The following is a 72,089-nucleotide window of genomic DNA, read 5'->3' on the forward strand; positions in this document are numbered from 1 at the left end:
CTACCGACAGTTACTAAACTGTTAGCACTCAACATTAAATCCAATCAAAGACGTCTTAGATGTTCCATTAGGACGTGTCACCACCACACAACAAGCTGTATTAAGTGTTTGTAATAAAATACTCCAAACAAATAGACACTGCAACAACACAACAGTGAGTGGTTCCACATCAAATGGACACTGCAGGATCAGCTGAGATCAGCCGCTGTCACTCAAAGTGACTACACCTTGGGGTGAGCAATCATGTGCCATGAAGGGCCGAGACACTGCATGTTTTCCTTGCTACCAATCACCTCAGCAGGTGATTTAATTGACGATTAGGTGTTTATGATCAGGGGAGAAGCTCATCTGCAACCCACCTGCTGAGGTGATTGGTTGCAAGGAAAACTGTTGTGTGGGCCGCTGAAGAGGAGGTACTGCTGGCCCACCACCACCAGAGGGCACCCTGCCTGGAGTGCGGGCTCCAGGCACCAGAGGGCGCTGCCGCCTCACAGGAGCAGCCGGGGTGACAGCTGACACTCATCACCTATGACAGCTGTCACCACTCATCGGATCAGCATCGGTATATCAGCAAGACGTCATCTCCACCTCTTTGCCGAGATATCGTTCTACCTGGAAGGTAACGTACCTCAGCTGACTGTTTGACAGTATTCTTTTGTGACTTTGTGCGTTGTATTGTGGACTACTTTTCCAACGAGAGGTGGAGGTAGCTTTCCTGCCGTACGGATTCCTGAGTGCAAATGCGCCCTCATTTAATTGCTTTTTGTTCCTCGCCAGCAGTACCAGGTCCGACACGCGGAGGCAGTGGCCACCTGGGAGTTCGGGACTTGGCGGCTCCAGTATTCCCGGGGTCTGGTGGCGGAGGAAATCGTGTGGTTCCGGTTCTGCTTTGGACAGGCGTCTCCTATCTTCGAGCCTGCCCACACGACACCTTTGTGAATTGACTCTTGTCTATTGTTGTAATCTGTTGTATTTGTTGTGCACATTCACAACAGTAAAGTGTTGTTATTTGACCTACTCCATTGTCCGTTCATTTGCGCCCCCTGTTGTGGGTCCGTGTACCTACACTTTCCCAACAGAAACCTGCAGGGTCTCGGCCCTCGTTGCCCACCCCTGGACTACACCTACAATTATACAGAACTTTATGGATTAAAATGTCTTAAAATAAGAAGTTAGAAAAAAATTCACACCCCTCCCCATAGTTGTCATGGAGGAGGAAACTATCTACAGAGACCAAACCCATTTTTGTTGTACTAGGCCAGTGATTCTCAACCGGGGTGCCGTGATGGATCGTCAGGGGTGCCGTGGGTATTTTTCATATTCGCGATTATTTTTCATATTCGCGATTACCGTGAATTATTTATTTTATCCATAAAGCATAAAACGACTCAGAATCTGTCAAACGTGCTGCAGCCTCGCTCTCGTCTTAAGGTGGGACAATAACAAGGAGGCTGACGGCCGATTAAAACAGTGCCGTCTTCTTCAAAAGCCATCTAAAATGCAAAGCTGTCGGTGTGTGTGTGTGTCTGTGCCTGTGTGTGCGCGCGCGCGGCGTTAACAGGCTGCAGACTGCGAGGGAGGGGGGGTGGGTGAGGGAGATTCCTGAATGCAGGCGCGACACGTTCAGTGCGCAGCGAGCGCGGAGCAGAGAGAGGATTTTAACCCGAGTGAACATGTTAACGAAAACGTGAAGCTGCCTTTACTTCTCTCTGAACTTTCTCTTAAAGGTGTGATTCTGCCGTTACCATCCTGTTCACACCATGTGCGCGTCGTATGCTGAATTTATGAGATCATGAGATGAAATAAACGGTCAAATATCTTTAAAAACATATTTAAAAAATGAGAATATATGAATGAACTGAGCCACAAAAAAAAAAGCAATGTTCAGACGCAGAGATCACAAAAAGCAGGTGAGAACTCCGAACTTTAATAGCTGTTATTTTCCAAAGGTATTCATTTGTTCAATCTTGAGCTTAATGCAGTGTTTAAGCACAAAACGTGACTGATGAGGAGAAACAATTTCAGAAATGCAACAGAAACAACCACAAATCAGAAAAAGTTGGGACTGTATGTAAAATGAAGATAAAAATAAAAATGTTGCACCATTCCCAGTTTCTCCACTCACAGAAGCCAAACGTTCTTCCAGAGTTGTGTAATTATACTACAATAGTAGAATATAAAGAAGGGGAAAAAAAGAAAAAAAAATAGACAATATATTCGTCAATCGCAATTATTTGTCTGACAATTAATCGTCTCCAGAAATTCCTAATCGTGACAGCCCTACTTGAGATCAGAACGCAAAATGCTTGAGGATTTTCGAAATGCGGTGTTTTCTGTATCGATTTTCTATTGCGATAATTGGGTTTTGCGCAAAACCAGAGGTAATAGCATTATAATATTATTTTGGTTGGTGGTGTGCCGCAGGATTTTGTAAATATAAAAAGGGTGCCGCGACTCAAAAAAGGTTGAAAATCACTGTACTAGGCATTAAACATGTTTATTTCTGCTCTAAAGTTGGACATTTTAACATGGAGTACTATGGGAATGTGCTCCGTTGTGGAGCCAGCCTCAAGTGGCTAGTTAAGAAACTGCACCTCCCAGTTAGGGCCAATATCCTGGCTCGAGTGTTGCCGCTTGGTCAAACCGGAACCACTCCAGGCATGCAGGGGATGATGGGACTCTGAAAGACGCTATAATACTGTGGATGCAGGTGCCAAGTCTGTCTGAATCAGAAGTCATTGTTCACGTTCTGATGGATATTAGTGTGCCCCCCCCCCCCCCCCCCCAAAAAAAAATAGAACTATTTAGAAACTTGGGGAACTTTCATCAACCATGGGGAAGCCATGGTTGATGAAAGCCACAGGCTGTATGCTGCCCCTGGGCCACCAGTTACACACACATCTTTTACAGTAAATAAATGTGTGATGGTTTGAATTCAAAGTTCTCCACCTACTCCCCGCCCGCATGTCCGTTCAGTGACACAAAAGGGCTGACGAAGAGCTCAGTGCAGGAGAGACATGCAGCAGGTTGTTTAGCTCCAGTCCACGATCCCACGTGTTCGTGTGCGGTGCAGCATGAGTGCGGAGTGCAGCAGCTACACGACCGCTGAGGGTGCGTTTATGGACGGATTCTCCTGCCCCAAACCTGGAAGTGCTGCTGCTGCCGTCTACTGCTGCGGATTCAATGATCTCAAGTACTGCTGCGACGATCCCAACAGTTTTTTCCCTTATGAATATGGATACATGTGGTGGCTGAGGTAAGGATTCACTTCACTCAAGATTTGTGTCTTCATCAGTGTGTATTTTCATTTCTCCTCTTTGCTGGCTTAAAAAGTCACTGCAGATTTTTAGTGTACATCCAGGTCATTTTTTTGCGTGTGCACTCACAATGCTTCAATAAATTACCCTTCGTTGCTTTTTATAGCTTAACATTATATAAAGTTTTACTGTAATTTTTTTTAAATGCATTTTCTCACTTGATACAGGGGCGTATCTAGAGGGTGCTGATGCTGCCCCTTTCCCCCACCAAACTCACGGTCACCCTTGTGTTTTTTTGCTGTGACATTTCAGATCAAATTTCACTTAATTTCAATTAGTCGTGATTAATGTATCCTAAGGTGGCTGATAGAGGCAACAGGATGTCCCAATTAAGACAACACTAACAAATGCCGATAATTTCTCATAAACAGAACAGTTACTGAAATAATGTTTGTGTCGGCAATGTAAAATGTCCTTGCACCATTTGTCCAGTAGATGGAGCGCTGACTCCATTCAACTGAGAGCTGCTTACACCCCAGCTTAAATGTGTTCATCACTGGCCCCCATAGTTCGCTATCACACTGCACTGATCGGCTGACAAAAGCATACAAGTAAGTTTGTAAGGATCTATATCCTTATCCTGAACCTATATCTAAGTTGAAGCAATAAGAGGTACAAGATCAGATGTATTTCACAACTCTTTTTAAGGACATGTATTTGCTAATTTCACAAAGGTTTAATGCATTTTTTGAACTTGAAAATTCTTCTCTGTTACAAAGTTAATCAATATGGGGACAAAACATCAGCTTTTAGCTCATACCTTTTTTGTTAAGGGTCGAAAAAAGACCATTTTATTAATTTTTAAAAAATAATAATAATATCAGCTGATTTATCGGCTATTGGCAAATCAGCCGATTTATCGATTATCAGCATTTTTTTCATCCAAATATCGTTATCGGCATCGGCCTCAAAAAATCCATATCGGTCGGGCTCTAGAAAGTGCCAATGGATACAAAAATAAATAAATAATATACAACAGGTAATTGCATCAAAAATGTCTTGCAGATTGAGAAAAATACTTCCAAACAAACATAATCAAATAATCAAAACAGCTTACAATTTAATTTGATAATGTGTCTGCTGCAAATTCACACAACACATAAAAAACACAGATATGCTGCAAATAACTACAACACAGGAGAAGTACTATGGGCAAAAAAAAAAAAAAAAAAAAAAGGTTTCTTCTTAGAGGACTTTTTATGATGGACAATCCAGTGCATCGTGGCTCTTGATTATCTCTGCTTGTGCCTGGTTGACAGAGCTCAGTAAGTTTATTTATTTAAGTTTATCTAAGTGTATTTAATGGAATAATGGTTTTATTGTTGGTTAATAATGGTTTAATGTTCCTATTTTATTATTTCTATGTGAAATGCACCAACATTAGAAATTAGCTAAAATCCTCCAAGTAGAAGAAACTTTTAGTGATGCGTTTACCCCTTTGCAGAATTGTGGGGCATTTGAACTAGACAATACACAGGGCCGGCCCAAGCCTTTATGGGGCCTTAAGCAGAATTTCATTTGGGGGCCCCCCTACCATCACCTCAGCACCAGACGCCTCATTATTCCATAGGCTACACTGTTATGTGTGTAACGTACCCACAATCATTAGCATTATTTGTAATTATCTTACATCATACAGGTGTCATTCTTGTTTTTAACCTTAAAGGGGTAACAAACTCATAAATATGTTTTAATTAACTTCTACATACAGAGTGATGTATAAGTATGGCTCATTAATTTAACTGTTTGAAAGTAACATCAGCAGGCAGGAGACTCCATTTATAGTAAACACGTTAAATAGTTTAATTTCTTTCAGATGTGCAATGGTGTGCAAAATGTTCAATATCCAAATACAAAATAGAATCAAATGACATTTACAGTATCTTACAGAAAAATAAAGTTGTAATCAAAATTAAATACTTAAATAATAAATACAATACTTAAATAATCTCCAAAATGAACATATAAATCCACAACATAACAGCAATGTGTGTGCATAGCAATGCACACACATTGCACTGGGGGCTACTGCTTTAACTTTGGTCTGCAAACCATTGACAGCTGAGCTACTTTCCACACCTTTTGCACCAAATTAATCTGAGGAGTTGATCTGCCCTGCTGTTTAAGTCTAAGTTTTTCTTCGTAAGGAAGACTATCAAATGGCTTCGCCAAAATCCGGTCCACAACATTCAAATTGTCTGCCATTATGTGCAGCTTGCTACCTAGCTAACTCGCTAGCTGGGACTGGCGTGAGGCTAGTGTGAAGTGTGTCCGCCTGTGAGTGCTTTGTGACGGTGGAGGAGCTCAGCAGCACCCGCTGCTCGGTAGGGACAGAAACTGTGATAGAAGTCAGAAAGAGTGATAGAAGTCAGTCTCCAAACACAAGCAGCTACAAAAAAAAAACAAAAAAACACCAGAAATAGAAGCTCGATTTGTCGCGAGTCATTTTTAACAAAGAAAATGCTGCTGAGGATTAGGAAAGTCTCCGGTTCAACTCAGAACAGAATGAAAATTAAAAAATGCTCCCACGGATGTTTACACCAAAAGATCGCTGATTCGCTCATTTTGCTGTCAATCAAAAAGGGATTCAGCCTCAGACAGATCATCCAATCATCATGCAGAAGCTGAGCGTCCGGGCCAGCCGAGGCCAGCCCACTGCCCCATAGACCCCCCAGACACGCTGAGCGTCCGATGGGCGGGACAAAGCCCAGCATTTATCCAATGACTCGGCTCGTTTCGCTGCATGCTTTGTGCGGGTTTGAGTGAGAGGAAAGCTGCGTCGTTACCAGTGATAAGAAGCTGATTCTGAACAAAAGTTGAGCGCGTTGTAGCGCATATTTAGTCAATGACATGTACACACATGTATATATTTGATCACTTATTTTTTGACATTTTAGGGGAAGCTGAGCTTCACTTGCAGTCTTAGAGCAATCGCCTCTGACTTTAAGACACCTAAAGCACTTTACACTAAACGAACGGAGCATTTCGCAAATAATGACAACAAAAATTGTAATATTGGACATGCAAACCTACTTTTGTCTTGTTCTTTTTTCTCGTCTTCCAACTTCTTCTTTTTTCTTTTCTCCGCTCCAGAGGGATAATTTCTTTTCTGAGACATGACTTGCTTCATTCCTCACGATTAGTCATCGACCTCCTGACCCAAGCGGTGCATCTAAATTTGCTCAACGGTGGCAGCAGCCAACAGGAGGCATCAATTAACCTAGTATTAGTATTTAGTCAAAATGAATTTATTTTTTTCGGGTGTAATACAGTTTCATTTCAATTATTCAATATTATTTTAATTTCATGTATATATTTACTTTTTTTTATCACAACATCTCGGTGCTCTCGGGGCCCCCTGGAGGCGTGGAGGCCCTAAGCGACCGCGTAGTTGGCGTATGCCTTGGGCCGGCTCTGACAATACAAGTGTAAATTTGGGGAAGAGGAACAGGATTAAGAGCAGTGTTTTTCTCGGAATAGATTCTTGTTACTTTTTGGGATACCCTTGAAACTAACAACCAGTGGCGGCTGGTGAAAAACAGTCTTGGTGGGGCTGCTGTGCCAATAGATTCCCTTGCCTTGTCCAGTACAGGCATTCAAGTGAACAGTCAGAAAATTACTACAATTCCACAATAATCATTTCATGTCCTTCTCAAAATCAGCAGTTTTACAGATAAAGTTAACCATTTACAGCTATATTAGGCCCCATTTCTACTTTGGAAAGGAACAGTATCAAATACAACACTCAAGTTGTTGAGCAAAGAACATTTCACCATCTGACACCATTTGACACACATAGTACACCAAACTGTACTGAACTGCCTTTATCTTCAGACAAACAGATCCTGGGGTTCACAATGACACCGACCTTAACAAAATAGAAAATATCAGCAAATTTACAGTCTTTCAAAATATGGAAAAATTCTTCAATTGACAAAAGAATATTATATACATACAACAATGTTCACACCACCTTCACAGGGAGAGAGAGAGAGAGAGAGAGAGAGAGAGAGAGAGAGAGAAAATGTTTGTGTGTGTGTGTGTGAGAGAGAGTGTGTGTGAGAGTGAGAGAGAGTGAGAGAGAGAGAGAGAAAATGTTTGTGTGTGTGTGTGTGTGAGAGAGAGAGAGAGAGTGTGTGTGAGAGTGAGAGAGAGTGAGAGAGAGAGAGAGAAAATGTTTGTGTGTGTGTGAGAGAGTGTGAGAGAGAGAGAGTGTGTGTGTGTGAGAGTGAGAGTGTGAGAGAGAGAGAGAGAGAGAGAGAGAGTGTGTGTGTGTGTGTGTGTGTGTGTGTGTGTGTGTGTGTGTGTGTGTGTGTGTGTGTGTGTGTGTGTGAGAGAAGAGTGAGAGAAAATTAAGGTACTATTTTACATGAACATTACTGAGTGGAATGGAGGCAAACTAAAGAAGCTTGAAAAACTTAAATAACTTGACTAACTAATAACACCAAAACCTTTAAATTAAATTGGTTAAAATTAACAGTGTAGAGGACAAAGCAAATTAAGTATACAAAACCACTTAATTAAATGTGTTGCTAAACTTGGGTTTGTCTGACTATATGTCTTGTGTGTACTCAGTGGCTGAGTTAGAATTTCTTTAAAAAACATGCAAATTGCTATTTTAGGGTTTTGTTTTGTTTTTAAACTGAGCAAATAATTTGTTTTAGAGTGTGCAATACTCCAAATACAACCCCTGGCAAAAATTATGGAATCACCGGCCTTGGAGGATGTTCAGTCAGTTGTTTAATTTTGTAGAAAAAAAGCAGATCACAGACATGACACAAAACTAAAGTTATTTCAAATGGCAACTTTCTGGCTTTAAGAAACACTATAAGAAATCAGGAAAAAAAATTGTGGCAGTCAGTAACGGTTACTTTTTTAGACCAAGCAGAGGGAAAAAAATATGGACTCACTCAATTCTGAGGAATAAATTATGGAATCACCCTGTAATTTACATCCCCAAAACTAACACCTGCATCAAATCAGATGTGCTCATTAGTCTGCATCTAAAAAGGAGTGATCACACCTTGGAGAGCTGTTGCACCAAGTGGACTGACATGAATCATGGCTCCAACACGAGAGATGTCAATTGAAACAAAGGAGAGGATTATCAAATTCTTAAAAGAGGGTAAATCATCACGCAATGTTGCAAAAGATGTTGGTTGTTCACAGTCAGCTGTGTCTAAACTCTGGACCAAATACAAACAACATGGGAAGATTGTTAAAGGCAAACATACTGGTAGACCAAGGAAGACATCAAAGCGTCAAGACAGAAAACGTAAAGCAATATGTCTCAAAAATCGAAAATGCACAACAAAACAAATGAGGAAGGAATGGGAGGAAACTGGAGTCAATGTCTGTGACCGAACTGTGAGAAACCGCCTAAAGGAAATGGGATTTACATACAGAATGTTATATGGCTGGGGGGGGGGCTGGCTGCCGGTTTGTTTGTCTGTTTGTTTTCCTCCCAGGTGGCGTGCATTTGGGACTGAGTGGCTGTGTTGCTGAGGCTGTCAGGACCTCACCCTGATCACCTGCGACTCGTCAGGACTCACAGCTGAGGTGCATCTGGATGGATTGGAGCATGTTGGCATTTAAGACTGGAGTGCACAGTGTGTATTTGCCAGAGACTCAACCTTGTGACCAGACGGGTGAGATCGTCGTCTTGGGAGCCATCTCATCAGCAGCGGATGCTGAGAAACGTCCAGGTTTGATGCACGGTCTGTGAAAGAGGAGGGGGTGAGGTCTCACGCTCGTCAGCACACTTCCTGAGGTACGTTGGATTTTGTGACTAACATTTATACAGTCAGTAAATGTGGTGTCCCTCACACCTTATTGTATTGAGCTGTTTGTTAGTCATGTATCAGCTTCCACTGCGGTGGAGTTTTGTGAACTGGATGTTCCATGCCTGCAGGTTGGAAGCTGATCAGTAATCAAGCCAGGAAGTGTTTGCTGTTTGTACACCTTTAAGTGTTCTGTGTGTAGAGTGTGGACTCACATAATGGTTCCTTCTTTCACAGACTCGGTTGTTGCGGCCACCTGGGGGGTGTCGGCGGGGTCCTTGGGTCCGAAACAGCTTCTGGCTCCGGACCGTTAGCGCTGCTGGGAGCGCACCACGCCAGGCCGCATCTTTTTGTATTATCACTGTTATGTATTAAATTCAGTTAGCCTTTGTACCGTGCTCTGCTTATTTCATACTGGGTCCTTCAAACGCTGGTCGGTTCTCCGAGCTGCGTCCGACACATAACACAGAAAAGCTAAACGAAAGCCATCATTAACACCTAAACAGAAAAAAAAGGTTACAATGGGCTAAGGAAAAGCAATCGTGGACTGTGGATGAATGGATGAAAGTCATATTCAGTGATGAATCTCGAATCTGCATTGGGCAAGGTGATGATGCTGGAACTTTTGTTTGGTGCCGTTCCAATGAGATTTATAAAGATGACTGCCTGAAGAGAACATGTAAATTTCCACAGTCATTGATGATATGGGGCTGCATGTCTGGTAAAGGCACTGGGGAGATGGCTGTCATTACATCATCAATAAATGCACAAGTTTACGTTGATATTTTGGACACTTTTCTTATCCCATCAATTGAAAGGATGTTTGGGGATGATGAAATCATTTTTCAAGATAATACATCTTGCCATAGAGCAAAAACTGTGAAAACATTCCTTGCAAAAAGACACACAGGGTCAATGTCATGGCCTGCAAATAGTCCGGATCTTAATCCAATTGAAAATCTTTGGTGGAAGTTGAAGAAAATGGTCCATGACAAGGCTCCAACCTGCAAAGCTGATCTGGCAACAGCAATCAGAGAAAGTTGGAGCCAGATTGATGAAGATTACTGTTTGTCACTCATTAAGTCCATGCCTCAGAGACTGCAAGCTGTTATAAAAGCCAGAGGTGGTGCAACAAAATACTAGTGATGTGTTGGAGCATTCTTTTGTTTTTCATGATTCCATAATTTTTTCCTCAGAATTGAATGATTCCATATTTTTTTTCCCTCTGCTTGGTCTAAAAAAGTAACCATTACTGACTGCCACAATTTTTTTTACTGATTTCTTATAGTGTTTGTTAAAGCCAGAAAGTTGCCATTTGAAATGACTTTAGTTTTGTATCATGTCTGTGATCTGCTTTTTTTCTACAAAATTAAACAACTGAATGAACATCCTCCGAGGCCGGTGATTCCATAATTTTTGCCAGGGGTTGTAATATTTAAATTCTGTGAACTGATCCTCATAACGTGTAAAGTGAAATCAAAATACCAGCATGGCTGCAGCTTTGAACACTGTTACAAACAGCCCCGGCCTCCCCTATTACCATTATAACTGGTCTGCTGTTCCAATAAAGATCACAGCTTTGACCCCCTAAAACAAACAAAAAACATCACTCATTCGTTTTATCTTAAATTTTCATCCTCGTTTCCACATCAGGAGCAACATTCGGGAATAAATCCGAGCAGCTCGTCAGCTGAAGTGGATCCAGAGGAGTCAGTCTGCAGCTGGCAGAGGTGGATTCGCTCCTTTCCACCCCGCAGTAAAGAGCGCAGATCAGCAGCCTCCGTGACGTGTGCGCGCTTACAGTGTGAATGAAGCCTGACACGGTTTATAACGAGTCAGACAAACGTCTCTCCTCCAACCGGGATGTGCAATTGTCATTAAACCACGAGAAAGATCTGATGTGCGCACCTCCATGCGCCTCCAAAAGGATCCCCGTGAAACTTTCGTGTCATTGATTTGATGAGTTTTGTCCTGTTTTAAACCTCCGAAGAGTTCTTCAACTTACTCCAGCAAAACACACGGAGACAAAATAAAAATAAATGTAACCCAAACGTCGTCCTCACCATCATCTCTTCCTTCTCTGTGTGAAGGAGCCCTTAGTTTCAAGGGGATCCCACAAAGTAACAAGAATCTATTCCATGCAAACATCTGCTCTTATCTTCCTCTTCCACAAATTTACACTTGTAGTGTCTACTTCAAATTCCCCACGAGACAGCGTACAGGTGGAGGAACTGTCGCTCTGGTGATCAGAGAACAACCTGACCCTGAATGTTCATAAGACAAGAGAACTCATCATGGACTTAAGGAAGAACAGACAAGACCCCCCCCCCCCCCCCCCCCCAACACACACACAATAAATGGAGAGCAGGTGGAAACTGTCACCCCCTTCAGGTTTCTCAGCACCCACATCTCCACAGACCACACCTGGACCTCCAACATCAGAGCTCTGGTTAAGAAAGCTCAGAAGCGGCTACACTTCCTGCGTGTCCTCAGGACACATCCTGAAATGCAGCTCAGGTGGCTGAAGAACTCAGCTCAGAGTCTATGGAGTTACATTTGTGTCATTAATATCTGAAAGGAAATGCTTTTGACAAAAACTACAGATTTTGTTCATTTATATGTATGTCCAGAGATCTAGGATCCACTATGTACATCAAGGATCCAGTGACCATGTACAGATTTTATTGATTTTTATTTATGTCCAGAGATCAAGGATCCAGTGACCAATTTCATATTTATTTACTTTGACTCAATAAAATGTTGTTGACATAGAAAACTGGTAAAGCCTACTTTTAGTACACAGAAAATTCACAAGAGGTATTGATCAGGGAATCGATAAAGATCAGATTGATAAGCGGAATCGATAATTGCATTGATATCAATAAAATCTTATCAGTATCCATCCCTAATTGTATTGCACCAAATCTCATTGTGAGGAATTGAATCGCCATCAAATTCATATTAAATCACATCGAATTGGGAACAGGGGGTGAATCGTATCACATCGTATCGTCAGTATCGTCTTGTATCGTCTTGTATCGCTATATGTATCGTATCGCTGGTAGTGTATCACAGCCCAGTCTGACTTTTTTTTTTGTGCACCCGCCACGAAATGAGTCAAATTTTCGTGACAGGGTTTTTTTTTTAAACTCACTATACTATTACTAACCCAACTCCTTCCCACCACCCTAACCATAACCACCCCGACCCCACCGCTTGACTTTCAATTTCGAGCAGCCATCACGGAATGAATTAGAATGAATTTGTACTGTTGTGATGAAAATGAGGCGCCTTTCATCACAATATCACAAACCAATAGATTAATGTATATTTCGTGCTGCTGAATCACGACTTGTTGTGAGACCAGGTTGTGTATTGAGGTGTGTATCAAATTGTTGTCAGTGATGAGATTCACATGCCTATACATATTTTACATTTAAACCATTTTTTTCTTTGGTGTACAAGGAGTCTTTTTTGTGGTGTACAGTAGCTCTGTGGGAGCACCCTCAATTTTATTTTATGTCTTCACAGCACTTCACTTTTTCCACATTTTGCTGTGTTACAACCTTATTCCAAAATGGATGAAATTCATTGTTGTCCTCAAAATTCTACACACAATACCCCATAATGACAATGTGAAAAAAGATTTTGGGAGAATTTTTGTAAATGTAATAAAAATAAAATACCAATCCAATACTGATACCAAGCAATCACATGTATTCACAGCCTTTGCCATGAAGCTCAAAATTGAGCTCAGGTGCATCCTGTTTCCACTGTTCATCCTTAAAGTGGATATGACACTTAAAGACAACAGTCTTATTACATGTAACAAAGGTTATATAATTCGGTCAACCTAAGTGTTTTGGGAAAATGGACGCGGTTCTCCCGTTATATACAACATTTGAACATACCGCCACTGAAAAATGTGAACGCCCCGTGACCAGCTTCCCGATGAGCACCAAGCCTGAAATACATCACTGCCTGTGGACCGTATCAGCTTGCGCGCTTGGCGGCTGTTGTTTACACTTTTTTTAGCGGCAGAAACATTGATTAAACACAGCTCTCAGGGAATTGTTTGTCGATATGCCTGACCAGTGTGTCGCAACATATTGCACAAACACAAGGGCGAAAGGTTTTAGACTTTTCAAGTCCAGGCAGATTGATCGAAAGCCGCAGTGTTGTGTGATGCATGAAATGTCAGGCTGGTGCTCCCTCCGCTCGCACACCCGCATTTGCTCCCGACAGCAGACACTTTCCTCTACCTTCTCCATGTTCTCACCGCTCACAGGAACACATAAAATGTCAACCCCAAATAATATGTTCACAATAATCTTGAAATGGTCAAGGAACTTGTAAAAATATCAGTGCAATACGTAGTAAACACGGCAGCGGCATGTTCACTGTTGTTTTCGGCGATCTTTTTCGAAACTTTCGCCCTTTATTTCCTATTCTTTCGTGAAAATAACGTAACTAAACATGGATGAATGCAATGCCAGGCACTCGAAAACGGCAAAAACCCGAGGATAATGATGGTGGTCCGCAAGTAGTACCTACACTATTGCGGGTCCTGAAAAATAACAAAGGCAGTAAACAAGACGCTAGAATCGAAAATGCTATAATTATAGTGTTATAAACAGCAGCAACAAAAATCAAAGCCTCCCTTACCATTCCGTATTCTGCAGCCTTCCAAAATCCATCGGAATTGGCACGTCTCTTGCCTCTGCTTCGGCTCCGCCATAACCACCATCTAATCACTGCTGCAACATCCTCAGGATCCGAGTCAGTCTCGATTTCCTCACAGAAACAATCCACACTTGAAGAGGAGTCAGAAAAGTTCTCGATCTCGTCACTGTCCATGCTGAGGTCTATCTGTTCTTGTTGTCAATCGAACAGACAAAGACGGGACTCTATACACTGTGACATCACGGCATTACGTGACCACTGATGGAACGCTGCCAGCGCACTTTCCAAGAAACACACTTTTGAGAAGCTGTACAAACTTTATTTCTCAGTGATAATGATTAAAACCACTTTCAACTTACTATACTGTATGTATATTTTTGATATTTATATCAGTTTTACCTAATTTTTTAGGTGTCATATCCACTTTATCATGTTTCTACACCTTAATTGGGGTCCATGAAAATTAAGTAAATTCAGTTGATGGACATGATTTGGAAAGGCAAACACCTATCTACATACAGTGAGGAAAATAAGTATTTGAACACCCTGCGGTTTTGCAAGTTCTCCCACTTAGAAATCATGGAGGGGTCTGAAATTTTCATTTTAGGTGCATGTCCACTGTGAGAGACATAATCTAAAAAAAAAAAAAAAAAAAATCCGGAAATCACAATGTACTGCTGCAAATAAGTATTTGAACACCTACCAACCAGCAAGAATTCTGACTCACACAGACCTATTAATTTTTCTTTAAGAAGCCCTCTTATTCTGCACTCTTTACCTGTATTAATTGCACCTGTTTGAACTTGTTACCTGTATAAAAGACACCTGTTCACACACTCAATCACACTCCAACCTGTCCACCATAGCCAAGACCAAAGAGCTGTCTAAGGACACCAGGGACAAAACTGTTGACCTGTCGACTACAGGACAACAGGCAAGCAGCTTGGTAGAAGACAACAACTGTTATGATTATTTATTAGAAAGTGGAAGAAACACAAGATGACTGTCAATCTCCCTCGGTCTGGGATTCCATACAAGATCTCACTTTGTGGGGTAAGGATGATTCTGAGAAAGCTCAGAACTACACAGGACGACCTGGTCAATGACCTGAAGAGAGCTGGGACCACAGTCACAAAGATTACATTAGTAACACATGATGCTGTCATGGTTTAAAATCCTGAAGGGCAGCAAGGTCCCACTGCTCAAGCCAGCACATGTCCAGGCCCGTTTGAAGTTCACCAGTGACCTTCTGGATGATCCAGACGAGGCATGGGAGCAGGTCATGTGGTCAGATGAGACCAGAATAGAGCTTTTTGGAATCAACTCCACTTACCATGTTTAGAGGATGAGAACAACCCCAAGAAAACCATCCCAACAGTGAAGCATGGGGGTGGAAACATCATACTCTGGGGGTGCTCTTCTGCAAAGAGGACAGGACAACTGCACCGTATTGAAGGGAGGATGGATGAAGTTATGTATTGCGAGATTTTGGCAAACAATCTCCTTCCCTCAGTGAGAGCATTGAAGATGGGTCATGGCTGGGTCTTCCAGCATGACAATGACCCCAAACACACAGCCAGGGCAACTAAGGAGGGGCTCCGTAAGAAGCATTTCAAGGTCCTGGAGTGGCCTTGCCAGTCTCCAGACCTGAACTCAATAGAAAATCTTTGGAGGGAGCTGAAACTACAAACCTGAAAGATTTGGAGAAGATCTGTATGGAGGAGTGGACCAGAATCCCTGCTGCAGTGTGTGCAAACCTGGTGAAAAACTACAGGAAACATTTGACCTCTGTAATTGCAAACAAAGGCTACTGTACCAAATATTAACATTGATTTTCACAGGTGTTCAAATACTTATTTGCAGCAATAACATACAAATAAATTATTTAAAAAATCATACATTGTGATTTCTGGATTTATTTTTTTTTTTTTTTTTTAGATTTTGTCTCATCATTCCTACAGGGAAGCTTGGGGGTGGCAACATCATGCTGTGGGGATGTTTAGCAAACCTGTCATTTGAATTTACCAGTGTGGGACACCCATGTGTGGCCATGAACGCCAAGAGTGCAAAGCGTAACTATGGGGGTCTTTTTCAAGCCGGTATAATTTAACCCATCAACGAAAAATGAATATGGCTGGTATTTCATCACATCAACAAGTTGTGCTGAAAGAAACAAACAATTCATTATAAATAAATCAGTCCAAACAATGTGTTGCACATGCTTTCGTCTTTAGTGAAGATAACATCTCTTTCAGAACATAATACACAAACAAGTACAATGCTAACAGAATTTTGACTTAATGTTCAAGTGTTCACTAAATTCACCACAGTAAAATCACCAGTGTAAAATGAACACCGACACACTAGCACTAACACTAACACTGGTGACTGTTAGTGTTCATTTTACACTGGTGATTTTACCGTATAGCAATTGTGTTCAGCTGCAAGAAGAGTCATCTGTACATCAGCACAGATGACCTGAAAAAAGAAGGGAAAAAAATGTCGGTTCACAATTATTTGAAGCACTGTAGAAATGAAACATAGCAGGTGTTGTCAAACAGTTAAACTGCCTTAATCATATGAAATCAAAGCTGCATTGCAAGTCTAATGCATGACTTATGAATAGAAGCGTTCAAAAGGGAACATACATTTTTACCGAGGCCATCAAATATGGCCATCAAGTATTGCGAAGGCTTTGCGTCCGCCCATCCGTCTGTCCATGCTTAGCACAAGTTCAGTCCTATTACTGTCGGTCTTCAAATTCACAGGGAACATTCTTGGGACACAGACCTTGTGTGACCATAGGACCTTTGTAGTCCTACGGTCACACGGTCACTTCCCGTTAGCCAAGCTAGCGGGAACATCTTTTCAATCAGGACCCGGGACCTTCATCCCGCTACATATCTCCCCACCATTTTTGACTTTGTCCCGAAGTCACAGGTGCATTTAAGCATGTTCTGTGACGACCCACATCCTGTTTGTGATGCCAGATTGTGACCGTAGGACCTTTGTGCCCGGGATGGCGGTGGGATCGAACCTGGGCGGCTCGCACTAAAAACCATTCCTTTACCAGGTCAACCAAAGGGGAATTCCTGTTGGGTGTTGGGGGGTTTAGCTGGATATTTTTGTGTTGTTTTCTTTTCTTTGCTCTCCAGGTGGTATGCAAACTGGTTTTTGTCTGTGGAGAAGGTGCTGGCAGAAGAGTCCTTCACCCTCATCAGCATTATTAGCTGCACATGTGGAGCATGTTCACGTGCAGGCCTAATGACTCGCAGCACCTGTGGATGATGCTCACGTGCAAACTTAAAGACTTTCAGCTGAAGCAGATAATGAGATGGCGTTCTGCATTTAAGCCATGAGTGATTCAAGCAGAATTGCCGGGAACTCGACCTTGTGACATTCATTTGTGAGACGCTGAGGACCGCGCCAGGGTTTGACACATCGTGCCTGTGAAGGAGGACGGGTGAGGGACACATGCTGTCAGCACACATCAGAGGTGATTATTGTCTGAATGATCGTTAATAGTAATTTGGCATTCTGTTATGCAGTATATTTGAACATTGATGAGAATTGTGCAGTTTGCTTCTCACTGCCGTGGCGTACGGACTGATGATCCTCCACCTGTTGTGAGAAGCTGCTCATTTACATAAAGCTTAAATTCAGACCTGAATGTGTTGCTGATAGTGTGTGCCTCTGAAGGATATTTGCTGTAGCTCTGTTGACTTACCTCACCTTTTCCATCCTTCACAGTTAGTTTGTCGTGTCCACCTGGGGGGTGTTTGGCGGTGAATCTGAGTCCAGAAGCGCCGAGGCTTCGATCCTTTTGGGCTCTGGAGAGCGCGCCGTCCTTCACTCCGCCAGACAAACTAAATATTTATGTTGTACACTAATTATTGCACTGAGGGGAAATAAAATTGTTTTGTTTGTGGAACCGCTTCTGGTTATTTAGCGCTGGGTTCGGTCAGACGTTGGTCTGCTCCTCAACCTGCGTCTGCACATAACAATTCCCCCATTAGCCAAGCTAGCGGGAACATCTTTTCAATCAGGACCCGGACCTTCATCCCGCTACACTTGAACAAGTTCAAAGATGACTAGCCTTGGCCTATGTTAAGAGGTATTTTAAGAGGTTAAAATGTCACATTTTGTTTCATATTTTTAATGCTATGAATCATGTAAATCCTTTTTTTTCTTTTTTTGAGGAGCTGGGGTGACAGCCAATCTGAATAGAGCAGAACTGTGATGTCACTGGCTGGTCTCTCTCTCTCTCTCTCTCTCTCTCTCTCTCTCTCTCTGGCGCTCCAAATCCTTTTTGTTTATGTGTAAATATAACATGTTTCTCATTTAGTACGTAAACGGTAGCGAGTAATTAACACTTCTAAAACTGAAAACACAGTTTTTGGAACCTGATAACACCTCTGGAGTGATTTATAAAACATTTCACGGATGTTAGCATGGTGACGCCACTGCTGGTCTAGCTAGCTGTTAATTCCATTTTGTTTGTGTGTAAATATAACATCTTTCTCATATATTAAGTAAAAGCTACCAACAAATGAACACTTCAAAAATTCAAATGGCTGTTTTTGTAACCCGATAACACCTCTGGAGTGATTTACAAGACATTGTGTGGATGTCAGCGTGTATGCTAATTTCTGCTCTTGCCAAAAGCTCATGTATGCTGTTAAAACATAAATAAAATATTGTTTATGATTCATTGATTGAGTTTATTCTGTAACATCAATATAAACACAGAGGTGAATGTTTCAATGATACACGGATAACACAGTAAAGCACTAAACGCTTATTTCCATTGTGGTCCTTGTGAAATCATCATGTGACAAAAAAATAGAGGGGCTTGATTGAACATGTACAAACTGTACATAAGACAATAGGATCTGAATAATTATTGTAAATAACAATAAATGTATAATTATAGGGCAGCACAGTGGCTTAGTGGTTAGCACTGTTGCCTCACAGCGAGAAGGTCGTGGGTTCAATTCCCATGGCCTTTCTGTGTGGAGTTTGCATGTTCTCCCCGTGTTTGCGTGGGTTTCCTCCGGGAAACCTTTACACCTCGGACTTCACCTATAACACAGACAGCTGCCATCTCCAGAAGTTCTCTGATGACTCCGCCATTGTGGGCCGTGTGTCTGAGGGGAACGAGCTGGAGTACCGGTCGGTCATCACAGACTTTGTGGACTGGTGTGAGCACAACCACTTGTGTCTCAACACCAGCAAGACGAAGGAGATGGTGATCGACTTCAGGAGGAAACCACCACCTCACCCACAGGTGAAGATCCAGGGGGAGGACATAGAAACTGTGGACAGTTTCAGATACCTGGGTGTTCACCTCAACAACAAACTGGACTGGACTCACAACACTGACGCCCTGTACAAAAAAGGCCAGAGTCGCCTCCACCTCCTGAGGAGACTGAGATCCTTTGGAGTGAGCAGGCCTCTGCTTAAGACCTTCTATGACTCTGTTGTAGCCTCTGCTCTCCTCTGTGCTGTCGTCTGTTGGGCCCCGGACAGCACAGAGCGGGAGAGAAAGAGACTGAATAAGCTGGTCAGGAAGTCCAGCTCTGTCCTGGGCTGTCCTCCCCAGACCTAAAATATAAAACACAGAGCATTTAAAAAGCATAAAAGCACATTGATAAAATATAATGTGTCCTGGGTCTTCCCCGGACTGTCTCCTCCCAGTTGGACATGCCTGGAAGACCTCCCTAGGGACACAACTAGGTTGCATCCTTAACATATGCTCTAACCGCCTGAACTGGCTCCTTTTGATGTGAAGAAACAGCAAATCTACTCCGCATCCCTCTGGGATATTTCAGCTTCTCAACCTGTCCTGGAGTGAAAACCCAGATACCTGATGGAGGAATTGCATTTTTTAATCGACTGGTAAATTGAGATTCCTGCCCTCTGAAATGTTGTGTATGTGATATTGTGACAAGGACTTCATATATCACGATTATCTCACTAAGACTTCAGACAAGTTCAACACAAGGCATTTTTCAGCTTTAACTGTGGCCACCAGGTGGCAGAGTTTCTAAAACCCAGTGTTCACAATAGCATTGCAAGCACTTTGTGGATTGTGATGAAACCTGCTTGTTATGTGCCGACGCGGGTTGAGGAGCGGACCTGCGTCTGACTGAACCCAGCGCTAAATAACCAGAAAGCGGTTCCATAAAAAACAAAACAATTTTATTTTCCCCTTCTTGTGCAATACTCAGTGTACAACAAAAAGTGCGTTTATCTGGCGGAGTGAAGGACGGCGCCCTCTCCAGCGCCCAAAGGGATCGAAGCCCGGCACTTCTGGACTCACGTTCACCGCCAAACACCCCCCAGGTGGACACGACAAACCGACTCTGTGAAGGATAAAAAAGGTGAGGTAAGTCAGCAGCTACAACTAATATCCTTCAAAGGCACACACTATCAGCAACACATTCAGGTCTGAATTTAAGCTTTATGTAAATGTGCAGCTTCTCACAACAGGTGGAGGATCATCAGTCCGCACGCCACGGCCGTGAGAAGCGAGCTGCACAATTCTCATCAATGTTCAAATATACTGCGTAACAAAATACCAAATTACTGTTAACACTTATTCAGACAATCAGTCACCTCTGATGTGTGCTGACAGCATGTGTCCCTCACCCGTCCTCCTTCACAGGCACGATGTGTCAAACCCAGGCGCGGTCCTCAGCGTCTCACAAACGAACGTCACAAGGTCGAGTTCCCGGCAATTCTGCTTGAATCACTCATGGTTTAAATGGAGAACGCCATCTCATTATCTGCTTCAGCTGAAAGTCTTTAAGTTTGCACGTGAGCATCATCCACAGGTGCTGCAAATCATACTGATGAGGGTGAAGGACTCTTCTGCCAGCACCTTCTCCACAGACAAAAACCAGTTTGAAAACCACCTGGAGAGCAAAGAAAAGAAAAGAACACCAAAATGTCCAGCCAAACCCCCCAACACACGACAGTACCCCCCCTTCAACGGGAAGCCTCCCGGCGACCGAACAGACCAGGTCCGAGAACAGCACCTCCCTCCGGGGTCCTCATCAGGAAGCAGACGGCGTAACGCTCCCAAGGTCCACCGCAGACAGCAGGACAGGGCACCGCAGCTGGAAGGCCGGCTGGCATCAACAAAAACCCCAAAAGAGACCCAAGTACAACCTAACATACAAGAAAAACACAAAACCCACCCAAAACCTCCCCAGGGGGCCGTCCCATCCAACCCCGGGAAGAAAAGAAAAACTCCCAAATGCAAAAACCCAACACAGCCCCAACAACACAATACAAACATAAATTCACAAAGAAAAATAACAAACAACCCCCCCAGAATGACTTGCAGAGCCCAACACCCCCCAGAAGACCTTTACCGCCAGTTCCAGGAGAAACAGCCAAAGCCGGAATCCCACAGAGGTCCCCAGGTACACATGGAGCAACAGCGCCCCCCAGAGGACCGTACCATCAACCCCAGGAGGCACCCTCCCCACAACCCAGGAACCCCAGACCTGGCCACACTTGGCTAGTCGGCCCCACAAGCCAATTCCCCCCCAGAGGACCGTCCCATCAAACCCTGGAGGTGGAACCTGGAAGGAAACATAAGAAACACAAAAATCCAACCCCCGGTGGACTTCATTAAACTATCCCGGGGGCAAATAAAACAATCGACAAACCCTGTTACCTCCCCCAGCACCCCGAAAGACCCCAGACCACTCCCAGAGCCCTTCGTCGGCTCAATTTTGGCGAACGGCACAAAATTACTAAGCCGGGGAAGGGAACAGGAAAAACTAACCCGGCCCCAACCCCAAAGCGCAGCGGAAAACCGGAAATACGTCCGGTGCCCCAACCCGATCATACCCCCAGCCTATCGGGAGGGGTGGAACTACCGAAATGTCGAACGGCAACAGATCGGCCCACCCCTCCGACTGAGGTATGTTCCCGCTGCAACCACACCCCGGCAACACCAATGACGAACGGTCAAAGGCCCACCGAGGCTGGAGTGGAACCGGGCCCTAACCAAACCCAAAAAAAACGCCCCTGACAACCCCCCCCTAGGTGCAGAGGTCTTCTGAGAACACTCAGCCTGACCAACCTGCACCACCCCACAACCCATAAGACGAACGGTCTTAGGGCGAGTGAGGTCGGGGTTAGGGAAGCAGGGAAATAAAAAACAACAAAACAAAACGACCCCATCCTAAACAGAAAATACCTAAATACAAACAATAAAAACCAACGATTGACTGAGTCCAGCCGAGCTCCGAACCGCCAGTCGTTCACGCTACCAGAACCGCCTCTAAATCCCCAAACAATTTATAACCCCTTACAAAAAAAAACAAAACAGCCCAAATAATTTTTTTTTTTTTTTGTGTCCATTATTTTGCCTGTCCCAGAACACCTGGAGATACGTCATCACTGTTTTTCTTCACGCTTATGTGACGGGGCAATATGGCGGCTTCAGCTCGTCCGAGCTGCATGGACTCATCCGCAAGAGGAGCCAGAGGTCCCGTCGGAGGAGTCTCAGTGGGGCGAAGAAGAGGCAGCCCAGATCTGTGTCGGGGAAAGCCCCAAAACGAAAAGACCCGCTCTGATGTCCGCCCTCTCTCGTGTCCACGCTCCTTTATCCGATCATCTAGACAAATAACCAAAGATATTAGCTCATCTAAATCTTTTGGTTCGTCACGGACTGCTAGCTCGTCTATTAATGACTCATTTAAACCATCCACAAACACTCCTCTTAAAGCTGCAGCATTCCAACCGGACTGAGCAGAAAAAATTTGGAAATCCACAGAATAATCCGCCGCACTCCGCCTCCCCTGCCTGAGATTCAGCAACCGTTGGGCAACGGTATGAGCAAAAACCAGAGAACATTGCATCAAAAACAGAGCACAGGCTTCAACGTTTCCCGCACAAGGCTCCGGATAACAAACAATCGGTTCGGAAGCCGAATCTCTGGGTGACGGAGTTATCTGCACCGGTATCGATGGTGCCGCAGCTGGAGCAGCAGGAAGCAGAACGGCTTGTGCTGCAAGCTCCGTAACGCGGGCATCTGTTTGTTTAATTTGGTTTGCGAGATGCTGTAATTGCTCCCATATTTTCTCCAAGTGTTCTTGAACTCCTTCGGCAAATGGAACCGCTTCTGCCGCTGGGTCCATTTTAGAATGGCCGGGAACTACTGTTATGTGCCGACGCAGGTTGAGGAGCGGACCTGCGTCTGACTGAACCCAGCGCTAAATAACCAGAAAGCGGTTCCAGAAAAAACAAAACAATTTTATTTTCCCCTTCTTGTGCAATACTCAGTGTACAACAAAAAGTGCGTTTATCTGGCGGAGTGAAGGACGGCGCGCTCTCCAGCGCCCAAAGGGATCAAAGCCCGGCACTTCTGGACTCACGTTCACCGCCAAACACCCCCCAGGTGGACACGACAAACCGACTCTGTGAAGGATAAAAAAGGTGAGGTAAGTCAGCAGCTACAACTAATATCCTTCAAAGGCACACACTATCAGCAACACATTCAGGTCTGAATTTAAGCTTTATGTAAATGAGCAGCTTCTCACAACAGGTGGGGGATCATCAGTCCGCACGTCACGGCCGTGAGAAGCGAGCTGCACAATTCTCATCAATGTTCAAATATACTGCGTAACAAAATACCAAATTACTGTTAACACTTATTCAGACAATCAATCACCTCTGATGTGTGCTGACAGCATGTGTCCCTCACCCGTCCTCCTTCACAGGCATGATGTGTCAAACCCAGGCGCGGTCCTCAGCGTCTCACAAACGAAAGTCACAAGGTCGAGTTCCCAGCAATTCTGCTTGAATCACTCATGGCTTAAATGGAGAACGCCATCTCATTATCTGCTTCAGCTGAAAGTCTTTAAGTTTGCACGTGAGCATCATCCACAGGTGCTGCAAATCATACTGATGAGGGTGAAGGACTCTTCTGCCAGCACCTTCTCCACAGACAAAAACCAGTTTGGAGAGCAAAGAAAAGAACACCAAAATGTCCAGCCAAACCCCCCCAACACACAACACTGCTACTGTAGATTATACCTTCCTAAAACTGTATCGCCATGTTATTGTGCACAGTTGGCGCCACTACTGGGCATTGTAATAGATAGGCCATGACCTGTTAACCAGCTTTAGTTCAAGGAAGCAGCTCTACTAAGGAAACGGTTCTAACAAGATTTCTTGTCCATCAATACAAGGTACCAGGACAAAATATCTCAAACCAAATTAAAAACTGAAATCTGTTCATCAGCTAGATGAGATGAAGTTGAATGTCAACATCAATGACAGTGGCAAAGCATCCACACAAAGTTTTGACTTCATGGTCTCACCATTGGTCTGGATGAGAAATGGAAGATGGCATTACTGCTAACAGCGGCAGGTTGTAGCACATTGGATGCTCATGTTTGCTTTTACAGAAGAATAAAAAGACAAGTTCACACCAAAGAAAAATGAAACCTACATGCCTGAAGTATGGATATGATTTTAGAAATTAAATGCAGGACAATCGATAGAACCATATGTTAAGACTGAAAAGTTATTCATGCAATTTCGGAATGCCACGTGATTCTATGTTAGGGAACTACAAAGTAACTGGAGTATAAGTCAAAATGTATTTATAAAAAGAGACAGACTGTACATCTGAAAAAGCAGTACAAATGTACAGGGCACCAACCAAAGGGTGACATTCAAGAGAAAAGAAACAAAGCCAAAGCATGTTCACCTCCAAGATCGTCTGAGACCAGCCACTCGGACAGCTGCTGAAACAATCAGTTTGCATAACCAAAGAATTTCTGCACAAACTGTCAGAAACCGTCTCAGGGAAGCTCATCTGCATGCTCGTCGTCCTCATCGGGGTCTCGACCTGACTCCAGTTCGTCGACTTGAGTGGGCAAATGCTCACATTCGCTGGAGTTTGGCACACTGGAGAGGTGTTCTCTTCACGGATGAATCCCGGTTCACACTGTCCAGGGCAGATCAATCAATCAATCAACTTTTTTCTTATATAGCGCCAAATCACAACAAACAGTTGCCCCAAGGCGCTCCATATTGTAAGGCAAGGCCATACAATAATTATGAAAAACCCCAACGGTCAAAACGACCCCCTATGAGCAAGCACTTGGCCACAGTGGGAAGGAAAAACTCCCTTTTAACAGGAAGAAACCTCCAGCAGAACCAGGCTCAGGGAGGGGCAGTCTTCTGCTGAGACTGGTTGGGGCTGAGGGAAAAAACCAGGAAAAAGACATGCCGTGAAGGGGGGCAGAGATCGATCACTAATGATTAAATGCAGAGTGATGCATACGGAGCAAAAAGAGAAAGAAACAGTGCATCATGGGAACCCCCCCACAATCTACGTCTAAAGCAGCATAACCAAGGGATGGTCCAGGGTCACCCGATCCAGCCCTAACTATAAGCCTTAGCGAAAAGGAAAGTTTTAAGCCTAATCTTAAAAGTAGAGAGGGTATCTGTCTCCCTGATCTGAATTGGGAGCTGGTTCCACAGGAGAGGAGCCTGAAAGCTGAAGGCTCTGCCTCCCATTCTACTCTTACAAACCCTAGGAACTACAAGTAAGCCCGCAGTCTGAGAGCGAAGCGCTCTAATGGGGTAATATGGTACTACGAGGTCCCTAAGATAAGATGGGACCTGATTATTCAAAACCTTATAAGTAAGAAGAAGAATTTTAAATTCTATTCTAGAATTAACAGGAAGCCAATGAAGAGAGGCCAACACGGGTGAGATATGCTCTCTCCTGCTAGTCCCCGTCAGTACTCTAGCTGCAGCATTCTGAACCAACTGAAGGCTTTTTAGGGAACTTTTAGGACAACCTGATAATAATGAATTACAATAGTCCAGCCTAGAGGAAATAAATGCATGAATTAGTTTTTCAGCATCACTCTGAGACAAGACCTTTCTGATTTTAGAGATATTGCATAAATGCAAAAAGGCAGTCCTACATATTTGTTTAATATGCGCTTTGAATGACATATCCTGATCAAAAATGACTCCAAGATTTCTCACAGTATTACTAGAGATCAGGGAAATGCCATCCAGAGTAACGATCTGGTTAGACACCATGCTTCTAAGATTTGTGGGGCCAAGTACAATAACTTCAGTTTTATCTGAGTTTAAAAGCAGGAAATTAGAGGTCATCCATGTCTTTATGTCTGTAAGACAGTCCTGCAGTTTAGCTAATTGGTGTGTATCCTCTGGCTTCATGGATAGATAAAGCTGGGTATCATCTGCGTAACAATGAAAATTTAAGCAATACCGTCTAATAATACTGCCTAAGGGAAGCATGTATAAAGTGAATAAAATTGGTCCTAGCACAGAACCTTGTGGAACTCCATAATTAACTTTAGTCTGTGAAGAAGATTCCCCATTTACATGAACAAACTGTAATCTATTAGACAAATATGATTCAAACCACCGCAGTGCAGTGCCTTTAATACCTATGACATGCTCTAATCTCTGTAATAAAATTTTATGGTCAACAGTATCAAAAGCAGCACTGAGGTCCAACAGAACAAGCACAGAGATAAGTCCACTGTCCGAAGCCATAAGAAGATCATTTGTAACCTTCACTAATGCTGTTTCTGTACTATGATGAATTCTAAAACCTGACTGAAACTCTTCAAATAGACCATTCCTCTGCAGGTGATCAGTTAGCTGTTTTACAACTACCCTCTCAAGAATCTTTGAGAGAAAAGGAAGGTTGGAGATTGGCCTATAATTAGCTAAGATAGCTGGGTCAAGTGATGGCTTTTTAAGTAATGGTTTAATTACTGCCACCTTAAAGGCCTGTGGTACATAACCAACTAACAAAGATAGATTGATCATATTTAAGATTGAAGCATTAAATAATGGTAGGACTTCCTTGAGCAGCCTGGCAGGAATGGGGTCTAATAAACATGTTGATGGTTTGGATGAAGTAACTAATGAAAATAACTCAGACAGAACAATCGGAGAGAAAGAGTCTAACCAAATACCGGCATCACTGAAAGCAGCCAAAGATAACGATACATCTTTGGGATGGTTATGAGTAATTTTTTCTCTAATAGTCCAAATTTTGTTAGCAAAGAAAGTCATGAAGTCATTACTAGTTAAAGTTAATGGAATACTCAGCTCAATAGAGCTCTGACTCTTTGTCAGCCTGGCTACAGTGCTGAAAAGAAACCTGAGGTTATTCTTATTTTCTTCAATTAGTGATGAGTAGAAAGATGTCCTAGCTTTACGGAGGGCTTTTTTATAGAGCAACAAACTCTTTTTCCAGGCTAAGTGAAGATCTTCTAAATTAGTGAGACGCCATTTCCTCTCCAACTTACGGGTTATCTGCTTTAAGCTACGAGTTTGTGAGTTATACCACGGAGTCAGACACTTCTGATTTAAAGCTCTCTTTTTCAGAGGAGCTACAGCATCCAAAGTTGTCTTCAAAGAGGATGTAAAACTATTGACGAGATACTCTAACTCCCTTACAGAGTTTAGGTAGCTACTCTGCTCTGTGTTGGTATATGACATTAGAGAACATAAAGAAGGAATCATATCCTTAAACCTAGTTACAGCGCTTTCTGAAAGACTTCTAGTGTAATGAAACTTATTCCCCACTGCAGGGTAGTCCATCAGGGTAAATGTAAATGTTATTAAAAAATGATCAGACAGAAGGGAGTTTTCAGGGAATACTGTTAAGTCTTCTATTTCCATACCATAAGTCAGAACAAGATCTAAGATATGATTAAAGTGGTGGGTGGACTCATTTACTTTTTGAGCAAAGCAGATGCTTTTGGCAGATGGCAGACAGCGTGTGTGGTGTCGTGTGGGTGAGTGTTTTTTTGATGTCATTGCTGTGGATCGAGTGGCCCATGGTGGCGGTGGGGTTATGGTATGGGCAGGCGTCTGTTATGGACGAAGAACACAGGTGCATTTTATTGATGACATTTTGAATGCACAGAGATACCGTGACGAGATCCTGAGGCCCATTGTTGTGCCATACATCCAAGAACATCACCTCATGTTGCAGCAGGATAATGCACGGCCCCATGTTGCAAGGATCTGTACACAATTCTTGGAAGCTGAAAATGTCCCAGTTCTTGCATGGTCGGCATACTCACCGGACATGTCACCCATTGAGCATGTTTGGGATGCTCTGGACCGGCGTATACGACAGCGTGTACCAGTTCCTGCCTATATCCAGCAACTTCGCACAGCCATTGAAGAGGAGTGGACCAACATTCCACAGGCCACAATTGACAACCTGATCAACTCTATGCGAAGGAGATGTGTTGCACTGCATGAGGCAAATGGTGGTCACACCAGATACTGACTGGTATCCCCCCCCAATAAAACAAAACTGCACCTTTCAGAGTGGCCTTTTATTGTGGACAGTCTAAGGCACACCTGTGCACTAATCATGGTGTCTAATCAGCATCTTGATATGGCACACCTGTGAGGTGGGATGGATTATCTCAGCAAAGGAGAAGTGCTCACTATCACAGATTTAGACTGGTTTGTGAACAATATTTGAGGGAAATGGTGATATTGTGTATGTGGAAAAAGTTTTAGATCTTTGAGTTCATCTCATACAAAATGGGAGCAAAACCAAAAGTGTTGCGTTTATATTTTTGTTGAGTGTATAATTTAGTATCCAAGGGTATATTTTTGATTACTTTTTTATTTAACAGCCATACAGTGCTTTGGAACATTGGCGTAAATGTAAATAAACAAAACAGCATGAGATCAGAATGTCATGACCTCATTTATGACATAATATGATGTCATAAATGTTGAATTACCTCATAGTCGGTAATTATAGGGATTTTCATTGGAATGTTGAAGAACCACAAAATACTCTTAAAAGACAATGTTATACAATCCAGGATAGGTGTTTGTTAAAGATTTTTTATGCAATTTTTCGTTCAGAATTCCGTTTGCGAGGATAAAAGTCACGGATGCAGTCACATTCATCAAAATGATCCTTGTCAGCCATATGGAAATTGTTTCATTTTTGAGTACCAGTGTATTACAACCCCTGGCAAAAATGATGGAATCACCGGCCTCGGAGGATGTTCATTCAGTTGTTTAATTTTGTAGAAAAAAAAGCAGATCACAGACATGACACAAAACTAAAGTCATTTCAAATGGCAACTTTCTGGCTTTAAGAAACACTATAAGAAATCAAGAAAAAAAGATTGTGGCAGTCAGTAACGGTTACGTTTTTAGACCAAGCAGAGGAAAAAAATATGGAATCACTCAATTCTGAGGAAAAAATTATGGAATCACCCTGTAAATTTTCATCCCCAAAACTAACACCTGCGTCATCAAAAGAACTCAGAATCAACATAGTCAGGGCCTGTGGGTTGGACGCTGTCTAATCTTTGACTGGGTGTCATTTAACAATCTTACATTTTACAGTCTTAACAGAAACCAATCCCCCACTTAAACCTTTTCAGCCAGTATGAACAGATACAGATTGGACACTAATCTGAACAATGGATCTGTCCTCTTCGTTGGCCTCAGCACAATCTTTTGTTAAAACATTAGAAGCCTCTCAAATGTCTTATTCAACAGACAGTCCAGTTTGGCACTTAAAATGTCCTTACCAGTGCTGAATCCCAACTCACATGCCGGTTGGGACTTTGTGAAGACTTTTTGCATTTTTGGCAAAGATGAGTAACCCCAGTTTCAGAGAGTAAAAGTATTGGTGTATTGTAGTATGTATTGTTTCTACCTCTGCACCTAAAACAGGTGATTTCACTGATTAGCTCATCTACCTGCCTGAAAAGATTAAATAATTAGAAACAGCTGGCTCAGTGGGTGGATGGAACAAATATGTGGAAGGACTTTCATTCACTGAAGCTGGGGTTACCCACCTCTGGAGATGAAATCAAATTTAGTAGGGATGTATCCCAGGACTTAAGAAAGACTTCCACCTCATCTATTTTGTCATCTATATCCTTTTGTGAGAATGAAGTGAGGCCTCCCCACTTCCTGGTTCTTCATTTTCATTGGCTCCTGTTACAGAAATGCCTTCCCTGAACACAGGGTGGCAGTGGTATGTCAGTGGCAGGTCATGCATCTCCATGCATCTTTGAGCTATCCTCCCCCAATTAAATGCAGTATCACATGATTCAGCGTAGCAAGTAGTCATTATCCCAAATCAATGTCATTACCAAATGTTATAGTAGTAGAGTGGCTGCTTTAAGAGACAGGGCAGTGTGTGTACACATAGGGAGTGGGTGGAGAATTAAGAGAGAGACAGAGAGAAAGCCCAAGAAAAGAGAGAAAACCGCTGAAGCAGAAACATTAACATAATAAAATGAGAAACCACACAACAACCACATTTACTCATACAACCACCAACCAAGCAAAAACAGCATAAACAAAAATAACACAATCAGAATTAAACAGGTTCCAAAAAGGCAGTTGAACATATCTGTGTGTGCCCCTACTACAACTCCTGGCAAAAATGATGGAATCACCGGCCACGGAGGATGTTCATTCAGTTGTTTAATTTTGTAGAAAAAAAGCAGATCACAGACATGACACAAAACTAAAGTCATTTCAAATGGCAACTTTCTGGCTTTAAGAAACACTATAAAAAATCAGGAAAAAAAATTGTGGCAGTCAGTAACGGTTACTTTTTTAGACAAAGAAGAGGGAAAAAAATATGGAATCACTCAATTCTGAGGAATAAATTATAGAATCACCCTGTAAATTTTCATCCCCAAAACTAACACCTGCATCAAATCAGATCTGCTCGTTAGTCTGCATCTAAAAAGGAGTGATCACACCTTGGAGAGATGTTGCACCAAGTGGACTGACATGAATCATGGCTCCAACACGAGAGATGTCAATTGAAACAAAGGAGAGGATTATCAAACTCTTAAAAGAGGGTAAATCATCACGCAATGTTGCAAAAGATGTTGGTTGTTCACAGTCAGCTGTGTCTAAACTCTGGACCAAATACAAACAACATGGGAAGGTTGTTAAAGGCAAACATACTGGTAGACCAAGAAAGACATCAAAGCGTCAAGACAGAAAACCTAAAGCAATATGTCTCAAAAATCGAAAAATGCACAACAAAACAAATGAGGAACGAATGGGAGGAAACTGGAGTCAACGTCTGTGACCGAACTGTAAGAAACTGCCTAAAGGAAATGGGATTTACATACAGAAAAGCTAAACAAAAGCCATCATTAACACCTAAACAGAAAAAAAAAACAAGGTTACAATGAGCTAAGGAAAAGCAATCATGGACTGTGGATGACTGGATGAAAGTCATATTCAGTGATGAATCTCGAATCTGCATTGGGCAAGGTGATGATGCTGGAACTTTTGTTTGGTGCCATTCCATTGAGATTTATAAAGATGACTGCCTGAAGAGAACATGTAAATTTCCACAGTCATTGATGATATGGGGCTGCATGTCAGGTAAAGGCACTGGGGAGATGGCTGTCATTACATCAATAAATGCACAAGTTTACGTTGATATTTTGGACAATTGAAAGGATGTTTGGGGATGATGAAATCATTTTTCAAGATGATAATGCATCTTGCCATAGAGCAAAAACTGTGAAAACATTCCTTGCAAAAAGACACATAGGGTCAATGTCAACAAGCAGATCTGATTTGATGCAGGTGTTAGTTTGGGGGATGAAAATGTACAGGGTGATTCCATAATTTATTCCTCAGAATTGAGTGATTCCATATTTCTTTTCTCTGCTTGGTCTAAAAAAGTAACCGTTACTGACTGTCACAATTTTTTTTTCTTGATTTCTTATAGTGTTTCTTAAAGCCAGAAAGTTGCCATTTGAAATGACTTTAGTTTTGTGTCATGTCTGTGATCTGCTTTTTTTCTACAAAATTAAACAACTGAATGAACATCATCCGAGGCCAGTTATTCCATAATTTTTGCCAGGGGTTGTAGATTTGAACTCATCTTTGCTCTCTTTTCCATCAAAGTCATGCTCTTCACCAGTGTCTGATAAACAAATGTGTAGTGTTCAGAATTGCTACAGCCATTTCCATAGCAATGAACAGAACAGAAATGACTTCTTTCAGCCACACGATTGCTCACAACCACTATAGTAGTTGTAGGAAATTAAAATCTACTTGATATCACAATATGAAATCTGTTTCATTTTGACGCAGTCTTGTCCATCAAACAATGAAGATACATAGCTATGCCACTGCAAATAATTAAACGATGAACATATGTGAAACACTATTTTCAACGTCCATGACACTCATGGCATCATGACGTCAGTGTTGGGAAGGTGTCGTGACATGGACCCACAACAGGGGGCGTTAATGAACGGACAATGGATATGCCAGAAAGTAACAATTTAATGTTGTGAATCGCACAACGAAATACAGACAATAACAATATTGTGGATTGTCAATTATACACAAGGTGACGTGTGGGCAGGCTCGAAGATAGAAGATGTCTGGCGAGAGAAGAGCCGGATCCCACACAGCTTCCACCACCAACGGATCTGAAGAACACCGGAGCCGCCAAGCCCTGCGCCCCAGGTGGCCACTGTCTTCAGCAGTCAGACCCGGTACTGCTGGCAGAAACAGAAACAGTTAGTGGTTGGTGTGTGAATACACACCCAGCAATCTTACGGTGTTTGATTCCTCCAGGAGGGAAACCTCCACCTCCAGATACAGAATCACCCGTGCAGCTCCTGTCAGTCTCTTCCCTGGAAGGAGTGAGAGGCGAAGACGTCGCGCTCACACAATCCACCAATCCAGCTTCAGACTGTATCCACAGAAAAAATGGCTGCACACAGAACAATGTTCAAACACTCAGAAAATTACAGCAGAGAACGATTACCTGAATGGTAGCTGATTTCTCGGCGGGGAGGTGGAGTTGCAGTCCGGCTTTTATGGAGGATGAAGTTGATGAGTGACAGCTGGTGTTGATGATGTGTGACAGCTGTCACTCCAATAGTTCCGACGCCCACTCGTGCTTGAAGCAAGCACTCACAACCAGGGCGCATTCTGGTGGTGGTGGGCCAGCAGTACCTCCTCTTCAGCGGCCCACACAACAGTCAGACCAGGAAAAGCCCAAAGAGGATACATGGGGACTTTTAGTATGTTGTTTAGGATGTTTAAAGGATTGCATCCCGCAATTTTTAGCTTTCTGCTAATTTTTTTCCAACCTTGGCCAAAAAATGGCCTAATATGGACTACAGACTGAAAAATGAGCCCAGGCTGTGAGACAAGATAAATCAGAAGACAAGAGAGTGTGTAGAAAAGGAGTAAAAATGAAAGGTCTGCATGTACTGGCTGACAAAATTAGATGAGCTGCACTGAGGGTGAAAACCTGTGAGCGAGGTCTGATTTTAAAAATTAGCACATCGTGATTAAAGAGAAAGTGGCAACACATTGATAATAAAGAATGAAAAGGTGAATGCAGATAGGATGACACGGTGCCTGGGTGAATAAATACAATGAGGTGTCCAAACACACGTCAAAAAGAAAAAAAAAAGAACCTCATGGGCAAACGTTCCTTGACAACTTTAAGAATCACCTGCAAGGATTTCTACCAATGGCTGACTCGAAAAGCTAACACTAAATCACCAATATTCCACAGGCGTCATACAATTGGACAAAACCCAACATTTAAAAATCTTTTTGTCTGAGACATGACCATTTGTTTCATGTGTATGAAGTTTGAAGCTTGATTTTTTTTTTTAATAATATCTTTGTGTTGCCTTCTAGACAAAGGATTTCACAGAAATGGAAGCAATAACATACAACCCCTGGCAATAATTATGGAATCACCGGCCTCAGAGGATGTTCATTCAGTTGTTTAATTTTGTAGAAAAAAAGCAGATCACAGACATGACACAAAACTAAAGTCATTTCAAATGGCAACTTTCTGGCTTTAATAAACAGTCAGTAACGGTTACTTTTTTAGACCAAGCAGAGGGAAAAAAATATGGACTCACTCAATTCTGAGGAATAAATTATGGAATCACCCTGTAAATTTTCATCCCCAAAACTAACACCTGCATCAAATCAGATCTGCTCGTTAGTCTGCATCTAAAAAGGAGTGATCACACCTTGGAGAGCTGTTGCACCAAGTGGACATGAATCATGGCTCCAACATGAGAGATGTCAATTGAAACAAAGGAGAGGATTATCAAACTCTTAAAAGAGGGTAAATCATCACGCAATGTTGCAAAAGATGTTGGTTGTTCACAGTCAGCTGTGTATAAACTCTGGACCAAATACAAACAACATGGGAAGGTTGTTAAAGGCAAACATACTGGTAGACCAAGGAAGACATCAAAGCGTCAAGACAGAAAACTTAAAGCAATATGTCTCAAAAATCGAAAATGCACAACAAAACAAATGAGGAACGAATGGGAGGAAACTGGAGTCAACGTCTGTGACCGAACTGTAAGAAACCGCCTAAAGGAAATGGAATTTACATACAGAAAAGCTAAACGAAAGCCATCATTAACACCTAAACAGAAAAAAAACAAGGTTACAATGGGATAAGGAAAAGCAATTGTGGACTGTGGATGACTGGATGAAAGTCATATTCAGTGATGAATCTCGAATCTGCATTGGGCAAGGTGATGATGCTGGAACTTTTGTTTGGTGCCATTCCAATGAGATTTATAAAGATGACTGCCTGAAGAGAACGTAAATTTCCACAGTCATTGATGATATGGGGCTGCATGTCAGGTAAAGGCACTGGGGAGATGGCTGTCATTACATCATCAATAAATGCACAAGTTTACGTTGATATTTTGGACACTTTTCTTATTCCATCAATTGAAAGGATGTTTGGCGATGATGAGATCATTTTTCAAGATGATAATTCATCTTTCCATAGAGCAAAAACTGTGAAAACATTCCTTGCAAAAAGACACATAGGGTCAACGTCATGGCCTGCAAATACACCGGATCTTAATCCAATTGAAAATCTTTGGTGGAAGTTGAAGAAAATGGTCCATGACAAGGTTCCAACCTGCAAAGCTGATCTGGCAACAGCAATCAGAGAAAGTTGGAGCCAGATTGAAGAGTACCGTTTGTCACTCATTAAGTCCATGCCTCAGAGACTGCAAGCTGTTATAAAAGCCAGAGGTGGTGCAACAAAATACTAGTGATGTGTTGGAGCGTTCTTTTGTTTTTCATGATTCCATAATTTTTTCCTCAGAATTGAGTGATTCCATATTTTTTTCCCTCTGCTTGGTCTAAAAAAGTAACCATTACTGACTGACACAATTTTTTTTTCCTGATTTCTTATAGTGTTTCTTAAAGCCAGAAAGTTGCCATTTGAAATGACTTTATGAGTTCTGTTAGAAAAGTATCGGCCCTTTTTATTTTTTTCAAAAACCATTTGGATTTGAATCACGTGTGATTGCATCAGACAATCTTGAACCTTCGTGCCCATGCGTAAGTTTTTTCACACCTGTCGGTTGCGTCATTCGCCTGTGAGCAGGCTTTGTGTGAGCACTGGTCCACCCCTCTCGTCCGATTTTTATTGTGAATAAATGTCTGAACGATTTGGAGCTTTGCTGCATCAATTTTTTTCCAGAAACTGTGAGAGACCTCCAGGTGGACATCATTCGGAAAATTAATATGGCTTTCAGGGACAATTTTATGGGGATTATACAGATTAAAGAGTGTTACTGCCGCTTTAAGGACAGCCCACAACTGCTGAGAGCGCGGCGCGCTCCCAGCGCCGATCGACATGCTCAGACCCCGCTGAAACAACCAGATCATTTCCAACGTGAAGGCTTTGTTGATCCGGGACCTCGTCTGACTTTCACAAAAAGGCAGGAGACGTGGACATCAGCACTTTTTCAGCACATTCCACTGTTACAGGAGTTTTTTTCATGGAGCCGTTCATTAAGCGGCACAAAACCACCTCCGTGTTGGTCTCACAGGACGGCTTTCAGGTGGATTTCAGATGGATTCCGGTTGCTTTTCAGTCGTGTGATTATCCGATTGTGATTGTGCATGAGCTGGACATGCCCCAACATGTCCTGGAAGGCTTCATCACGGAGTTGCTTTGCGCCATGCGGCTCCACCGCGACGCGCGGAACTCCTCCGCACCTCTGTCTAAAGTGCTGATGTCCACGTCTTTTCACAATTCCTATGCTAGTCAGACGACATACTGGATCAAGACAGCGTCCAGTTTAGAAATGAACGGCACATTCCACTGTTACAGGAGTTTTTGTCATGGAAAGAGGAGTGGAGAAATTCGCCATGGACCCGCTCATGGCGCGGGAAAGCACCTCCATGTAGGTCTCACAGGACAAGCCCTAACATGCCCAGCTCTTGCACCATTCGGAAAATTCAGACGGCTTTCGGTGGCTTTTCAGTCGTGTGACTATCCGAGAAATTGTGGACGAGCTGGACATGCCACAACATGTCTTGTGAGGCTACATCATGGCGTTTCTTTTTGTTCTGTGCTCTGCACCTCCGTCCCGACGTACGAATCCCTCCGCACGTCTTTTCATGCCGAAAAAGTGCTGATGTCAAACTCTTCTGCCATTTCTGTGGTTGTCAGACGACATCCCGGATCAACAAAGCATTTACTTTGGAAATGAACGGCACATTCCACTGTCACAGGAGTTTTTTGTCATATGTCAGATGTACAAAATCTGCCACTAATCAACTAATGTATCCAGTCCATAACCCAAGATGTCACAAAAAACAGGGGCCAAAAAACAGCCAATTTATTTTTTCCCCAAGGGAACCAAAAAAATGAAGAAGCACCTTGAAAAACTTGGAAGTTTGTTTTTCAGGACCACCCTGGGATAATGTGTGTCAAAATAAAAGTACTTCCTGCCCTGTATTAGCACTACCTTTGTCACTGATGTACGTCTGTAAGGATCTGTTGTCATCTTTGCATGTCTGCCACAAGCTCTTTTCTTTCTCTTTCCACACATCTTTATGTCTTCTCCTGTCCTCTACTCTTTCTGCTCCTCGTAGTATCGGTGCACTGGTTGGTCTGTCTATTGCAGCAGTGGTTCTTCTTGCATTCCTTATCACCGTATGTGTCCTCTGTTACCTCTTCATTGTCACCAAACCCAGTCGTCCTGACAATGGCTTACCCCTCAGAGCGCCAGGTCAGTATGTGCGTTGATTTGATTCTGGTGTGCACTTTCTGCTAGCTCTGAATTGTGACACTTTTTTTCCCTTTGTATTATGTTTTTGTTTTTTCAACTGTACACTCTTGCTATTTTGTTTTTGAATTTGAACAGTTACGTGTCCAATTGTGGTTTCCAGCAGCAGATCCCGGTGAGGGGTCCAGTCGTGGCAGAGCGACCCAGGCTTCTGGGCCACAGGGTTTCAGAAAACACTTCATGAGCAGAAAGCTGGACTGTGATAACCCACCGCCAGACCCTGGCCGTCTGTTCCAGAGATGCTTTACGGCAACAGTGACTGTTGTAAAGGTGGAAAGTCCATAGATCACAAGGACCATTTCTTTTAGAAAAGGTTTCAGAAGCCGGGTGCATACACCGCCAGAACACAGCTATGGACAGACAGAATTTACTTCACCCAAAATGTGGTATGCACTGGATGAGTGGACTAAATTATCAGACAAGAATAAGAGCACAACTCTCAAGTATTTCAAAGATTTTTTTTTTTTTTTTTTTTTTATTAAAACAGCTGAAAAGGGTTCATTCACTCAGACACTCAGTACTCTGTGTACCTGGATAAGCAGATTTTCACCAACATGATTGGAATATTTGTTAGGTTTTGGCACAGAGGTCAAGGTCAATGTTTATCAAAAGCAGTTCCCAAAACATATTTTTAGGTTGTCATCACAGCTAGTATCGACATATACACGATGTAAAGAACAATGAGGAAATCCTCTGGAATCAAATGGTATGAGTAGGGATGAGTATTGATAAGATTTTATCGATATCGATGCCATTATCAATTCTGCTTATCGATCCGATTCCTTATCAATTCCCTTATCGATACCTCGTGAATTTTGTACTAAAAGTAGGCTTTACAGGTTTTCTATGTATTTCATTGAGTCTTAAATAAATATGAAATTGGTCACTGTATCTTGATCTCTGGACATACATAAAAATAAACAAAACGGTGTTTCGCTTTGAAGTTATTAATTCCGACTGGATTCTATCGTTCTAACTTGACTCAGCAGAGTCGTGCAGCATTTGGAGCTGTGTGAACAGAACGGAGGACGATTCTCGTTTCTTTCTCGCAAGAAAACAGGAGTCCCAGTTAGTAACTTTAATCTGCACAAAAGTGACTCACGATTTCACATATTCAGGGATGAAAGTGGTGAAAAACAAACAAAAAAAAGCTGAAATACAAAATTACCCCCCAACACCACATGCACGAAAATGTTTGAATTCTAGAAGCTCTGAAATGCAATCTGGGACTATTCCAGACAATAAACTGGAGTGAATGCAGCATCCATTTAGGTGAGAAAAAAAAAACAACTTTCCTTATTCAAATTCATTCCAGTAGTATTCTGCTCTTACGAGGATGCAGCAGTTTTCTAGCTTGGCAGATAGTTCTGGAGGAAATCACTGAAGAAATTCACACATTGAAAATATGGTTTAACCGAAACAAACTGTCATTAAACTTAAATAAGACAGGGGTGAAATGGAGGTGTAAGAGTCACTAGGTGTTCACAGGAAACATTTATTTCTGTATGTATGTATGTATGTATTTATTTATTTATTTATGTATGTTCATTATTAGTTGGTTTTATATTTTCTGTTGTGTTTCTGTTCAGGTTCTTTTTGTCTCTTTCTCTAAAATTTAAAATTTTAAAATATTACAATTTGTAATACATTTGACTCTTTTACGACAACAAACGCTTGACAGCTGCAACTGCTTAATGCTAACTTTAACACTGAAAATGCCATAGATATTTTTAAGTTATAAAATACATCTATCAACTGTTTCAGAAGACCAAAACAGGTCGGTTTAACATAAAAAAGGTAAATAATACTCACAGCCATATGCTCTTTAGGGTTTTAGCTGGGGAAAGCGAAAGAAAAAATTAATCAACGAAGCAATGATTGAAGCACTGCTTCGATCCGTGAATCACTGCTTCGATTGGTTCAAGGTTCAAAGCAAAGCCGTGCTGCAGAAAAGTTGATTACAGACCCGCTGCAGGGTCTGTAATCAATGTAGAGAAATTAGAATTTTCCTGACAAACACCCCCAAAAACAACGGGCACTCTGAAGGGCCGATAAGGGAATCACAAAATAAAAAGGTTATTGATGTCGGTGGATCGAACCATTTCTTAACGATACCCGAAAGGAGCCGGTTCTCAATACCCATCCCTAGGTATGAGTAAACACCATAAAGTGTTCATCATCATAAAGTGCCTGGGGACAAAAAAAGGTCAAAGATTTGTTGTGGAGATCCACAACCAACAGGGCCAAAGAGATGATCCAAAGGTTTTATCAATCAGCGAATCATTTGCCATTGCTTGGCTAAGGTGATGTCACAGTGATTTGTCCAAAATGTCATTTTTTATTATGTGTAGGCGCAGATATGCATCCCTCCCATGCTTTTCATCTACTGACTGAAATGTGACCGACTCTGGTTCGTGGAATGTGATCACACTTTTTTGCAAGAGCTATTCCAGACTATTTAGGGTCACTGTAGATTCCTGTTTGACATACATACCAAATGTCCTCCATCCTAAATGTCAGGCGCAGTTGCCAGTGCTTCTTTTCAATTCATTTTATTTGTATACCGCCAAAACGCAACAAAACTGCCTCAAGGCGCTTCACATGAGTAAGGTCTAATCTTACCAACCCCCCTGAGCAAGCACACAGGCGACAGTGGTAAGGAAAAACTCCCTCTGATAATAATGAGGAAGAAACCTCAAGCAGACCGGACCCAGAGGGGTGACCCACTGCTTAGACCATTCTAACAGTTACAAGGTTTTTGAAGATTGTACAAGAGTTGCTTGCACATTTCATTTACACATTTTCAGTCTTATATAAAGTACCTCAAAGTGATACTTGAGTGAAAGTACAATCCAAAACGGGTGGAGAGTGAAGCAGTGACAGAAAAACAAAGGCAGTGTGGGCACAGACAATCCCCTCACCGTATTGCTCTCTGGGTCAGCTGCAATACCGTCTACCGTCAGTTTGTGGCTTTTTACGACAACGGTTTGTGGCTTTTTCCCCACTGTGGAGATTTTTTGTGCCATTTTCGGTTTGTGCCTTCGTCTACCATAGAGCGAGCCTCGTGCCGCTGTGCAGCTCGTATAAATTTAATTAAAAATATAAAATACCGATGGAGTGGTGTAGAGGAGGTTTTTCTTAAAAAGAAGACCTGAAAGTTCTGCTAATTTGGCCATAATGTGCAGCTCTACTGTGAAGTAGCTGAAAAGTTAGAATCTGAATTTACCTCACCAGACAAAATGCTTAAAGTGGCAGGGGGTTTGCTCCTCAGAAGCATTTACTGAAAAAAGTTTGAAGGAACAAAATTACATGGTGGGGACTCTTTTCCGGGCATGTAAGATGCAAATAAAGGAAATGCTTAAAATTGTGACGATTAAGAGGGCAGTAGTTGGGGCAGAAGTCTTGCCCCTGACACGAGCATGACTTTGATTCACGCACTTGCATGTACGTTGTCGTGATGATCCCACCCGCTGTGATCCCAGCCGGATGCCATTCTTTGTTCTGCCAGTTGCCACTTGCTCTGCGCTGGACGCTGTGTATACAAAATAATTATTTCGTGCCGAATTAATCATTTTCTCTGCAAATTAGCCATTGAAAACAGCTGTAATCACTTCCTGAATCATAGAGGACCGCTCCAGCTTCAGCCATTCATGCATGCACCTAACAAGCTGCAGAAAGCATTTTCAGCCATCTAAAAAGGTAATTATTTGTCTAGTAGAGAAGCTTGAATCTTCAACTGGACTGGGTTGCTTGATGCGAGGACATTTCACTTCAAATCGCAGAAGCTTCCTTCCCTAAAATTCTTGCTCTGGTAGTCTGACTTCTGTCTTGATTCTTGTAGAGAAGAAAATACAGAAGCCAACAAAAGCTGGAGTTTTTTTAAACCTAACCAGACCCCTCCTACCGAGAGGCCAACTGCTATAGGCTAGTGACTAAACAATAGCTCTAATTAGCACCTATTGTGCTCTAGTTAGCACCCTCCTAATGACAGGGCAGCTGTCCCTCCTAATGATGGGACGGAAGCCTCTCCTGATGGCTCCCTTGATGACTCTCCTGATGACGTGAATGACTCATTACCATGAACAAAAGACTGAAACTGCTTTGACCTGAGTACCCCATTGTAAACAGGGGACAAAGCGTGTCTCAGACCCCTCCCCGGTTAAGGCTGGGTTTCAACTGTTTCACAAAGAATGCTTCCTTGACACCAGAGACCCCATCACACAACCATGGATCTGCCTGTAGTAATTCCCCCTAATTATTTGTCATGTTTACATTGTCATGACTTGGTAAAACAGTTGTGTGTTCTTTCCTTCTTGTGTGCAGCTGTTAAAGTATGTTTATAACAGATTTAACTTCTTGTTATAATCCTCCAGACGAGCTGCACTCTGATGTGATCCGCTGACATCACCACTCGCTCTGTTCACTTCTTCTTTACTCCACGAGCTGCACATCATGTTGGCGATTACGTCACGTCACATAGCACGACATTTACGTGTGAAAGATTTTTTGAACATTTCAAAATTCTCTGCGCGTAATAGCACACACCAGCGCCCTTCTGGCGTCCTGTCTGCACCAGTTAAAGACGAGTTTACTCTCCAGCATGACACAGGTCATGTTAGTGCGTGAATTAAAGACATGCTCATGTCAGGGGGCCTTTAGGCAGAAGACTTTTGCTTATGATTATGCTCCCAGCATATTTACTGAAAATAAAGTGTGACAGACCTAAATGAGATGGTGAGGACTTTTTCCAGGCATGTGAGAATTCAAATAAAGAAAATGGTTAAAGTGGCAGAAGCTGAAGATTTTTAGCCATGCTCATGCATCCTCTCCAAAATCATTTACTGAAAAAAGTCTGAAGGACCTAAATGACATGGTGAGATCCTGAAGAAAAGAGAAGTAACTGAATGATTCTTTTTTTAAAGTGAGCCTCCAGCCCATGCACACATAAATACAAAAATAGCCCCTACGTGGTTGCTTTGCTTAACATTTCAATAGGATCTTCCATTCACCCACTTTAAGAGCATTCTACCACCATTATCTGAAAATTTCCCAAAAAGGGAAACACTCATCCAGAAGTAATGAAGTAGTATCAAGGAGGATTTTCTTAAAAAGAAGATGTGAAGGTTCAGAAAGCACATTGGAGATGCAAGGTTAGATTTTATCTTGTTTTGGTGAAATAAAATCCTTCTCCACTCCACTATGAAGCTAAGAGTGGTGAGGCAAAATGCAAATCTTGCACTGTGCACAATTTCATCAATTGCAGCCACAGAAGCCTATAATTTCTTCTGAGTTGTCTTGGTAGCTTTCCTCACTCTTCTCCTTCTTGCACAGTCACTCAGTTTTTCAGACCTGTCTACTCCACACAGATTTAGTGCCATACTGTTTGTATTTCTTCATAATTTATGTAAATAAAGGCCAAGACACATTCAGTGATTTGGAAATGTTCACGTATCCATCCCCTGACTTGTCTGAAGAAAACTGAAAATAAAACTGATGATTTACGTGTGTTATACCAAAAAGTGTCATCTTGGCTTTTATTTTTTCATTTAATTTCTATCAAATTATACAGATTTGCTTGCAGTTTGAGTTTAAGGAAGATAATTTTAGAAATTTTAATATAGAGGAGCCTGAATTACTTTTGTGTTTGAAATGGCATAAACAAATTAAAAACCCAAGGCGTGAAAACTTTTGCAAGGCACTGTAATATAGTCACTGCATTTATTTATTTATCTTTTACATTATGCATTTCAACCAATGTGTATTTCTGCTACTACTTTTAGAAAATGGGGGGACCATTTTGCCCCATCTCCCTCGGACCTCTGTTCTGTGCTATTTACATCACCTATTTAAGGTTTCTAAGCACCGGAGATATTTTGCTCTGCAAGAATAATGTAAAAGCTATTATGGACCCTTTCTCAGCTCTCAATGTGCATTAGGTTGCTCAACGTGTGACACACACCATCCTGGTACAATAACTACTTGAGCTGTTGAATTTCATTTCCATTATCATCCATTACATTTTAATGTTGAAATGTGTGATTTCAACAATACGTGCCCAATCTGGATTGAAATAGACTGTACCGGAAAATTAGCCTTCCCGTACAGACAGCCTTGGCAAAATGAGTGCATGTTACTATTTTAATACACTTTCAGGTAAAAATACGAGGTCTATTAGAAAAGTATCGGACCTTATTTAAAAAAAAAACATATGGATTTGAATCACGTGTGCTTGCGTGAGCCAACCTTGAACCTTCATGCGCATGAAGCCGAGCGGACGCTTTGCGCGTCATGATGGATTCGCTGCTGGACCAACACAAAACCACCTCCGTTTTTGGTCTCACAGGACGGCTTTGAGATGGCGTTCAGACAGCTGTCGGTGGTTTTTCAGTCGAGTGATTATCCAAGAAATTGTGGATGTGCCTGGACATGCCAGAACATGTTCTGTGACGCTTCATCATAGCATTGCTTTGCAGCTTGGCGGTGCCGCGACGCGCGGAATTCCTCCACACGTCTGTCTCAATTTGCTGAAAAGGTGCTGATGTCCACGTCTTTTCACAATTCCTGTGCTAGTCCAGATGACGTCCCAGATAAAACACAGCGTCCAGTTTGGAAATGAACGGCACATTCCACTGTTATGAGGAGTTTTTGTCATGGAAAGGAGCGGACGCTTCGCGCGTCACGACGGCAAGCGAGACAAAGAACACCTCCGTTTCAGAGTGCCAGAAGGACAAGCTGGGACATGCCTTTCAGTGCTTACCAGTCGAGTGAGTATCAGAGAAATTGTGGAGAGGTGGACATGTCCCAGCTTGTCCTTCTGGCACTCCAAAACGGAGGTGTTCTTTGTCTCGCTTGCCGTCGTGACGCGCGAAGCGTCCGCTCGGCTTTCCACGACAAAATCTCTTGTTAAAAGTGAAATCTGCAGGAAAATGGGTGATGTCCAGCTCTTGTGATAACCAGAGAAAGTGCACACGATGGTCACGGATCCACAGAGCGATCCGTTTAGAAATGAAATGGTCGTTCAGCCTGTCGATGGCAGCTGGAGTGTGGCGCGCCCCACAGCTGCTGTGGGCCGTCCTTAACGCGACAGTAACATCCCTTAATGTCTTTGAAGCCCATAAAATTTTCACCAAAAACCACCTGAATTTCTCGAATGGTGTCCACATGGATGTGCCTCACAGTTTCTAAAAAAAATTTGATCAAGCAAAGCAGCAGTCTGTCAGCCATTTCCCTGACAATGAAAATCCGCCGAGGGGGTGGACCACTCCTCACTCAAAACCTGCTCACAGGCGAATGACGCAACCGACAGGCGTGAAAAAAATCACGCATGCGCATGAAGGTTCAAGGTTGGCTCACGCAAGCACACGTGATTCAAATCCATATGGTTTTTTTTTTTTAAATAAGGTCGGATACTTTTCTAATAGACCTCGTATTTCAAAGTTCATAGAAAAACATCCAAAACACTAATAAAAAGATCATATTTAAACATCCATGAAAACAAACTAAACATGTTTCTAACATGGCTTTAAGGGCCACAAATAGCTATTGATCAAATACAATAATTATTTAAGGGGTTGTAATGTGGAAAATCTGCTTTTAGTCTTTAAGGCTTCATTAAGTCTCGCAGTTCTATAAGTTTACTCTCCTGCTATAAACAGAATTTAGGCCTGACATAGCTGGTTTTGGATTTTTATGACACATGTCAGACAAAAACCCCAGAATGCATTAATTTCATCGGATTATTAAAATGTCATCCCCAACTCAGTGGCCCAGGATTACCACCCTGTTTCACAGATTGAGGGTCCAAGGGTCCTCTGTGATTTTCCTGTCTGACCTGTAATCGAAGAGAAGCTCCTCTGGTCTTGAGCACCCCTCTCTAAAATCCAGTCCACCTGTTGTGGGTGTGCCCTGTTAGTCCTGTCTGTGCATTTTGTCCTTTTTATCCGTCATGTCTGTCTCCTGTGTGGATTTTGTGTCTTGATATTTGTGTGTCCCCCGTTTCCTGTCTGGGTCTTATGTCTGAGTGTTTGTCCTCCTCATTGGTCAGTAGTGTGTGTGTGTGTGCGTGCACCCGCTCCTTGTTGTGTCTGTCTGGGTATGTGTGTGTTTGTGCGCTGCTTGTTCACATCTGTCCGAGTCCTGTGTTGGTCCAATTTATGTGTGAGTTGGTGCTCCGCTGCCCATGTGACCTGTCTGCGATTTCTCGTCCATATCTGTCACTGTCTGTGTTGGTTGTCGGTCTGTCATGTCATCCGTGTTCCGGGTCATTGTATTCCTCTGTCGTCACTACGTGTTGAGTATTTCCCATTTTATTTTTTGACATTCATTTGTATAAATTATGGAAAGTTTCTATAATGATTTTAACTGAAAGTGCAGGAAATTAAAATGAGAAAGTTTTGTGAATAATTGTATTTATTATTTAGGACATTAGTTGATGTCATGTTTTACAGCTGGCAAGGGTGAGATAGTTCATCAGTGTCCATTGTTGCAATATCCCTAATTTCTCCAAAAATATTAGTCCTATCAACTTTCTGTTTTTGTGGTATTCATCCTTGACCCAAAATACATACGTAAGCACACCAAAAGGCAAATGTCAGCTCTCTCCACTTTTTCTGTGATCAAAGTCATACACACGCATGCACGCACACATGCTTATACACAGAGGCCACTTAGCTATTAATATATACTGTAGATGCAATTGCAATTCTTTTTTTGTTTGGTTTTGTTTTTTTTGGGGGGGGGGGTTACCACAAATTAATGATGCTTGGGGCCCCTTCACACACAGTGTGAAGTTTGGTCAAAGTGCGCATGAAGCAGGAATCGTGTGCAAAATGTGTAAAATCATCCCTCCCTTGTACACCTGTTGCTACAGTATTTGCGCACACCAGCAGCTGAAAGACAGAGTGTGCGCTGTGCGAGCCCATCAATCCCTCTCATGGCAGGTGTCAGCCAAATTCCAGGCGACATGCAGAAACATCTAACACCGCTCGTTTGGCACTTAGAAAATGTGTGGCCATTCGTACTATTAACACGACAACAGTCTGCAGACAGTGATTGTCGTGCTGGCAGTGAAATTTGTCTAAGTTCCCCACAAGTGTGGCTTTGGTGTTAACGCTAAACTGACAGGAGGTGTGGCTGCCGACAGAAGCAGCTGTGGAGATCTGTGGATCTGGACATCCCAGCTGGAGAACAGGTACTGTGTTGGGGCAGAAATGAACTAACAACTGCCCACTGTGATGCGCGTGTGTCTGTTTGATGCCCTTACATGGAACATGAATAAAAACATATATCGCTGTGGCGACAGGCTGCAGCGTGCTCGCGCTCGCTCACTGCAACCCATTGACAGGCTGCCCCCAAGTGATCTGACTGTCACGTGACTCACGTGAGCTCTGTTCCACACGATGCAGTGTCTGTGCTGCGGCACGCCATCAACAAGACACGTGTTGGGCAGAACACGCGCGCGGGGCAACTGGATGTACCGGACCAGTAGATGTGGACATGATCAGAGCACACTGCTTCTCATTCATGTAATTTCATGACTGTATGTCTGTGACCATGGGTCATCTACGGAGGAACAAACAGATCATATTTGTATTGCCCGCTTGATCAATGCAGTGTTTTTATATAGTGTGTGATTTTAATTTTTTTTGCAATTTTCCATGTCCTTCCTGATATGAGGCAGGTTCCCACAGCTTTCAAAGGACAGGTCTGTAGCTCAGTGGTAAAGTTTATGACTGGCAATCAGAGCTTTTAGAAGGTGCAGGTTTGAATCACGTGGGTGGTATGTTTCGTTATTGTTTTCCATTTAAGCGACGCGATGTGGTGCACCTCACACTGTGTTCCTGCTTGAAAGACACCATCGTGTGCATGAAATCTCACAGGGGGATCGTGCACACCTGGCTGTTGGCACGATGTTTCGTGGTGAGTGAATTCAAGCTGTTTTGTGCTGTTTTGCCATATTCGACCAAACTTCGCACTATGTGTGAAGGGGCCCTTAGGGTATCCAAATGGCTAGCAGTGGCCCTGATTTTTATGAAAATCTTATTTTCACTTTCAAAATGTTTGGTAAATATAATTTTTAATGTGTTTATGGTTGATTTCAACATACATTTATGGTTTATCACTCCACATCAACTGCACTCACAAGAGGTGATTGAGCATTTACTTACTGTGGACACAAGCACTGTTTCAGTACAGCTGTTATGTGATCTCACTGAAAATTTGAAATTTGATATTGATACAGTTAGAGATGAAAAAACTGGTTTTGAACGTCTTGTCTGGTTCTTTCATGGCTGAGGCCATACTTGTTGGAACAATTAAAGTGCCTCTTACAGTGAGGAAAATAAGTATTTGAACACCCTTCGAAGAAGACCAGCAGAAATTCTGGCCCTCAAAGACCTGTTAGGCCGCCTTTAAAAAGTCCACCTCCACTCCACTTATTCCAAATTAGAAGGACCTATTTGAGGTTGTTAGCTGCATAAAGACACCTGTCCACCCCACACAATCAGTAAGACTCCAACTACTAACATGGCTAAGACCAAAGAGCTGTCCAAAGACACCAGAGACAAAATTGTAGACCTCCACAAGGCTGGAAAGTGCTACGGGGCAATTGCCAAGCAGCTTGGTGAAGAAAGATCAACTGTTGGAGCAATTATTAGAAAATGGAAGAAGCTAAACATGACTGTCAGTCTCCCTTGGACTGGGGCTCCATGCAAGATCCCAACTCGTGGCGTATCAATGATGATGATCTTAAGTTTGTCCATGACCATTTGGATGATCCAGAGGAGTCATGGGAGAAAGTTTTGTGGTCAGATGAGACCAAAATATTTGGTCTTAATTCCACTCGCCATGTTTGGAGGAAGAAGAATGCTGAGTACCATCCCAAAAACACCGTCCCTACTGTGAAGCATGGGGATGGAAGCATCATGCTTTGGGGGTGTTTTTCTGCACATGGGACAGGACGACTGCATTGTATTAAGGAGAGGATGACTGGGGTCATATATTGCAAGATTTTGGGGAACAACCTCCTTCTCTCAGTTAGAGCATTGAAGATGGGTCGTGGATGGGTCTTCCAACATGACAATGACCCGAAGCACACAGCCAGGATAACCAAGGATTGGCTCCGTAAGAAGCATATCAAGGTTCTGGAGTGGCCTAGCCAATCTCCAGACTTAAACCCAATAGAAAATCTTTGGAGGGAGCTGAAACTCCGTGTTTCTCAGTGACAGCCCAGTAACCTGGCTGTTCTAGAGAAGATCTGTGTGGAGGAATGGGCCAAAATCCCTGCTTCAGTGTGTGCAAACCTGGTGAGAAACTACAGGAAATGTTTGACCTCTGTAATTGCAAACAAAGGCTACTGTACCAAATATTAACATTGATTTTCACAGGTGTTGAAATACTTATTTGCAGCAGTAACATACAAATAAATTATTAAAAAAAAAAAATCATACATTGTGATTTCTGGATTTTTTTTTTTTTTTTTTTTTTAGATTATGTCTCTCACAGTGGACATGCACCTAAGATGAAAATTTCAGACCCCTCCATGATTTCTAAGAGGGAGAACTTCGCAGGGTGTTCAAATACTTATTTTCATCACTGTACATAATCATATGCTGCAGTTAAACCTGGATTGTCACATGGTGTTCTGTAGAGCAGTGTCCTTCTCTTTTCCACCTTCTACCATAATGCTGATGCTCATAAAAACAAAAGGGGTCTCAGCTAATCACAGCTATGGAAGCTTTTAACTCCATCAGTAATGTGTACCTTGATAGCTTCCCTCACTGGCCGCCTTCTTGCACAGTCACCCTGTTTTTGAGCATGGCCTGTTTCAAACTGATTCACCACACAGTTCCACATTAATTCTGTTTATTAATGATTGATTTAAATGATCTCCAAGAGACATTCCGTGACTTGGAAATGTTGTTGTATCCATCCCCTCACTGCAAAGAATTCTGGCTGCAAAAGAGATGATGTTGATGTGTTATATTAATGTAAAGTGGGTGCATACCTATCATTTTTATTGCTTGTATTTATATTTTAATTTTGTATGCATTTGTGTTAACACATCTGTCAGTGTTCCATGATGCATACGACAAAATGGCTCACGCACATCCAAAATGTCCTTGTAACTATCTGATCTTAACCTAACTGCTTTTCAAAATGGCCGACGCACATCCAAAATGTCCTAGTATTTGACACGACTATCTGATCTTATATAGCTGTCTAATTGGTAAAACCATCTGATCTTTTTTATAGCTGTCTGTCTAATTGATAAAACCAAAGTATTCACATCTATTTGGAAAAGAATAGGAACAGCATGATGGAACACTCTGTTTTGTTGCCTGGCACGCAGATATACACTATAAAATTTTTACATACCGTCTTTAACGCAACGTGAGCACGTCATCTGCTTATATCCGCCTACCTCACTTCACTTGGCAGACAATCACATAGCCACTGATTCACGACAGGCTAAGGACCGCCCACATGGAGCCGGCCTAGACTCAGGAATAAAAGTTAGCATAGGGTGAAAATCTAGGCTCTTTGTTCAGACGTTGCATGTGCTTTGTTCAAAGACCCCAGCACTGCTAGATGACCCTGTAATCAGTGTAGGCACCTTTCAATACAACAACTAAACGTTGATGTCCGTTTCCTGTCCAATTCTTTTTGAGGTCACTCACCACATAAAAGAACCTAACAGATTAAACATTATTTTTTAAATTAGTTTATGAGGTAGCCAGAATTTCAATCAATTTTGAACTGACTTCATATTCAATAAAAACATAAAATCTGCTCTGTAATTGTAAACACATGGAGGCTCTTGTGCAGGATTCATCCTTCCTGAGTGCACAGCTGATGTGACGACAGCGCCACCAGCAGGTCTCAGGACACACATGTAGCATCCTGATGATCACACATTTATCTGAAGGTTTTCTAAACAGCATTTTAATCACTTATTTTGACATCAATTGTGAAACAGGAAAAATAATAGATTCTTCTTACATGTAACTGAGTGAAAATGTGGAATAAACATCAGGAAAGTATGAGACAAGGACAAAGTAGAACAGTGAATGAAAAACCTGTTATTTATTAACATCTTCTGGGCACGGAGAAGGAAGGATAATGTTATTGCACCTCCTTTGACCTTTGTTCACTAAGTGCCCAGCTCTGTGAAGGAGTGTCAGAAGTAATCAGAACAACGACACCTAAACCTGCTCTGCTACTGCTCAACGGTAAGTTGTCTGAAAGGGGTTCTGGTGGACCGTGTGTTGTGGCACAAAGTTATTTTGGATCATGTGTATCAGACCAGAGATTCTGAAATATACTCACAGGACTTCTGCTTGGCTTTACTGGGATACAACCCTTTTGATTGAGATTCTGCTCTTCTCACATGGAATAAACATCCACATGATTTGTAGCATTTGATGTTTGACTCAGTGGACATACATATATTTATCTGAATTAATGTTGTAGTTTTTTCAATCTGTCACTTATTCAACGAGTGAGTGAGCCTGTGAGTGTGAACATTGCTCCAGATGTCACAACATCATGTGACAGTCACTGTGCAGAAATGTTATGACCTCCATCAAGCGACAGGGTCAGAGATTACGGAATGTTGCCTGTTTGTCTGTGTAGACAAGAAAAAAAAACCTCTAATGACATGGCACAGATTTTGACTTCAGTGAAGAGGTGGTTCTTGAGACAGGAAAAATATATAATTTAACTTTGAAGCAGATGTTTATCTTTCTTTTACACACACAGACACACACACACACACACATATAAATATATATATATATATATATAGAGAGAGAGAGAGAGAGACGCAGGTGGTGGCACTAACAGAAGAGAGGTGGCAGAGTTGAAGATGTGATTTTCTTTAGGAGTGACGACTATTGACAGGTTTAGGAATGAACACATCAGAGAGCCAGCACAGGTCAGAAAGTTTGGAGACAAAAGTCAAAGAGTTGAGATTGTTTGGACATTTACATGTAGGAGGAACCCAGGGTATATCTGGAGAAGGATGCTGAGGATGGAGCCACCAGGCAGGAGGAGAAGAGAGGACAAAGAGGAGGTTTATGGATATGCTGAGGGAGGACATGCAAGTGGTTGGTGTGACAGAGGACAAAGAAGTTTATAAGGTGAGATGGAGATGGATGATCTGCTGAGGCAACCCATAACAGGAACAGGTGAAAGGAGAACAAGATGGTGGTTTTCCATCATGTCTTCTATTAATACACGTACCTTTTCTGTTTTCACACACACAAAAGATTTTATTTTCAAGAGGCAGCATACTATATAGCAGTGATTCTCAACCGGGGTGCCGCGGCACCCTAGGGTGCCGTGATCGATCGTTAGGGGTGCTGTGGGCAATTATCAAATATCACCATTATCAGGTGTGCTGTAATAGTGTGGCAGATGATGTAATGCTCTTTTATTCCAGTAGATGGCAGCAAAGTGCTGTACTATAGTATAATAGACAGTCGAGTTAGTGCTGCGTGACACGTGACACATGACAGTGGCAATACAGTAATACGAGCAAGTGACAGTGATGGAGAAATTTTTAAAAAAAGAAAATACAAATGCCAATCGGGATCCTGGACAAAATTCAGACGCAGATGGAGACGGTGGGCCACCAAAGAAAAAAGACAAGACGGTGAAATCGAGGCAGTATAGCGAAAGCTACCTTTCATTTGGATTTACTTTCACAGGGGATGCCGCGGCACCGGCTCTGCTATGCTTGGTGTGTGGCGAGAGGCTGGCCAGTGCTGCCATGGTGCCAAGCAAGCTTAAACGACATCTCCAAACGAAACACCCTTCTGTTCAAAACAAGCCCATGGAATATTTTGTACGCTTACGTACAAACAATGAGAAACAAGCAACTTTTTTGAGAAACAACACAAAGGTAAACGAGAGAGCCCTCAAGGCTAGCTATATTGTTGCTGAACTCGTTGCTAAGCCAAAAAAGTCCCACACTGTGACAGAAACATTGATACTACCAGCTTGTAAAGCCATTGTAACGAGATGCTTGGCCCTGACGTGGCCAAAGAGATTAATAAAGTGCCGCTCTCGGATAGCACAATTGCCAGACGCATTGATGACATGTCAGAGGACATTGAAACTGTTGTTTTTGAAAAAATGCACATCAGTAGGAAATTTGCCTTGCAACTTGATGAGACGACGGATGTTAGTGGACATTGTCAGCTGTTGGCCAACGTGCGTTTTGTTGATGGAGAAGCCATCAGAGAAAACTTTTTATTTTGCAAGGCACTGCCAGAAAAATCAACAGGAGAGGAAATATTTTGGGTCACTTCCGAATATCTTGACAAAGGCGGACTGGCCTGGGAAAACTGCACAGGTGTGTGTACGGAGCTGCAGCCATGGTCGAGTGCAGCAAAGGCTTCGTGAGTAGAGTCAAAGAAATAAACCCAAATGTTATTGTAACACACTGTTTTTTGCACCGCGAGGCTCTGGTTGCAAAGACCTTGCCAGTAGATCTTGGCACTGTGTTGGACGATGTGGTGCGCTTAGTAAACTTTGTGAAGACGCGGAGGAGATGGGAGCAGAACACAAAGTGTTATTGCTCCACACGGAGATCCGCTGGCTGTCGCGCGGCAAAGTGCTGGCCCGCGTGTATGAGCTGCGAGAGGAGCTCAAGGTTTTTCTGACACACGAGAGGTCCGATTTCTCAAAGCTGATTGAAAGTGATGAGTGGTGGGCAAAGGTAGCATACCTTGCTGATATATTTCATCAGCTGAATGAGCTGAACACTCGTATGCAGGGCCGCAATGAAAACTTGCTCACCAGCACAGATAAAATGAATGGATTTCATGTAAAAGTGCAGCTCTGGAAAAAGCATGTGAACTGTGGCAACCTTGAGATGTTCCCCCTCACAGAAAAATGTCATCATGGCAACACTGCTCGCAATGCGCAAGGTGATTGGCACACATTTAAAAACCCTTGAGGAGAAGCTGTCATTTTATTTCTCTGCAGACTCCATAGAATGTCTGGACTGGGTTAGGGACCCGTACAGCTCGGCATCCCTCCTGGGAAAGGACATGACTTTACAGGAGCAAGAAGAACTCATTACACTGAAACAAGATCGTGGTTTAAAGCTCAACTTTGCTGATCTGCCGTTGGACAGATTTTGGATATCTGTTGCCAAGGAGTTCGCCGTTCTGGCCAACAAAGCTATTGTGATATTGCTTCAGTTTTCAACCACATATCTGCGTGAGCTGAGCTTCTCAAGCTTGACTGCCATAAAAACTAAAAACAGAGAGAGACTGAGAGCTTTGGAGCAAGAGCTTCGGGTGTGTCTGTCTACCATTCCTGCCAGGTTATCCATTTTGTGTTCATCCAAACAGGCCCAGGTTTCACACTGAGTCAAAATGCATTTACAGTCAACAAAAATATAAACGCAACACTTTTGGTTTTGCTCCCATTTTGTATGAGATGAACTCAAAGATCTAAAACTTTTTCCACATACACAATATCACCATTTCCCTCAAATATTGTTCACAAACCAGTCTAAATCTGTGATAGTGAGCACTTCTTTGCTGAGATAATCCATCCCACCTCACAGGTGTGCCATATCAAGATGCTGATTAGACACCATGATTAGTGCACAGGTGTGCCTTAGACTGCCCACAATAAAAGGCCACTCTGAAAGGTGCAGTTTTGTTTTATTGGGGGGGGGGATACCAGTCAGTATCTGGTGTGACCACCATTTGCCTCATGCAGTGCAACACATCTCCTTCATATAGAGTTGATCAGGTTGTCAATTGTGGCCTGTGGAATGTTGGTCCACTCCTCTTCAATGGCTGTGCGAAGTTGCTGGATATTGGCAGGAACTGGTACATGCTGTTGTATACGCCGGTCCAGAGCATCCCAAACATGCTCAATGGGTGACATGTCCGGTGAGTATGCCGGCCATGCAAGAACTGGGACATTTTCAGCTTCCAACAATTGTGTACAGATTCTTGCAACATGGGGCCGTGCATTATCCTGTTGCAACATGAGGTGATGTTCTTGGATGTATGGCACAACAATGGGCCTCAGGATCTCGTCACGGTATCTCTGTGCATTCAAAATGCCATCAATAAAATGCACCTGTGTTCTTCATCCATAACAGACGCCTGCCCATACCATAACCCCACCGCCACCATGGGCCACTCGATCCACAACACTGACATCAGAAAACCGCTCACCCACACAACGCCACACACGCTGTCTGCCATCTGCCCTGAACAGTGTGAACCAGGATTCATCCATGAAGAGAACACCTCTCCAATGTGCCAAATGTGAGCATTTGCCCACTCAAGTCGGTTACGACGATGAACTGGAGTCAGGTCGAGACCCCGATGAGGACGACGAGCATGCAGATGAGCTTCCCTGAGACGGTTTCTGACAGTTTGTGCAGAAATTCTTTGGTTATGCAAACCGATTGTTTCAGCAGCTGTCCGAGTGGCTGGTCTCAGACGTTCTTGGAGGTGAACGTGCTGGATGTGGAGGTCCTGGGCTGGTGTGGTTACACGTGGTCTGCGGTTGTGAGGCTGGTTGGATGTACTGCCAAATTCTCTGAAACGCCTTTGGAGACGGCTTATGGTAGAGAAATGAACATTCAATACACGAGCAACAGCTCTGGTTGACATTCCTGCTGTCAACATGCCAACTGCATGCTCCCTCAAATCTTTCGACATCTGTGGCATTGTGCTGTGTGATAAAACTGCACCTTTCAGAGTGGCCTTTTATTGTGGGCAGTCTAAGGCACACCTGTGCACTAATCATGGTGTCTAATCAGCATCTTGATATGGCACACCTGTGAGGTGGGATGGATTATCTCAGCAAAGGAGAAGTGCTCACTATCACAGATTTAGACTGGTTTGTGAACAATATTTGAGGGAAATGGTGATATTGTGTATGTGGAAAAAGTTTTAGATCTTTGAGTTAATCTCATACAAAATGGGAGCAAAACCAAAAGTGTTGCGTTTATATTTTTGTTGAGTGTAGAAATGATGAACTATTATATGTAATGTGTTACATTTTTTCCAGTTTTAAACATTCAAAGTGAATCAAAAATAGTTCTCATTTAACAATAAAAATAACAATGAAATACAGTTATTTTAAGGTTTCTCACAATTAAATGAAACAGTGTGTTCCAGGGTTCATAAATGAAATACATCTTTCCATTACTGATGTTCTGAGTCAGTGTTATTTTTTACATTTAATTTGTATCGCTTTTCAAATAGTTTTTCAATGCTGTTTGGAAGAATAATTTTGTGTGCTTTATAAATCACTCAAGATATTGCGTTCTATAAATTGATCAAATTTAAATAAATGTAACTGGGAAAATATTGGATTTGTGTGATCTCTGTATCCATAGCTACTGACTGTTATAACTTTTCTGCGTAACAAAAAACAAGGTGGAAAATTGTTAAACTAAAATTGTATTTAATATAAGAACAATAAAAATCATTAAATAAAAATTGTCCCACAGGGTGAAATAATACTTAACAAATGTATACCAAACAAAATACAACAAAGGAAGTATCTGGGAAGCGTTTCACAAGATTTAATATTAGTTAAAATACTTACAATTAAGAACCACAATTTACACCAGAACAGGCCTCTCCAGCGCAGTGGCTGCTCCCGACAGGTGACGTGGACAGGTGCTGCACCCGCCAGAGAGCAGTCGACTGCAGGAGACGACTGGATGCAGGGACCACGATGCTGATCCTACACAGTGAAATGAACGTGGTCTCAGACCAAAACAAAAGTGGGTGAAGAGCTACAATTTCTCCATTACAGAATTTTGCATAATTAAAGCCATATTTTTGAAGTGTCGATAAAGTCAAATTGACTTGCGTAAGTTTACATACGTACATGGTGGTTTTGTACATACTTGCGCACATAGCGTTGTGCGTCTCCATGGTTACGGGTTGCTGACTACAGCGTGAATCTCAGCTGCTCACGGAGCATGGCTCCTCTGGGGAAGGAGAAGCCGCGTTGGCTGTGGAGGTGTGCGGGGAAGGCGGCCTGACCTCCGTTGATGTCACAGTGGTCAGACTTGGGCCTTCTCGCTCACAACTGGGTTCGCTGAAGGCAGCCTCTGCGCTCCATGAATATTAGAGTGGCAGATTATTGTGAATAAAAGTGTCGACATGTCTAAAAAAAACACTTGAGATCAGAGCGCAAAATGCTTGAGGCTTTTCGAAATGCGGTGTTTTCTGTATCGATTTTCTATTGCGATAATTGGGTTTTGAGCAAAACCAGAGGTAATAGAATTATAATATTATTTTGGTTGGTGGTGTGCCGCAGGATTTTGTAAATATAAAAAGGGTGCCGCAGCTCAAAAAAGGTTGAAAATCACTGTATATAGGGCAGCGTGATGACTTAGTGGTTAGCACTGTTGCCTCACAGCAAGGAGGTCATGGGATTGATTCCTACCTGACTTTTCCATGTGGAGTTTGTATGGATTCTCTCCGGGTGCTCTGACTTCCTCCAAATCCATGCAGCTTAGGTGGACCGGAAACTTTAAATTGTCCGTAGGCGTGCATGCAGGTGTGAACGTGTTTATTTGTCTGTATGTGGCCCTGCAACAGACTGGAGTCCTGTCCAGAGTGCACCCCGTGACTGTTGACACAGGCACAGGTTTTTAAATCTTCACTAAAGACTCACCTCTTCTCCTTGGCTTTTAATCAAGTTTAAGTGGGCTTCTGGCAAAATTTTAATTTAATTTTACTCTATTTTATAACACGGTGTTATGTATTTTAGTTTTATTTATTTATTGTAATTGCTACATTGTACTGATTATGTGTACTGCACTTTGGTTAACCCCGATTGTTTTAAATGTGCTCTATAAATAAAGTTTAAGTTGAGTTGAGTTAATTGAAGTAAGCGGTTGAAATGAATGAGTGAGTGAGCATCTTATGTATAAAGCGTCTTCTGTGTGTGTGTATGTGTGCGTGTGTGTGTGTGTGTGTGAAGGAGGTGTCTTATTTAAATTACTGGATTTGAATGACAATAAGTGTGTATGATGATTAAAGATGGTAAATATTCCAGCAGGACTGAAGACAAAGCACAGGAGATATGGGCCTGCTGAGTCGCAGCATTGTTACGCTGGTGTTTGTTTGTGAAGTTCTCATCACGAAAAGTCATTCCGCTGCTGAATCTGAAAACACGGGACAAAAATCCTTCCAAAGGCACCTTCTAATGGAAGACGCTAATGGCACAACTATCTCAACCAGAATAGGAGGTAAGTAACAAAATGTCCCTTCTGCTGTTTTTATTATTTTTTTTTTTACTGCCAATTTTTTTATAAGTGAGCGTGCATAACGTACCTTGACCTCTATAAAAAAAAAAAAAAAAAAAAAAAAAAAAAAATCACTTACTGGAAAGATATGAAACTTTCAGTTACATGAGCAGTTAGGACCAGGCATGTTTGGACACTGACAATGTTTTTTTTTTGCAAACATGTGGGTGTGTTAATTGTTAATAAGTGTGTCTCTGATGTGCACATCACTGACTATGTTTACATGCAGCCAATAACCCTTTCATAACCGGAATATTAGCAATAACCCGGTTGCGCACGGTCATGTAAACACCTGCAAAAACCTGAATATGCTCATATTCGAGTTTTTAAAAACCCCAATATGACCGCTGGGTTACTCCTTTTCTAACCCGAATATCAGGTCATATAAATGCGCATCGGGATTTCCCCATATAAAGGAACTGTTGGGAAAGTGTAGGGACATGGACCCACAACAGGGGGCGCAAAGGAACCGGACAATGGATGAGCCAATAAATAACAATTTACTGTTGTAAATGTGCACAACGGAATACAGACAGAACCAGAATTTGGATTACAGACAATTACACGAAGATGACGTGTGGGCAGGCTCGAGGATAGGAGAGCACCGTCCAGAGAAGAGCCGGACCCCACATGATTTCCACTGCCACCGGATCTGGAAACATACTGGAGACACCAAGTCCTGAGTCCCCAGGTGGCCACCGTCTTCAGCTGCCGGATCTGGTACTGCTGGCAGGAAGCAGAAAAACAGATGTAATGAGTGTGTGAAAACACACCCAGTAAATAGTCAGCTTAGAACAATGGTTTCTGTTAAGGTGGGAAAGACACCTCCACCTTCGAAACAAGTACACAGTACGTGCAGAGCCTGAAGAAGTACTTATCAGGTTTGGTGTGAGGAGTGAAGAGCGTCGACTCCTCCACAATCCGCAAACCCCAGCTCCGGCTGAGAGTAATCAACAGGTAAGTCTGCAAAAGTTTCAAACACAGATTACGTGCGTTTGGCACAATACGGCTGAGAGTTTTACCTTAGAGGTAGACGATATCTCGGCAGTGAGGTGGAGATGTTGTCTGGCTTTTATGGGATGGTTGATGATGATGAGTGGTGATGAATGACAGCTGGTAAGGGTGATGAGTGACAGCTGTCACTCCGGTGGCTCCTGCGTGGTGGCAGCGCCCTCTCGTGCCCGAAGCCCGCACTTCGGGCAGGGCGCCCTCTGGTGGTGGGCCAGCAGTACCTCCTCTTCTGGCGGCCCACACAACAGGAACATTATTTTGTGTTCTGCGCATGTCCTATCCGCAAGGAATCTTGGTCTTTTGAGTACAGCAACTACTTGTATGCAGCACGCACAACCCACCGGACACCACAGAAGCAGAGTTAAACAAGTATGGCTAAATCCAGAGCACAGCACAACACTTTTGGAGCGAGGAGGAAACCGAGTACTTCATTAGTATCGTGAAAGACATGAATATAATGTCTTTTATTGACGGTCGAAAGATTAAGAAGAAACGGAAATGATGCATATTTGCGTCATGATGTTCTCCGTGCGTCTGGACATTGTCCATGCGTCACTGTTTAGATGGGGATATTCCAAGTGATACCAGTGACCATGTATACAGGAGTAACTCTGTCTGCTTAAGCATGTAAACAGGTTATTCCTAATGATTCAGAAACCGGAATATTGACCTTAACCCAAATATTAACGGCATGTAAACGTAGTCACTCTGATGACTTCATGTTTTCACATTAATGGTTCCTTGTGACTATGTTTACATGGGGCATACAGCGGTAGAAAGCAGACCATAGAAGAAGCCAAGGAAGAAGCCAGCTCTTGTTAGCATAGCATAACTTGACCGTTCTGAACTGGTGTGACAAACTGTGAACCAAATCAAACAGTTACATTTATCCATTGTACTGCATTTGGCCATGTTTTGTTTTTAACTTGCAAAGTTAAACATTCCTATATGACCAGTCTCATGACGGCCTCATACCGACCTTTGAAGTTTTATGGTTTGAAGAAGAAGAAGAAGAAGAAGAAGTACCAACCCAGAAACAGGATTGATTCAAATGATTTGTAATGTTAAAATCACGCCATTCACCAGGTCATTGTACATTTAGATCAGTTCAGAGGTCTATGTATTGATGTAGTCGTGTCTAGTATTTTAAAAAAGATTTTCAATTTGTATTTCTTCATTGTTACACCCTGACTATGTCTGATACTTGTACAGTACCATGCAACTTTATTTCTTGCCTTTTTCTCAGCAGAGTCCATTTCAGAGATCACTGTACAGTCGACGCAGTGGTCGTATCTGGCTATTGGCTTGGCCACGTTCCTCGCCGTGTCACTCACCATCGTGATGGCCGTCAAGTTTCGCCTTTTCCATCGCTTCCTGGCCAGCTACAGACATGCCCTGCTGCAGGAGACCGATGGCATCAGCCAGTACGGCCAAGAGGATATGTCGTTCCCTGACCACATAGCATCCATCAGAGTGAGAGGACCTCAGACACAGCCAGAGGAAGATGATGACGGTTTCATTGAAGACAACTATATCCAGACCAGTGAGAGAGACGGCACAGAGAGACACCGACAGGAGGAGGAGGGGACAGAGGACAGCGACGAGGATCTTCAGTTCACTATAGGCTGATTAGATGAAAGGGATGTGTCCTCAAGGAACTGCTGGTTTGAAATGTTGACGGGATAACAGTACAGCACATGCTGAAATGGAACATCATGTGCTGTTGAATAATTGGACTTGTGTCCACAACAATCTGTCCTCCATGAGTGTAATGATTGTGATATAAGGAAAACATTTAAACACAATTACACTGCACAACCAACATATGACCTGTTTTTTTTTTTATTGATTTTGTTTTAAGTACATGTAGCAGAATATATTCTGTCTCACACGTGTGGACATTATGCTTTCTATATATATTGATCTCTGCTAGTCAAATTCTATATTGGGTGTCACATTCTTATTATGCAAGATACATGTTTCTGCAGGGTTCCAAGGCAAAACTTAGTTAGAAATTCAAGCATTACTGTGATAACATAGCTCACCCACATTACCATGGTAACCATTAAAACCAATGTAGCTCACCAGATTACCCCAGTAAACATCACAGCCCACCCACATTACCACGGTAACCATTAAAACCAATGTAGCTCACCAGATTACCCTAGTAAACATCATTGTTCACCCACATTACCATGGTAACCATTAAAACCAATGTGGCTCACCAGATTACCCGAGTAAACATCACTGTTCACCCACATTACCACGGTGACCATTAAAACCAATGTAGCTCACCAGATTACCCTAGTAAACATCACAGCCCACCCACATTACCATGGTAACCATTAAAACCAATGTAGGTCACCAGATTACCCTAGTAAACATAATTGTTCACCCACATTACCATGGTAACCATTAAAACCAATGTAGTTCACCAGATTACCCTAGTAAACATCACAGCCCACCCACATTACCATGGTAACCATTAAAACCAATGTAGCTCACCAGATTACCCTAGTAAACATCATTGTTCACCCACATTACCATGGTAACCATTAAAACCAATGTAGCTCACCAGATTACCCTAGTAAACATCATTGTTCACCCACATTACCATGGTAACCATTAAAACCAATGTAGGTCACCAGATTACCCTAGTAAACATCATTGTTCACCCACATTACCATGGTAACCATTAAAACCAATGTGGCTCACCAGATTACCCGAGTAAACATCACTGTTCACCCACATTACCACGGTGACCATTAAAACCAATGTAGCTCACCAGATTACCCTAGTAAACATCACAGCCCACCCACATTACCATGGTAACCATTAAAACCAATGTAGGTCACCAGATTACCCTAGTAAACATCATTGTTCACCCACATTACCATGGTAACCATTAAAACCAATGTAGTTCACCAGATTACCCTAGTAAACATCATTGTTCACCCACATTACCATGGTAACCATTAAAACCAATGTAGCTCACCAGATTACCCTAGTAAACATCATTGTTCACCCACATTACCATGGTAACCATTAAAACCAATGTAGCTCACCAGATTACCCTAGTAAACATCATTGTTCACCCACATTACCATGGTAACCAATAAAACCAATGTAGCTCACCAGATTACCCTAGTAAACATCACAACCCACCCACATTACCATGGTAACCATTAAAACCAATGTAGCTCACCAGATTACCCTAGTAAACATCACAGCCCACCCACATTACCACGGTAACCATTAAAACCAATGTAGCTCACCAGATTACCCTAATAAACATCACAGCCCACCCACATTACCACGGTAACCATTAAAACCAATGTAGCTCACCAGATTACCCTAGTAAACATCACTGTTCACCCACATTACCACGGTAACCATTAAAACCGATGTAGCTCACCAGATTACCCTAGTAAACATCATTGTTCACCCACATTACCACGGTAACCATTAAAACCGATGTAGCTCACCAGATTACCCTAGTAAACATCATTGTTCACCCACATTACCATGGTAACCATTAAAACCAATGTAGCTCACCAGATTATCCTAATAAACATCATTGTTCACCCACATTACCATGGTAACCATCAAAAACGTTATCATCATGGTCTGTGTCCCAACTCAGCGGCTGCAACATTCTCAGGCTGCAGTCGTCAGCTGCTTATGTCATGAGTGGCAGGAGGAGGATGTCCCATTTCAAAGACTCCCTGTAAAGCAGCCAATCAGTGTGACCTTCTTTCCTTCATAAGTGAAGGATGCAACAATTTTATCCTTTGCAGCCCAAACATCCTAATGAGCCATTGCACAATTTTTTTTTCCTCCCAAGACAAAACAGTTTTAAAAAAAAAAGAGAGTACACTTTGAAGCTTCATGTGAACAATTGTACATAAGCAATGTTTATAAGTAAAATATAAATAAGCACTAAAAAATTATTACAAAACTACAGGTTGTACCCACTACACTGGCTTGTCACCTGCAGCTGTCAAGGTTGCCAGGCGACAGGCGGTAACAGTGGGAAAAGCTAAAGCTATTATCTTACTGGGCTGCAACTACTGGCAACAAATTAAAAACAGCATTAGCGACAGATTTTTCAAAATGTCTCGAAACATTTACGGGAGTTCTCAATTTCCTTGTGCGAGTCGCAAGGCCTCGCTCTCCTGTAGCTGGAATTTTGAACCTGTTCAAAAAATTCCTGCAACAAATTTTCTTTCAAAATAGTCATCGCAGGCGTCTCAAACCTGTCTCAAACCTGTCTCAAACCCCTCTCAGTTTAGTTTCCGTGAGTCAGAAAAATGTGCAAAATATAAGACAACCTTGTGAGGGGTTTGGCGTCTTATGAAACTAGATTGTGTCTGATTGGAAACAAAAATGAGAATCTGATGTTCCGGGAGCAAGACAGGGGTGAACTGCCCTGGGAAACTGGGAGCAAAAAAAAATTGGTGAATACAGGTCAGTGTGAGTCCAAGTGAAAATTGTTTGCTAATCCCTGTATTTTCTTACAAATGTATGTCTCAACTACTCGCCAACAGTCGCAGCCCATTGAGATACTAGCTTAAAGATGCAACACCAAAATGCTCGGTGGGTTCTGTCTGACTTCAGAATGGTTTGTTCTGGCGTCCGCTGTCTCTGTTGGCCTGAATCCTGAAGCGTTTCTTGGCACACACAGTCCATAGCAGGGTACACACCCTGAGTTAGGACACTGTCATGGTTACCAAATTAACAAATTAGCTCTCACACATTCCATGGTAAAGATCAAAAACAAAGCAGCTCAACCACATTGCCATGGTGAAAAATCTAATTAAATTAAATCTATTACAGTGTTATATCAAGTTAATTTTCACTATGAAAGAGCTGATTTAACACTATTTTATGTGGGACCATATGCAGTGTTAGTTTAGCACTGAAAAATATATTTCGTATTTTTGTAGCCCCTCAGGCTAAAGAGCAGATTTGGGTTTTGATCCCATAAATTGTTGTGAAAGTGTAGGAACACGGACCCACAACAGGGGGCGCAAATGAACGGACAATGGAGGAAGTCAAATAGCACTTTTACTGTTGTGAAGCACAACAAACACGACAGATTACATTAATATACAATAAAGTTCAAATCACAAAAGGTGTCATGTGGGCAGGTTCGAAGATAGAAGACGTCTGTCCAAAGCAGAACCGGAACCACACGATTTCCTCCGCCACCGAACCCCGGGAATACTGGAGCCGCCAAGTCCCGAACTCCCAGGTGGCCACTGCCTCCGCTTGTCGGATCCGGTTCTGCTGGCGAGGAACAAAAACAGTCAGATGTGGGTGCGCCTGCACCCAGTAACACGTATGGTGGGAAAACCACCTCCACCTCTCGTCAGGAAAACACTGGTTAGTGCAGGAATGTGAGTACTTATCCAAATGGTCCAATACAGTCTCCTGCTGTTCTACTCACTATCTGCGTAAAGGCAACAAAGTATTATGGTCAAGAAGACAACACGATTGGCTGAGTACGTTACCTCCTCGGTAGAGCGATATCTCGGCAAAGAGGTGGAGATGACGTCTTGCTGATATACCGATGCGGATCAGATGATTGGTGACAGCTGTCGTAGGTGACAGCTGTCACCCCGGCTGCTCCTGTGAGGTGGCAGCGCCCTCTGGTGCCTGGAGCCCGCACTGCAGGCAGGGTGCCCTCTGGTGGTGGTGGGCCAGCAGTACCTCCTCTTCAGCGGCCCACACAACAATAAATGGTCAACAAAATTAATATTTTGGGGTGGGGGTGGGGGTGGGGTGTCATCAGGGTAAATAACTGTCTTTGAAATTATTGGGACAATGCAGAAAGGAAATGATTTTGTGTGCTGGTAATAATTTTACACTAAAATCAAAATGATACAAGCCAGTCTTGTGACAAAATGCACCACACACTTTGGGAAAAACCTGCCTGTTTTTTTTTTTAAGGTGTTACTGATCATCACTGAGCTCCTCTGAACCCTGCTCACTTTTCTGCAGAGAAAATGTTCCATTTTAAACTGAAACCTGAAATGAGTTGTACGCACACTGTATTGTTTGCTTCACTCGTCTGTTAGTATGGACAGAGCATGTTAAATAAATGACTGACAATGGAGACACTATTATGCCTGAATGAAAATAAGAGTTTCCTTGGTTAGAGTTTCCTGTTATCTATGTCAGTCCCATCTAACTTCACTTATACATATTTTCTGTTTCCATGTGTGATGAACATTAAAGAGGATAGAACACAGTTCTTCATAAAGATGAATGTCAGTCTCCCTCGGTCTGGTTCTCCATGCCAGATCTCACTTTGTGGGGTAAGGATGATTCTGAGAAAGCCCAGAACTACAGAGGAGGACCTGGTCAATGACCTGAAGAGAGTTGGGACCACAGTTGCAAAGATTACATTAGTAACACACAACGCTGTCATGGTTTAAAATCCTGCAGGGCAGCAAGGTCCCCCTGCTCAAGCCAGCACATGTCCAGGCCCGTTTGAAGTTCACTATTTACCATCTGGATGATTCAGAGGCAGCATGGGAGAAGGTCATGTGGTCAGATGAGACCCAAATAGAGCTTTTTGGTATCAACTCCACTCACCGTGTTTGGAGGATGAGAACAACCCCAAGAACACCGTCCCAACCGTGAAGCATGGGGTGCTTTTCTGCAAAGGGGACAGGATGACTGCACCGTATTGAAGGGAGGATGGATGGGGTCATGTATCGTGAGATTTTGGCAAACAACCGCCTTCCCTCAGTAAGAGCATTGAAGATGGGTCGTGGCTGCATCTTCAGCATGACAATGACCCCAAACACACAGCCAGGGCAACTAAGGAGTGTCTCCGTAAGAAGCATTGCCTGGAGTGTCCTGGCAAGTCTCCAGACTTGAACTCAATAGAAAATCTTTGGAGGGAGCTGAAACTCCAAACCTGAAAGATTTGGACATGATCTGTATGGAGGAGTGGACCAAAATCTCTGCTGCAGTGTGTGAAAACCTGGTGAAAAACTACAGGAAACGTTTGACCTCTCGATTTCTGCACCAAATATTAAGATCTGTTTTTCTCTTGTATCAAATACTTATTTCATGCAATAAAATGCAAATTAAGTATTTAAAAAATCATACAATGTGATTTTGTGATTTTTTTTTTTTTTAGATTCTGTCTCTCACTGTTGAAGTGTACCTACGATAAAAATTACAGACCTCTCCATTCTTTGTAGGTGGGAAAACTTGCAAAATCGACAGTGGATCAAATACTTATTTGCCTCACTGTAAATAATGGCATATTACTGAATATTAATGATGTTTAATTGTCAACATATCTGACATGTTTTACACTTTAAACAAGTTGCTGTTGTATGTGGAAAATGAAAAGCTACAATTTGTCAAACTGTAGGATGTTTGACACAAAGTATGTTTTGAAAATTTTAGACTGAACATGACATTATTCTGACTATCACTGAAGTGATACAAAAAGTTGTCAAAGAGCGGTCTTTGTTTTGCTCTCCTGCCTCCTTCCCAATGCAACAGTCTTCTTCCCCCTACAGTGAAAATCTGAACCACATTATTCTGTAACATTACTGTACATGTGTAACAGCAAAATATAATGTACATGTGTGTGTATGAAAAAAAATTATTGGGACAAGAACTACTTAAATTATTTTTCATTGTGTAATCGTGCTCTTTCTAATAGACCATCTGTAGATCATATTTAATGTGTGTGTGGACTGAGTGGTGGTTTTACTGCATAAGGGTTCAATCAGACATCCCCAAATCAGAAGGTTGGGACAACATGAAAAATCGTCATTTTCTGCCACTACCCAGGTCCGGGTTGTGGTGATAGTAGTCCGTGCAGCTCATCCCACACTTCCCTATCGTCAACTGAGTCCTGTAACTCTTCCTGGGGGATCTTGAGGCATTCCCAAGTCAGCTGGGAAATATAATCCCGCCAGCATGTCCTGGTTCTTCCCCGGGGTCTCCTCTTACTTGGATGTGCCTGGAAGTCCTCCCTAGGGAGAAGACCAGGAGACATCCTCACCACATGCCAAAACCACCTCAGTTGGGTCCTTTCAATGTAAAGAAGCAGCGACTTTACTACGAGTCCCCCCGGATCCTGGAGTGGGGTGGAGTGGAACAAGGATAGGAGCGTGAACGGCTGCTTGATTCATAGACACACACACACACACAAAACATTCAGATTCCTCTCTGTGACATGAAGTCACATTGGGGCAGCCCAAACTCCAAAATAACAGCACTCAGCCACGGACTTACCAGTATCTCCACACCCGTCTGATGCCTCTCACCCTGGATGACTCTGGAGAAAGAGCGAGTCCAGTCCCTGTGCAGGAGTTTGGTTCCAGAGCCAGTGCTGCGCTGGTATCGCTCAACCTCCTGCACAAACTCCTCCTCGACACCAGAGAGATGACATTCCATGTTCCAAAAGTCAAGTACCATAACCAAGTGTTATACCATGTGGGCATTTGTTCCTGTCCACCACAAACTGTGCACCAGACCTTCTTCACGCTCCTTGCAGGTGGTGAGTCCACATGAAGGTGACACCACATTGGTGTCCACTATTTGTAGACCCGGCCAATAGACGCTCACTTACAAGCCCCCCATTCTAGCTTGTCTCCAGGAGGAGTCTCCAGTTTCTCTCATCCAAGTGATGTGACTGTGTCCTTATTTGTGTGCATCATAAAGGATCTTTTTGAATCACTCTTTCTCTGGCTCCTCACCAAAGTCAAATCAGTTAGTCATCATTATATGCCCTTTTAATATGGTGAGTCACAAGATGAGAGCATTTATTGTTTTTGACTAATCATGTGGACAAATTTAAAGCTATAGGGCCACCTGCTTTCACTAAACTGACAAAATGTAGTTTCTCTTGAAATGTAAGCATTATAATGTCAGTTTATTTTAGAAGCATCTTATAAAACATATTTTTAACGGCGTCTACGGGAAGACGTGCATGTGCACATGCATGAGCTTTTGAAAAGACTGTAACTTACCTTGATGCGATGAGTGACGCTGACACCCATGAAATGTCTTGTAAATCACTCCAGAGGTGTTCTCAGGGTACAAAACAGCATTTGTTGTTTTAGAAGTGTTTATTTCTCACTAACATTTACATAATATATGAGAAACAGCTTAGCTTTTACATATAAACACTGCGGTTTCAAAGCATTTTACACAATGTTGGAGGAGGAGCCAGAGTGAGACACGCTACGCTGATTGGCTGCTACCATGTGCTTCCCGTAATTCTTCACACAAGTCTGGGGAAGCCCCCATGTGATCTATGATGTCACTGTTGGTCTCTTCCATGGTCTTAACCATCGCTGCCATAAGTAGTTCAAGGCTGTCTGTTTTTTTTTTTTTATTTACCCTTCAAGGGAGCTTTTTACAAAATTTTTTCTAGACTGTGAATTTTGATCATATTGGTAATGTCATATGAATCCCCTACTTAAAGGCTAATGAATAAAACTATAGTGGTGCCAGTGAAAGTTATTTTTATGCTTTTAATCTTAAAAAGCTCAGTGGCCCCATACCTTTAAGGGGATGGAATCATTTATCTATTCACTCACTACATTTTACAATGTGTGCCTAGATTTTTCCAAAGCCTACAAAGTTGTCTAAATAGTAGTGATCTTTGTTATTATTGCCACCAAAGCTTCACCCAAATCCCTGCGCGGAAGTAATTTTTCTTCCTGTTCCCACCTATTTTAGCCCATTACCGCCTGCACATGCAACATGTGCATTACACTCCCCTCTGTTCCTGCAATATGCCTGTCCAGTCCCACCTGCACCTGTGAAATGCTGAGAAACAATTCACGAACAATAATAGAGATGCATTAATTTTGTCTCTCTTTCCGTCTCGTGGGAGAAAACGTCATTTAGGCAAATTAATAAAGGGATTCATGTGGTTGTTTGTTTGGAAATCCCTGGCCAGTATGTCGTTGACGCACTAGTGATGAATGTGACAGTTCAGTTACTACATGCCTATTTATGAGCATATGAGCATGCTGTGTTTCTACAAGTATGTTTGCTCCTGTTAATGTCGTCTGGTTCTGTTAAATTATTTAAGATAAAAGTAGCATGTGGCAGCCCAGTCTCACGTTTTTGTTTTTTTTTACCTCACTATTACTAACCGTATTCCTAGTCCCAACGCTAACCTTAACCATAACCTAATCCTACTCCTTCCCCCAACCCTAACCATAACCACCCCGACTCCCCTCACTTCACTTTTAATTTTGTGCAGCCACCACAGGATGAATGACAATTTGTGCTGCCGTGATGAAAATGAGGTACTTTTTGTCACAATATCACAAACCAATAGATTAATGTATATTTCGTGCTCCTGAATCACGACATACCGTGAGACTGGGTTGCGTGTGGACACCACATGCTTTACACTATTCTCTTTTGTTGACTGAGTCATCCTGTCGCTTCCGTTCCTGCAGTGTTTTTTATTTTTTTTTACTGCCCACTCCTGCCCACAGTGAAATTCTGACCACCTGCTGCGTTGGGTCCCGCGGGACCTAATCCCAATGCAGCCCTACATGCAAACTAATTAAAAACCTATGGGCTGACTTTTACAGAGCTGGATGGAGTAAATTTCAAGATCCATAGGTTAATCCAGGACATTTTTTCCTGCTTTCATCTACATTGAAAGATGGGGCATTATTGTTCCCTTTTAATCAACTTCTCAGGAAATAATGCATAGCCCTAATTCAAGAATGTGGCTAAAAAGTTGGAATTTAGTTTGTTGTTAATATATTTGAAGGCAAGTTGACAGTGCTGTACGCGACAGCGTGCACCCCTCTAGCCGTCATTTACAGTTTCCATTGGAGTTCTGCTTGACCAGTTTTTTTCCTCTTTGATTTGAAGCGTTCATTAGATCAACCTGGTGCTGCTGGATGCAGTGTCCCTACTGTCCTGACCTGATTGTCCTCCTGAGACAATGAACACCCTGTCAGCTTGAAGCCTCCTCGCTCGGCTCCTTCTCATCATCATCCTTCTTCTCTGCTCCCGTCTTCTTCTAAGGTATTGTAGGCAGCTGTAGCCCACAACAGCCAGTGCCATACCTCCTCCTGCAGACAACATCACCAAACCAGACACCAGCATATCCCAGGTGTCTGGGCCCTGGGTGACTTGGTTGCCGGCTGTCACCACACAGAGTAGCACAGTCCCACATAGCATCAGCACCAGCCCCACAGCCAGAATCAGCACCGGATCCGCCAGGCCGCCGCTCCTCAGCTGCTCTATCCGACGTCGACTGCGCACACAATTCATATCCTGAATGGCAGAGCTAAGGAGTTGCTTGAGGAGAACAGCGAGAGCCAGAAGACAGAGCGTGGTGCCCACCCCGAGGCGCCATTCTCCGGACAGACTAGTGGTGGTGGATAGGAGGCCCACTCCGCCAAAGCCCAGCCCCAGAACCAAAACCACAGAGGTACAGTAACACAGCAGGGAGTTGCGCGGCTCTCTGAACCACCACAACTCCACCTGATCATCTAGCACGCGTCGCTGGATAGGAACGGGATCCAGACGGAGGCTTTGAAGAAGTCGCAGATTGTGGTGTTGTTGATAGAAAGCCATGGCAGTGGTCTGAGTGAGTCTCCTCCTCTCCACTCACAGCTCAGCAAGGCCACACTCAGACTGACATCTAATAATGAACAAAATTCAAACAACGATGAGCCATAAGGCATTTTTTCTGCTTCAGATTATTTTGTGCACAATTTTCAACATTTCTATGCTTAAAATAAATCTAAAGGTCCCATATTATACATGGGAAAGTGACTGAGTGAGTGAGTTAGATGAGGTGGTGGAGAGTGAACTTAAGTGGTGATTGGAGCAGATGTCAGTGGACATGTTGGTGACAGGAACAGAGGGAATGGGTAGATATGGTATCAAGGAGAGGAACGTGGAAGAGCAGATGGTGGTAGAATTTGCAAAAAGGATGCAAATGGCTAATAAATAATTATTTTAAGAAGAAGTAGGAGCACAGGGTGGAATACAAGATTGAACAGAGGTGTGCACCTATTCTGTATAAGAGATATAACCTAAAATAAATTGGAGACTATAAGGTGGTGACACCAGACGTAGCTCAACAGCCAGGGATGGTCATTTGTAGGATGACTTTAGAGGTGAAGAGGAGGAAGAGAGTGAGAACTGCACAAAAGATTAGATGATGGAAGCTGAAGAAGGAAGACTGTGTTATGGACACTGGATACCTGCAAGAGTGAAAGGGAAAGTTTACAAAACATCGTGACACCAGCTATGTTGTACGGCTTCAAGGTGGTGGAAGCTAACAAATACAAGAGGCAGAGCTGGAGCTGGCGGAGTTGAAGATGCTGTGATTTGCTTTGTAAGTGACAAGAATAGACAGGATTAGGAACGAACATATCAGAGGGACAGCACAGGTAGGATGGTTTGAGGACAAAGTCAGAGAGGTGAAATTGAGAATGATGAACCCAGGTTATAGTAAAATGACTAGGGAGGAGGGAGAAGGGGACAATAAGTAATGGACTGCACTGATACAACACTTTTCTGTTCAAAATGCTTTCCAGTGGTGCATCACAATCACACATCCAACAATGTCAGGGTGCTCCCATGGAAAGTGCTGACTATGCACTGGGAACAAATTATGGATTAAGGCCCTTGCCTGAGGACTCTGAGTGATTTGCCAATTTGAACTGAGGATCCTCTGGTCACACAAGCTCATCACTTAATCCACTTGCCCATCAGCCCCCCCCCCCCCACTGTCTACAAATTGCACCACCAAGTTTACAAATCCCATTAATGCCAATCATTCCCAGGTCACTCCACAGCTTTTACCCATTTACAGCTGAGTTCACTGGGGTGATACATCACAAGTGTCTTGTCCGATGATGCAGGTGACCTCAAGTCCCAAGTGTTTAGGTTGGTAGTTTAACTGCTATGCTGCATCGCCACCTCAAGACACCCATCTTCATCTCTCTCCCACAGAAAATATGAACTGACTTGTGAAGTAAGAAGACCAAATATGAACTTCTGTGCCACATGTAACAGGTGTATGACATAAGCCATTTCAGACCTATTTATTTTTTAATCAGTGAACTACTGCATGTGCACTGAATTATATGACTTTGTGGGTGTTTAACATGAAGCACCAATCATGTAGACATAAAGTAATCTGATTTAATGCGGCCCCTTTAAATGAAGTGTGAACAGCTGCTCACCTGGAGTTGGACTGGTGTCACGTGCTTATCTACATCCCACCAGTCCGTCATGGTCAAAATGCTCCACTGTTTATTTTGGAAAATCCCACAGCTGTTGACACTGGTGCATCATGCTGCTGGACAGACATCCTTTGGAGTTTTATGCAAAGATAATCCACCATCAATCACTGTCTCCTGGTGATAGGTTGTGATCTTCAACTGCATCAGGGGGATTGAAGTGTGAAAATCTTCTCAGCATCGATGGTAGAAGCGTTCTGACTTGGTGCACAAGAATCCAAAGGTTCCTGCGGTATAAAAGCCATTGCAGGTGATGCTGTGATGAACAGTGCTCGTGATGCTGACATCCTGACTACATCTTAGCTGCACAGCCCATCCATGTACCGCCGGTGCCAGGCAGAACTCCCTCCCCTCTCACCATGCATGTGCTCCATCTCATCTGGTTAAGTGGAGACATGCCAGCTGCAATAGCAGTGTGGGATCATGATTTGGAAGGAGATTGGGCACATTGTCCACCATGTCCCTGTAAACAATGGGCTGAGGGATGAATACAGTGACGGTGCTGCAGAGGACGGGTGGTGTCTGAGCGGTGAAGGGGTGCTGCGTTGTTGAGTGATGTC

General features: G+C 42.7%; 3 protein-coding genes and 1 long non-coding RNA gene across 4 annotated transcripts; 2 read left to right on the forward strand and 2 right to left on the reverse strand.

Annotated features, from left to right (window-relative positions):
- The first annotated feature begins 2,926 nt into the window (after positions 1 to 2,926).
- On the forward strand, positions 2,927 to 37,237 carry LOC117521907 (protein shisa-like-2A). The gene is made up of 3 exons (XM_034183271.1): positions 2,927 to 3,256; positions 36,746 to 36,882; positions 37,046 to 37,237. The coding sequence occupies exons 1-3, from the start codon at positions 3,075 to 3,077 to the stop codon at positions 37,222 to 37,224; spliced, it is 498 nt and encodes a 165-aa protein (XP_034039162.1). The 5' UTR covers positions 2,927 to 3,074; the 3' UTR covers positions 37,225 to 37,237.
- A 12,447-nt stretch (positions 37,238 to 49,684) lies between these two features.
- LOC117521209 (type III endosome membrane protein TEMP-like) lies at positions 49,685 to 59,887 on the forward strand. The gene is made up of 3 exons (XM_034182552.1): positions 49,685 to 50,168; positions 57,001 to 57,190; positions 59,505 to 59,887. The coding sequence occupies exons 2-3, from the start codon at positions 57,025 to 57,027 to the stop codon at positions 59,885 to 59,887; spliced, it is 549 nt and encodes a 182-aa protein (XP_034038443.1). The 5' UTR covers positions 49,685 to 50,168; positions 57,001 to 57,024.
- Positions 59,888 to 64,052: 4,165 nt separating this feature from the next.
- On the reverse strand, positions 64,053 to 64,515 carry LOC117522207. Its single transcript, XR_004564173.1, has 2 exons — positions 64,289 to 64,515; positions 64,053 to 64,243 (listed from the first exon to the last, which is right to left on the reverse strand). It is a non-coding gene; the product is annotated as an uncharacterized LOC117522207 (long non-coding RNA).
- Positions 64,516 to 69,093: 4,578 nt separating this feature from the next.
- tmem125b (transmembrane protein 125b) lies at positions 69,094 to 71,610 on the reverse strand. The gene is made up of 2 exons (XM_034183599.1): positions 71,486 to 71,610; positions 69,094 to 69,919 (listed from the first exon to the last, which is right to left on the reverse strand). Exon 2 carries the CDS (start codon positions 69,848 to 69,850, stop codon positions 69,146 to 69,148), a length of 705 nt encoding a protein of 234 aa, XP_034039490.1. The 5' UTR covers positions 69,851 to 69,919; positions 71,486 to 71,610; the 3' UTR covers positions 69,094 to 69,145.
- Between the last annotated feature and the right edge of the window lie 479 nt (positions 71,611 to 72,089).

Source organism: Thalassophryne amazonica, chromosome 12, assembly GCF_902500255.1.
Source record: "Thalassophryne amazonica chromosome 12, fThaAma1.1, whole genome shotgun sequence".
In the NCBI taxonomy this organism is placed as follows: Eukaryota; Metazoa; Chordata; class Actinopteri; order Batrachoidiformes; family Batrachoididae; genus Thalassophryne; species Thalassophryne amazonica.

Bases quoted from the DNA above. Each gene is read 5' to 3' on its own strand.
- tmem125b (XM_034183599.1), bottom strand. From the start codon at position 69,850: ATGGCTTTCTATCAACAACACCACAATCTGCGACTTCTTCAAAGCCTC.
- LOC117521907 (XM_034183271.1), top strand. From the start codon at position 3,075: ATGAGTGCGGAGTGCAGCAGCTACACGACCGCTGAGGGTGCGTTTATG. The intron at 3,257-36,745 runs GTAAGGATTCAC...TGCTCCTCGTAG, and splicing joins GGATACATGTGGTGGCTGAG to TATCGGTGCACTGGTTGGTC. The intron at 36,883-37,045 runs GTCAGTATGTGC...GGTTTCCAGCAG, and splicing joins CTTACCCCTCAGAGCGCCAG to CAGATCCCGGTGAGGGGTCC.
- LOC117521209 (XM_034182552.1), top strand. From the start codon at position 57,025: ATGGGCCTGCTGAGTCGCAGCATTGTTACGCTGGTGTTTGTTTGTGAA. The intron at 57,191-59,504 runs GTAAGTAACAAA...CCTTTTTCTCAG, and splicing joins TATCTCAACCAGAATAGGAG to CAGAGTCCATTTCAGAGATC.